General features: G+C 46.2%; 3 protein-coding genes and 2 pseudogenes across 8 annotated transcripts; 4 read left to right on the top strand and 1 right to left on the bottom strand.

Annotated features, from left to right (window-relative positions):
• Window positions 1-28,970: 28,970 nt before the first annotated feature.
• On the top strand, window positions 28,971-30,343 carry LOC136477886 (protein RGF1 INDUCIBLE TRANSCRIPTION FACTOR 1-like). Its single transcript, XM_066476144.1, has 4 exons — window positions 28,971-29,241; window positions 29,394-29,465; window positions 29,564-29,704; window positions 29,820-30,343. Exons 1-4 carry the CDS (start codon window positions 29,050-29,052, stop codon window positions 30,015-30,017), a joined length of 603 nt encoding a protein of 200 aa, XP_066332241.1. The 5' UTR covers window positions 28,971-29,049; the 3' UTR covers window positions 30,018-30,343.
• A 178-nt stretch (window positions 30,344-30,521) lies between these two features.
• Window positions 30,522-46,581, top strand: LOC136477885 (protein INAPERTURATE POLLEN 1 homolog). 6 transcript variants are annotated; one of them, XR_010764131.1, is made up of 3 exons: window positions 30,522-32,132; window positions 45,969-46,040; window positions 46,185-46,581. XR_010764131.1 is itself a non-coding variant. In XM_066476143.1 (2 exons), the coding sequence occupies exon 1, from the start codon at window positions 31,429-31,431 to the stop codon at window positions 32,110-32,112; it is 684 nt and encodes a 227-aa protein (XP_066332240.1). In that variant the 5' UTR covers window positions 30,522-31,428; the 3' UTR covers window positions 32,113-32,132; window positions 32,882-33,384. The 6 variants fall into 6 exon arrangements, 2 of the variants coding, with proteins under 2 accessions (XP_066332240.1, XP_066332239.1); XR_010764130.1 differs by having other exon boundaries at window positions 45,969-46,091; XR_010764133.1 differs by lacking the exons at window positions 45,969-46,040; window positions 46,185-46,581 and adding an exon at window positions 32,877-33,387 and having other exon boundaries at window positions 30,522-32,720.
• On the bottom strand, window positions 33,709-35,859 carry LOC136474518 (uncharacterized; annotated as a pseudogene).
• Window positions 46,582-48,884: 2,303 nt separating the features above from the next.
• Window positions 48,885-53,688, top strand: LOC136477887 (probable trehalose-phosphate phosphatase 1; annotated as a pseudogene).
• Window positions 53,689-54,525: 837 nt separating this feature from the next.
• On the top strand, window positions 54,526-63,952 carry LOC136477884 (peroxisome biogenesis protein 19-1-like). Its single transcript, XM_066476140.1, has 4 exons — window positions 54,526-54,879; window positions 54,970-55,246; window positions 59,062-59,378; window positions 63,740-63,952. The coding sequence occupies exons 1-4, from the start codon at window positions 54,743-54,745 to the stop codon at window positions 63,783-63,785; spliced, it is 777 nt and encodes a 258-aa protein (XP_066332237.1). The 5' UTR covers window positions 54,526-54,742; the 3' UTR covers window positions 63,786-63,952.
• Window positions 63,953-71,327: the final 7,375 nt, after the last annotated feature.

The raw sequence follows: 71,327 nt of genomic DNA, 5'->3' as shown, positions 1-71,327 counted from the left end.
CCAAATTGAGCCAACCAGCTCTGATACCAATTGAAGGGACCATGACACCAAGAGGGGGGGGTGAATTAGGCAACTTAAAAATTCTAACTCTAAACTATGGCCTCTTTTTCTAACCCTAGCAAAACCTATGCAATAGATAAACTATCTAGATGTGCAACTATGGTTTTGCTAGTGTGTTGCTATCTCTACCGCAAACGTAGTAAAGTAATCAATGTAAATGTGGAAGCTAAAGAGCAAGGTAGAGATATGCAAACTCCCATCGACGACTCCGGTATTTTTACCGAGGTATCGAGAAGCGCGCAAGCTTCCCCCTAGTCTTTGTTGGAGCCCCTCGCAAGGAATCCCTTGCAAGGGCCAAGCTCCCAGTCGGGTAACTCCGTGGATAGCTTCGGGCCTTCCCCACGCGCAAGTGGGTCTCCGACGTGCCTTCCGGCAAGCCTCTCCCGGATGCTCCCCGCCGTCTTCACTATCAAGCTTCTGGTAGAAACACCGCGGGCCTTGTTCCCTCCGGTACACGGTGGCGGCCACACCACAAACACGGTTGGTGTGATCTCGCAAGACTTCAAGCCCCTCCGATGTACAACAATGGTGCTCGCAAGCACCGAGTGGTAAGAGGTATGCAAAGCTTACTAAACACTAGGCCTAAACCTAGAGCAAGCGCATGAGCGGTGGTCTAATCAACCTAAGCACTTCGCAAAGCACCTACGCGCTGGGGTGCTGAGCATGCGTGAAAGTGGGCCACGCCGCTCGCTCACGGGCCGCATGAGGAGGAATTCGGTTTTCATTTTCCAGCGAATTATTAAAGATTTATTCAATTTAGTTTGAACTTTGAAAAATGATAGTAAATATTGTAGGTATCCAAAAACGGTGAAACAAAATTTGTTAGGTTCACAAAAATGATATCTATCTGTTTACAGTTAGCTGTGATCATGGTAGGTTCATAAATTCAATTTAGAAAGCTTAGTATTATTTAGCCTAATATTTGTAGGAATTTTTGTGGCAAATTGATGATAGCTTTAGTCATGAAAATTTTACAGTAGGTTCATTAGATTATTATGTACTCACTGTAATTGTTGTAGCCCTAGAGTAGGTTGATAAATACAGTAGCTAGTAACCCTTGTTTTATCATATATAGAGTAAATCGGTATTAAGAGTAAGAATACCTTTAGTTGCTAAGATAATATATGTCATGCTTCATACTTGTTAGTGGTAATAGTAGGTAACTTAGCACCTTAGTCGGTAGGACTAGCTTAGTAACTTGATAGATGTATTTTATTTTAAAAACTGCTATTGCCATATTACTAAGTGTTGCGTCATCATTTCATGCATGTAGATCACGAGTTGGTAGAGTTTGTGCCCATGGATGAACAGGATTATGAGGAGGTCATTGAGGAGTACGAGGAGGAGATCCTCATGTAGGAGGGAGCCCCAGAGCCTTTTGGTGCTGACTTTGTTGACCTACCGCCTGCCCAAGGAAACCCCCGGTGCATAACCGATATTTTATGATCACTGAATATATATATGATGTGCATTTATGTTACAGGCATTTTATGGAAACTACATGCATAAATATATCTACCTATAAGTCCTACTAGTACATGTCGAGTAGCAGCTATGCTTAGGATTTCGGTAGCGTGAGTAACCTACCGTTACTCATAAATAGGTGATAATTATGATCACTCATGATAAAATAATGGAAAGGAAAATGGTGATCGGGTAGGGATATGGTTTGGGTACTAGTGGGTGTAAGAGGTTGTGTCCTACGGCCAACAGGGCATAGCTTGGTTACACTTTTTCCCTATCTATGTCAGTTAAGGACCGGAAGTTGCAATGAACGCTAGGCAAGTCAAAGATCTATTATCCCGAGCACATACTTGGGTATGGGCGTAGGGAAGACTTGTTGCTCTCTTGTTGTGGGTTCCGGCTCTTTTCGGACCGACTGATTGGAGGCAGGGATAGTGGAGGTCCTTGCACCGCACTAAGTCCAGGACTTAGAAATGGGGGCTTGGAGTCCAAGTTTGGACAGGGACCTGAACCCCTTGATAGGAGGGTGATGGGTTGGTCCTGCTAGTGCCTGGGGTACTGAAGGGACCATGATGCCTAAGAGGAGGGTGAATTAGGCAACTTAAAAATTCTAACTCTAAACTATGGCCTCTTTTTCTAATCCTAGCAAAACCTATGCAATAGATAAACTATCTAGATGTGCAACTATGGTTTTGCTAGTGTGTTGCTATCTCTACCGTAAACGTAGCAAAAGTAATCAATGTAAATGCAGAAGCTAAAGAGCAAGGTAGAGATATGCAAACTCCCATCGACGACTCCGGCATTTTTACCGAGGTATCGAGAAACGCACAAGCTTCCCCTAGTCCTCGTTGGAGCCCCTCGCAAGGAATCCCTCGCAAAGGGCCAAGCTCCTTGTCGGGTAACTCTATGGATAGCCTCAGGCCTTCCCCATGCGCAAGTGGGTCTCCAACATGCCTTTCGGCAAGCCTCTCCCGGATGCTCCCCGCCGTCTTCACTATCAAGCTTTCGGCCGAAACGCCGCAGGCCTTGTTACCTCCGGTACACGGTGGCGGCCATACCACAAACATAGTTGGTGTGATCTCGCAAGACTTGAAGCCCCTCCGATATACAACAATGGTGCTCGCAAGCACCGAGTGGTAAGAGGTATGCAAACCTCACTAAACACTAGGCCTAAACCTAGAGCAAGCGCATGAGCGGTGGTCTAATCAACCTAAGCACTTTGCAAAGCACCTACGCTAATCACCTAATGAATCACTAAGCTCTATGCAAGTGGAGATCACTAAAATGGTGTATCAACACCCTTGGTATGTTTCCTCAGCTCCACACTTACCAAATGGCTGGTTGGGGGGTCTATTTATAAGCCCCACTGAGAAAGTAGCCATTGGGGTCGAACTCCCGCAATTCTGCTACTGACCGGATGCTGAATCGTCCTGACCGGACGCATCCGATTGTCCCGACCGTTGAGCCAGCAATGTGCTGATCGGACGCTGGCCAGCGTCCGGTCGCCTACCACCGGACACGTCCGGTCATAGATTTGCCGCTCTGGAACCTTACTGTACTTGATCGGACGCTGTTGTCCTGCGTTCAGTCAGTTGCTGCCAGCGTCTAGTCTAGCGTCCGGTCACCTATCTGCCGAGCCACTTGCCCAGCGTCCGGTCGTAGTGTCCGGTCGCTTGTCCAGCGTCCGGTCCAGCATCCGGTCACCACAGTGAGCTCATTTCTCCGTGATCTTGCATACAGCTTGGTTCCAATCTTCATGCTTGGACTTTGCTTGATCTCTTGGGTCTTCTCTTGTACTCCTAAGGACTTGCTTGAGGTGTTGATCATCGGATCATCACATCACCTTTGTCCAAGTTACGTCTTGCACCCTATTGAACTACAAAACAAACACTTGCAAATTCATTAGTCCAATTTAGTTGTGTTAGTCATCAAACACCAAAATCCAAAGTAAATGGGCCAAGGGTCCATTTTTCTTACAGGTACAAGCAGGGCATGTGTTTTTAGGGTACCCAGCTGGGGACATTGATTCGTGAATCGCCGCCATGTCGATACGACTTGTCTTAACTCTAGCATAGTAAGAACTGAAAGATGGAAGGTGATGAAATGGAACTGATTGCTCAACTCTTGCTTGAATGTAGAACAGGTGCTTACATAGAATGGCTATATAATAAATTAATATGGCTATTAATAATAACATCAATACGGACTCACTATTAGTATTGCTTTCTATAAAAAGGAAACCAGCAAACCATAAAAGCTTTGCATATCCTTTGGAATCAGGAAGCTATTCCCACTAGTCGGATAAGTATTGCGAGTACATTGTGTACTCAGGATTTATTTACCCCTATTGCATGTAATGCTTGAGAAGTACCATTGTGTGAAGGATTCTTCTGGTGGGCACAGACGGATCTTTGTTCCTTATCGCTAGATGTTTATTTTTATTCCGACGTTTAATATTCCTCACTCTGACTTTAGAAATGTAATAATGTACTTTTTACGCACTCTGGATGTATGAAATGGATTAATTATTGTAACTCGTTCTCATTATTGGATCCTTAGGAAAAAATGTGGATCTTTTGGGTTATCCCTTGGGGTGTGCCCGACGGATACCGTCCGCTGTAGCTTGGTTTCAGGGCACTTAGTGTCTGGTGGAAGATGAGTGCCTCCATAAGTGTGTTATTTCAGGCGGTTCTACCATAGAGAGCCATTAGATTCATCAAATATCATGTCTAACCAAATCTCAACTTTTCTGAAGGTTTTGTTGAAGACACGGTAGGCATGCTCATTTGATCCATAACCAAGAAGAACACCTTCATCAACTTTAGGTGCAAACTTAGAGGTTATGGGTTTCTTGTTAAGTATGAAACACTTGCACCCAAACACTCTAAAGTAAGACACCTTAGGCTTGTTATCGGTTAGAAGCTCATATGAAGTTTTCTTCAACTTCTTGTGTTGGTAGATGCGGTTGATGGCATGGCAAGCGGTGTTGACGGCCTCGCACCAAAAGATGTCCGGCATCTTTTACTCATCTAGTATTGTCCTTGCCATGTCAATGAGTGTACAATTCTTTCTCTCTACTACACCATTTTATTGAGGGGTGTATGGAGTTGAAAACTCATGCTTGATGCCCTCTTCATCAAGAAATTCCTCAACTAGAGTATTCTTGAATTCGGTTCCATTGTCGCTTCTCACTTTCTTGATGGGAAGACTAAACTCCTTTTGAGCTCTTCTAACAAATATATTCACCTTCTCTTGAACTTGGCACTTGTCATACAACAAAAAAACCCAAGTGAAATGGGAATAGTCATCAACAATAGCAAGGCCATATTTATTACCCCCGATACTTAGGTAGGGGATTGGTCCAAAGAGATCCATATGTATTAGCTCCAATGGTTGCTTCATGGTCATGATGCTCTTTAGTGGGTGAGGTACGCCAACTTGCTTTCCGACTTGACAAGCACTACAAATCCTATCTTTCTCAAAGTGAACATTTGTTAGTCCAAGGATGTGTTCATCTTTTAGAAGTTTGGCCAAGTTCCTCATCCCAACATGAGCTAGTCGGTGATGCCAAAGCCAACCCATGCTAGATTTTGCCACTAAACAAGTCTCAAGCTTAGCTTTACTTTTGTTGAAATCAACTAAGTAAAGCTTGTTCTTTAATGGACTCATAAAGACAATAGAGGAATCCTCCCTTTTAAAGATTTCCACACCCTTATCCGTAAAGAGACAATTGTAGCCCATCTCACACAATTGAGAAACGGACAACAAGTTATAACTTAATGAATCAACATGTAATACATTTGTAATTGAATGCTCAACGGTTATAGTAACTTTACTGAGACCAATCACATCCACCTTTGAATTATCTCCAAAGACAATATTTTTATTTGAGTGTGTCATCGGGGAATATAATGAGAACATACTCCTTTCTCTGGTCATGTGATTTGTACATCCGCTATCAAGCACCTAACTTGATCCACTGGAGGAGTATGCCTACAAAACAAGTGTAGTTGCTAGATTTAGGTCCCCAATTTGACTTGGGGCCTTGCATGTTAGTCTTAAGAAACTTAGGAACCTAAATAGAAGTATTTCTATATATGTTGGTTTCCTTTCTAACATATTGGGTAACCACTTTTCCACTGCTATTGCTCTTCAAAACAAAGCATGATGTCAAGCTTTGTCAAGGTGCATAGATCTTTGGTTGATAAGCATACTTGTTCTTGTTGCCCCACATTGATTCCTTAGGCTTCTGGATAACCTATTTCTGCTGGAACACCTTCTTCTTGGGCTTAGTTCGATCAGGAACAGAATTAGTAGCCTTTCCATTTTTGCGAGGCACGTCACTGCCGCTCAGGGACACTGCACTACCATGGTCTGTGCAAGCTGATCTATACCAATTTTGTCCTTCCTCTCAAACTGCACACACTCATAGCCATTCACTATCCTTCTTCCATTTGTCTTGGCTCCTTTTGTGTGTCCAAGTCCATGCTTGATTGAGGGATGCCTTTCTTGCTTGAATTGTGACCCTTTTGATTCACCATTTTTCTTGTCATTAGATTGGGTCTCACCCATCCACCTTTTTCCAATGATTTTATTGAGCCTAGCAATCTTCTTTCTCATAGCCTCCATGTTTCCAAGCTTAGTAGAATAGGCATTCAAATCAAGATTAAAATATTTTCCACAACCTTGACTAGTGGAGGGAGTAGAGGTTTCCTTTGTCTTAGGGAGATGTGAGTTGCTATCCCAAAGAATGCCATATTTCATCTCAAGTTCTTTGTGCTTTTCATCTAAGTCACAATACTTTTTCTTGAGAGCTTTATTTGCTTTCTTTGTAATAGCATTGTCCTCTTTCTCTCTGGCCAAAGCCTTGCACAAGGATTCAACCTCGCTTCTCTCTAATGTAAGAGCTTCTTTGCTAGCAATGTAGAGATCCTCTTATTAGATAAGAGTCTCTTCTCTAGATTCTAGCTCGGCTTGGACACTCTAAATCCTTCATTAGCTTAGTGATGAATAATTTGGTCTTTCCATCTAAATTTTTAGTTATCATGTTTATTTCTTCATCACTAGATTCATCATCACTAGAGCTATCACTAATATCACTACTAGAGATATCACTAGGAGGTAGAGGAGATTTGGCCTTTGATTTAGATTTTACCATCTCACGCTTTGCCATGAGACAAATATGAGGGGAGTAGTAGTTATCGTCGGATATGTTGTTGAAGAGCCTTGGTGTAGGAGATGACTTATGAATAGCAATGGTTGTAACCTTCTCATCCTCCTCACTTGTGCTCTCTCTAGTTGAGTCCCATTCATGTCCAATATGAGCCTCTCCCATATACTTTTTGCTCTTTCTACGGTCGGCCTTCTCCTCTTTCTTGTCCTTCTTGTATTTGTTGTCCATGATCTCATATGGACACTTGGCAATAAAGTGATAGGTGCTACCATAATTGTAGCATGTCCTCTTTTTCTTTATTGGAAAGTTTCTCTTCACTACCATATAGCCTTGCTTCTTTAGCCCCTTGTGAAACCTCTTCATAAAGAGAGCAACATCATCAACCTTCTTATATTGATCATCATCATTTTCACTTTCACTTGAAGATGATATGGTTTCTTCTCTTTCTTGGACTTACTTGATTGCTTTGGGCTTACTAATTAAAGCTTGCTTGTTGATCTTGGACTTGCTTGTAGAGTCTTGCTTACTTGATTTGTTGGTCTTGAGAGCTACATCCTTGATCTTGATGCCTTCTAGCTTTGATTGCAATTCACCAAGTTTCTTCCTCTCATTTGCTTCTTCTCTTTGCATGTCAAAGGTCAAGATCCTCCCAAGTACATTATTTGGTGTGAAGTACTCAAACTTCTTCTTGTCTCTAATTAGAGTCACTATGGTCTCATTTCTAGGTGAATAAGCCTCCAACATAATCTTGACAACTTTATGATCATCTATCTCATCACAACCATAGACTCTAATCTTGTCCACCATTGTCATCAACCTATCAAACATCTCTTGTGGCCCTTCTCCATCCAAGATTACAAACCGGTTGAGCTTTGACATCAACAAATCAATTCTTATCTTTCTCACTTTGTCAACCCCTTCATGTGCTAGGTGCAAAGTGTCCCATATTTGCTTGGCAATATCAACCCCAATCACTTTATTGTACTCATCACCATCCAAAGCACTAAGCAACATACTTGTGGCTTGGCCATTGAGGTGAATGATTCTCATCTTTTCTAGTGTTGAGTTCTTGGGATCAACCGATGGCTCAAACCCATTGCAAACAATCTCCCAAATGCCAGGGTGAAGACCTATAATATAGGCTCTCATCAAGTGCTTCCACCTGGCAAAGTTAGTCCTATTAAAATGGGTAGCTTGCCCATGGGCATATTGATGAAAGACCTCCGATCATGGTTAGTCATAAGTATAGAATAGTAATTAAAGGATATGGCGACATATTTGTTGTTGTTGGCTTTGCCCTTTCCTCTCTTCTCCTTCTTGTCCCCCTTCGACACTTGGTAGGACTCATCATCATCTCCATCTTTGGAACTACTTCATATGTCACTTGATGATGCATTTGCTGCCTTCTCTTTTTCTTCCTTCTTCTTCCTAACTTCTCTCCTTCTTCTTCTTGCTTCTCTTAGGAGTTTTCTTTCTTCTTTTCTTCTTGTCTTCTAACCGCTCCTCCTCCTTCTTCCTCTCTCTTGCTTCTCTTTTGAGCTTTCTTGCCTCCTTCCTTCTTCTTCTTCTCACATTATCATTGAGAGCTCTTTCGGCATCGGTAGCCTCAAGATGTGGTAGCGTGGTGTTGCCTGCTCTTGATGCGCTCAACTCGCTGCTGTCGGTGTCGACATCCACCGGCTTCACACCACTAGTACCTTCTCCGGGCTCCATACCTCACGCGATGAAGTGCACACGAGGTAACTTGCTCTGATACCACTTATAGGATCTCTGGTTAGCCTAGAGAGGGGGGGGGTTAATAGGCCTGTTAAAACAAACACTCAAACTTTCATCAAATTCAACCTGCGGCACTGCCGCTTTGACCTCGCGGCACTACCGGACAGCGGCACTGTCAGGCTAGAACAGCGACACTACCGCACCTGCAGACAACTTTGAGTCACAGTTCAAAATTAGTAAATATAAACTTGAATCGGAGAAATTTCTTAGCTTTCTACAGGTATGAGATTCACAGATCGAGAGCTAGAAGTGGTAGGAACACAACACACAAGTAGATCGACTACAAACCTTAGAAATCACCTCAATAACAATATGAAATGCAAATGATGTAAATCAAGCACAAGATGACACGATGATTTAACCCATGGTTCAGCTCGTCATCAAGGCTTGCCTACGTCCACGTTGTTGAGGTTAGCCACTAAGGCCTAGGGCTTTGCAACCCTTCCTCATTCTCAAGTCAAGAGACTCAACTCTTGAGATGAGGGATGAGTTTACTAGCTTTAAGAGGTGGTTACAAACCTCCCGGGGCTGCCACATAAGTTGACAAGCTTCACGGGCAACGCTCTAGCCGGCTAGGAGCAAAACTCTAAGAGTAATAAACACAACCGCCGACCAAAACGTAAACCAAGTGCTCTTTTGAGTTGGGGAATAAAATAATCTGCTCTCTAATTTAGTTTGTGACCTTTTTCTCTCAAGGATTGATGGGGAAATCAAGGGATAATGCTTGGGAGCTTAAGGTCACCAATGGAGAAGAGAGAGAAGGGCACTCTTCTGTTCTTGGATGAGCTGAATGAGTGGGAGAGAGAAGAGAGACGTTTGGGAGGAAGGGGAAAGGTATAAGTATCCCCAGCACTGCGGTAGTGCCTCTCTCCAGGTGCGGCACTGCCGCACCAGACAAGACAACAAGGGTAAGAGTGAAGTGTTAGCTGTCTCGGCTGAGTAACTGAGGATATATGTGTAAGATTGAGCACTTTGTAGCACGTGTTAGCTTAAGTATTGTATCCCTCTTTATAGTACGGTTTTTTCTTATACTCAAATTCAAAATATAAAAGAATTTAAACCTCCTTTGAGTTTGAAGCCATCAACATTTATAATCGGGAGCTCCTTCGTTTTGTGTAACATCCTCGAATATAGATTCCCTGCTTGTCATCTTGATAAATCTCATTAGTTCTCTAATTGCATGGTCATTATCACCAAAACTCACAATTAGAGCTTGATTGCACTTTCAGATGTACTCCCTCCGTCCCAAAAAAGAGTGATGTTTTTTTACTTTCAGACATCGTGTTTGACCATTCGTCTTATTCAAAAAATTTATGTAAATTATAAAATAAATAAATTATTATTAAAGTATCTCTAATGATAAAATAAGTCATAACAAAATAGATGATATTTATATAAAAAAATTGAATAAGACATATGGGTCAAATAAGATGTCTAAAGCTAGAAAAACAACGTTCTTCTTAGGACGGAGGGAGCACGTATTCCTCTGACGAGACATGACCGGACACCGGAGCAGGCCTGACGGCCTGAGTACGGAACAGCAATATACAGTATCCGTAGAACATACGTGTGGTTAGAAGTAAAGCTAGATGAGTTTGCGTTTGTGTTGTCAAAATGCAGCTAATCAGGAAGTCAGTGTAGATGGGCCTAAAAATGTGACGCCCCGGTGCCATCCCAGGCCCATGAAGCCCAATAAATTAGGCCATACAGAGCCCGATTCCATCTGATGGTTAATCCTGATTCCCTGATTCGTGCATCGTCACAGTATGCATGTGTTCTCAACGGTGTGTGTGACTGAGGCTTGTTTGCAGAGTTAACCATTTCTGTGAAAATGAAGCAGCTAGAGCTCCCATTCATTAACCAGAGATCTAGTAACCGTGGAGCGTCGTACTGTGCTCCCCTCGAGGTTTTGTTAAACAATTTTGCAACCGGATATGGTGCTTTCGTTTATTTCCACATTAGCTTAATTTCTTCATTGGTTTAAAAGTCAATATTTTTCCTTTTTAAAAAAAATAGAACTACACGACAGAATCGAAGTTTGTTGCAAGTCTTCTTACTTCTTTCCCTTTACTCACTCCGTCCTGAAATAAGGTGTATTCTGACATTTGAAATTTGTACTCAAATATAGTATATTCGGAGAATAAAAAGATAATGTTTACTTAAATAAAATACATGATTATTTCGTATAAGGAAAGTAATTCATGTACTTGTCATATTTTGTATAAGAGACTAATAATTCACCCTTTAATCATGCGAAAAAGAGTCAGATTTCATTACATTAGGAAGACAAGTGACGGGTACCTGCGTCTATTGCACTCTCCCTTATTTTGTCTGAAAATGGCCAGAATGCATTGTATTTGAGGACGGAGGGAGTAACGTCTCTTTCTCATTGTGTATTTTATAATAAAACATAGTTTTGAGCATGAAACTTCGCATGCATGTAGAACATGATATTCAACCATAATTGTTCGAAGTTTCAGAATAAAAGGAAGTCTCGATATCTTAGGCATGGGTTTTGACGAGTTTTCACCATAGTTCCCAAGCATCCTAAACCCTAGCCACATCCTCCACGCACAGCCACAGTTTTAGCTATCGTCACCGTATCATCATTGGCCTCAACACTTTGGCCTTTGAGTTTGGGTAAGGAAGCCACAGACACCTCACATGCTCTCTCTCGCTAGCTCCTGCACTAGCTCACTCGTAAACTCGAGCCACCTCTTTGAGCCATGCACTGCTTTTGGCTGTTCCCCGTCGATGACATCTCCCTTGTTGAGTTCGCCAACTCAGAGTGTAATGTACAGATCCAATAGCTATTATTGTAAATGATAATTAAAGTTAATGATACTACTACAGTAAGTTTAACCAAGGCAGGCGTTTTTGATTAACCGAGGCGGGCAACGCAAACGCCTCAGGCAAAAGGTCATGGTCGAGGCGGTTGCTTTGCTCGCCTCGGTTAATAAAAAAATGAAAACCCATGGACAAGCCCGCCGAGCCCATCCATAGGCCCACCGAGCCCATCCACGGGCCATGGCTCTGCTCGCCAGATCTGCACCGTCGCCACGTCTGCTTGCTGGAGGAGGCCACCCGCTCACTGGATCCGACTGCTGCTCGCTGGAGAGCCCACCGAAGCACCCGCCGTAGGGGCCATTGACTAGATCCGCTGCACCGGTGTTGGATCCGCTGCTCCCGAGCTAGATCTGCCCCGCGCCGTCGGAATCTGCTAGGATTCAGCTCGCCACCGCCTGGAGAACCTCGGGCAAGATGGATCTAAAGCTCGGAGATGCACCGCCACCATTGCTCTGGTGGGGGAGGAGTGCTACAGCCGTTATCGGGTGGAGTGGCTCCGATGGGGGAGAAGCGCCACGGCCTAGTCGGGGGAGGAGGGGCGCCACCGCCGCCGCCGTTGCCTGCTCGATGGAGGGGCACTAGGAGTGGGAGAGGAGGGGCGCTGTCGGGAGGAGGAGAGGAGGGGCACTACCAGGAGGGGAAGGGAGGGCACGAGTGAGAGGTGGGGCACCGCTAGAATGGGGAGGGGAAGGGAGGGCGCGGTTGAGAGGAGGGGAAGAGACACTACTACAAATTGACTTTTCACTATCGCCACTTTCACTGCTGAAATGATAGAAGCGACTGTGTGCTACTTCCACCATTGGTTGGACTGATAGGGAGGCCTCGTAAGGAATAAAACCGGCAGTTGAAACCATCAATGCGGCAGTGGTAGTGGGGTTGAATTCCACCGTCATTTGGAACACCGAGCCAACTGAGATACGCATTATGGCTGCCACACCTATACGACCATTTGGTGTACCGGCGGTAAATATTGAATGTGGGTAAACGAGAGTAGGTCCTAATGCCCAACTATGTACCAACACCCCCTGGCCAGCTCTACATATTCTTCAAGCCTACTATCCTCTAAAACCACCGCTCTTCCATGTTCATCCCATTCTTCCGTCAGACTGGAACCATGTCGATGGATAGTTTTGTCAAGTTTCCCAGCTATGACTCATCCTCCGACGAGGATGAGGTCTAGCAGCACTATCGTCTGAGGAGGCATCCAGGGAGTACATGGATCCTGATTTGATTCCTGATAGGAGCTTCGACACCGAGGAGGAGGACAAGGAGGAGGAGGAGGGGACAATGATGATGATGAGCCTAAGGATGATGACATCAATGTATGATGATGGGCCTCCTCCGAAGCGACCAAGGCGACCATCATCCTCACTCTGAGTGGATAATTTTTAGGTGTATTATCTTTGTGGATGAGTACAACCACTCATTGGAAATGTATCTATATATTTTATAAAGTAATAAACACAAGTTCTAGTCCGACCAATGCTTTTTCTTTTGCTATCATCGTTCTTAGTGTTATGTCATGTCGCCGGACCAATGTTTATGGTGGTCTATAAACCGATTTGTTCAAAATGCTTAGCAATAGAGCAAATTGATGATAATTTCGTTACAAATCTATCAACTTAGGCCCTGTTTGGACCCCTCTAGTTTTTGGCAGTTTTTAAGAATCGGGCTTTGTAAACTGGGTGGGATCGAAACAGACTAGTTTTCAAGAATTCGAAACTGGTCCAAACAGGGTCGTAACGGACCAGTGCTTGACGGGTCATGCTGCTCACACTTTCGTACAACCCCTATGCCTAATATAACAACATTTGGTGCGGTGTCCGTTCTTTCCAATGCCGAAAGCCGGCGGTAAAGAGTATTTCCCCATCGGACTGCATATCCAGGTGGTGATAAAGGCTGATTTCCACCGCTGGGTCGATGACGTAGGTTGTCTTACTTAAAGTCGTCCACTACCATAGCCATACCCAAAGCAAATCCCATTGTTCCCCTTTCCTCGACCATTGCTAGTTCCCCAATATCTGTTGAAGGTTGTGCCCGAATAGAAGCTAGCTCATCACGTAACTGATCCAAGGTCCACAAAATTTTCTTGACAGATTCAATTACTTGATTCTTGCTATTGTGCTTATGACTGAGTTATTGATGTTCTTGCTCAACGGCACCCTCCGCATTCATTTTTCTTTGTGCTATAAGATCTGCCTTTGCTGTGCATAGATGGATCATGGATGGATGTATACGAATCATAGTTCAGTTGCATTTGTGCAAGGCCTTGACTCGTTATCAATGTTGTGACTACTTACATGGAGCATAATGTTGAGGCTCTTAGTTTCATAAACTACCCATGCAGGGATTACAAAAATCTTAAGCAGTGGGATAGCATGGAGCTGATTAGGGGTCATCTGCTTCGGAGGGGTTTCATGCCAAACTATATGGTTTGGACAAAACAAAGGGAAGAATGCGATAACCCACCTGACGAACAAGCTTCAGCGGGTATATGGAATCACAACAAGGATACAAATGTAGGCGAAACATGGCACACGAATGAGAATGAGACGGTCCTAGAGACCGTGAATGAAGGTGTCGAAGAAACCGTCGCCGTCCTAGGGAATGAGAGTTTGGCATATAATGAAGTGCGAGATGCTCTAGACTAGATGATTGATGCTAGGAAGCCAGATTTCCTTGATGAAAAAAGCTGAAAGAAGTTGGAGGGGATGAGGAAGCATGCAAAAACTCAATTGTAGAATGGTTCAACTGTGACAAAGTTGGAAGCTAATATTTTGCTTCTAGAGATGAAAGAAAGGAATGGAATGTCGAACACTAGGTTCAACGATGTCTTATCCCTATTGCGGAAGTTTGTTCCAAGCCCGAATGAGCTGCCTCAGAACACGTACAAGACCAAGCAAATGATCTGCCCATTGGGACACGAAGTATAGAAAATACATGCTTGTTCCAATGACTGCATATTGTTTCACAGAGATTACAAAGACTTGGATTCGTGTCCTCGGTGCCATGCCTCATGATACAAAAACTAGCAATGATGCTATGATGCAAGCTGGCCGTGAGAAAATACCGTCCGCGAAGGTGATGTTGTATTTCCCTATAATTCCTCGCTTGAAGCATTTGTTTGCCACAACAAAGACAACGAAACCGATGAGGTGGCATGCGGAAGATCGAGTGAATGATGGAAAGTTGCGGCACCTGGCTGATGGTGCCCAGTGGAGAGCTATTAATCACAGTTATAAGCGGGTGTTTTCTAATGAAATAAGGAACATAAGGTTTGGTTTGAGCATGGATGGGATGAACCCGTTTAACATGGTTAGCAGCAATCATAGCACTTGGCCAGTGACTCTTTGCATATACAACCATCCGCCTTGGCTGTGTATGAAACAAACACACTTTATGATGCCGATACTGATCCAAGGGCCAAGGCAACCTAGAAATGACATCGACGTCTTCCTATAGCCGTTGATGGAGGAGCTACTGCAATTATGGAGGAAAGGTGAGGGAGTGTGGGACGAGTACAAGAAAGAGCACTTCAAATTGAAAGCGCTGTTGTTTGTAACAATCACCGACCTACTCGGCCTTGGTTCATTATCTGGACAAGTGACAAAGGGTTACAAAGGATGCAAGGTTTTCTTGGATTGCACTACCGCTAAATTTGTGAAACATAGCAAGAAGATAGTTTACATGTGTCATCGTAGGTTCCTACCATCTATGCACCCGTACCGCAAGAACAAAAAATCCTTTGATGGGGCAGTAGAAGATCGACAACCGCCTCGGTTCAAAACTAGAAGGCAGATCATCAAAATCATAAACAAATTCAAGGTCATCCTAGGAAAGGGCGTAGGAAGCGTACCTACTCCGATGACATCTCCGTGGAAAAAAATCTGTGTTTTGGAACCTACCTTATTGGAGGACGTTGCATGTTCGACACGCACTTGATGGGATGCACATTACCAAAAATGTCACGGAGAGCTTGCTGGGTACCTTAATGCAATCGAAGGGCAAGTGGAAATATTCACTTCAATGTCGTATGGACTTAGAAGCTATGAGTGTGAGGGTAGAGCTACATCCCTTAACACTACCTGATGGCAAAAAGAAACTACTAGTTGCATCGTGATCGTTACAAACAAAGGAGAAAGAGAGGCTCTTATGGTTCTTCCATGAACTAAAAGTGCCTATAGGATACTCATCAAATATAAGGAGGATGGCGAATGTGAAAGATTTGAAATTCAACATGAGCTACTTGAGGGCCCACGATTGCCATGTTATCATGACGCAACTCCTTCCTATTACAATCAGGGGTGTTTTTCCGGTGAAGGTACGGGAGCCGATCATCAAATTCTACTCATTCTTCAATGCGATCTCACACAAGGTCATAAACCCGATGGAGCTTAAATTGCTACAAGATGATCTGATCCACACATTGACTTGGCTCAAGATGCATTTGCCACCAACATTTTTTGATATGTCCATGCATCTCGTTGTTCACCTTGTTCGCCAGATACAACAGCTAGGCCCCATTTTCTTGCACTAGATGTTTCCTTTTGAGCAGTTGATGAGTGTTCTTATGAAGTATGTTCGAAGCAGATATAGGCCTGAAGGGTGCATGGTAGAAGGATGGTCAACAGAGGAAGCACTAGAGTTCTGCATTCAATATTTGGGTCACACTAGGCTCAGCGTTCCTATGTCATGACATGAGGGAAGGCTACAAGGAAAGAGGATTATCGGGGAGAAGCATGTCTGTGCTTGTGAGTTTAGTGTTCTAATGCAAGCTCATTTCATAGTCCTACAACAAGCACATGTAGTTTCACCCTATGTCAAAAAGCACAAGGAAGAATTAGCTGTAGCTAACATTTCTAGGTCCTAGGCGTGGATCGACAAGCAACATAGAGAAAATTTTCCTGCATGGCTATAACAACATCTGCTAGAGGTTTAGATTCAGTGACCCTGACCTTGATGCATTGGCCATGGGACCGTACGATTCAGTGGTGATGTACCAAGGTTATGACATAAATGCGTACGCATTTTACACTAGAAAACAGACAAAAAGAGTGCGAACCAAAACAACGGTGTCCGGATCGATGCTTGTTATGAACAAAATAAGCAAATGGACACATATTGTGGTATCATAGAAGAAATATGGGTGCTATAGTATGGAAATTAAAGGTCCCACTTTTTCGGTGCAAGTGGGTTAGACCCAGAGCGGTATCCATGAACAAGGATGGTGTTACTACCATTGATCTCAACAGCATGGGTTACAGAGAAGAACCTTTTGTATGGGCAAAAGAAGTAGTCCAAGTATTATATGCACCAGACCTAGAAAAATAATGAGGGAAGACATATCGTTCTTCAAGGTAAACGGAAGATCATTGGTGTCGACAATACAACTGAGGAAGAAGGGAATGTATATCTGGAAATGCCTATAGTGGGAGCAGATGTTGACCTACCTCTATTTGAAGAGCACGTGGAACCTGCATACGTGAGAGTGGATCATGATGAGGCTATAATCGTCGTGCCTTGAAATTATTTGTTGTACCTAAATTTCGTTGTTATTGACATTTTGTACTATGGTTATAACTGCCAACATAACAAATGGTACCATCATACTACGATGATAATACAATTTTCTTCATGTTATGACAACACCAGTGTATGATCCGGTGTTCCTGTACAACTATACCCTGGCTCAAATCTATTTCGTCCATTGTTCCTCGATTCATCTCAGCCATCAGTTTGTACCCAACTGCCCAACCCTAAAAGGATAGTCTACTTACATCTCACCATCCACCGCCAACCTCGAACTCCAAGGGAACAAACCTAATTCTGATCCGACTGACGGCGGACCTGACGTTTCGAGTCCACCGATCTATAATCAGAGTCAGGAACCCCGGGTTCCTAGCTAGGGAAACCCTATATCACGGTAGTTGTTGCCGCATCGGCGCATCGAGTGCTGCTGCCTTACCTCCATGTCACTGTGTGTACATATGCCCCCTTCTGCTGTCCCCTTGACCTCCTGATCAAGGCACATCTATGTGAGGTTGTTGTAGGTAACGTCCGATCCTTGCCCTTGCCCACAACTGTATCTTGAAATAAAAAAGTTTGTAAATTGTGCGCTCCATGTATCTTTAGTACTTTAGGATTATTCATCACTATGGTTAGGGGAGGACCCGCGCATGCATCAGGCAAGGAGAGGGAGTCACGGACATCGTCACCGCGGGCAAAGAAAGTCTATGAGTCCCTTGTATCCATTCAAAAAATATAACCAAGCCCTTGAGAAGGTCAGCAAGGGTTCAATTACAAGGAGGCCTAGGAGCAGTTGACATTGAGAATGGAGGGCATACCACCCACCATCGTAGTTCACGACGCTGTGTCTAAAGTTGCCATGTTCATTCAGCTTCGACAAGGTTGGATGATAGGTGTAACACCCTCGGTGTTACACTGTACAACCGTTTGCTAAAACGCTGCATGAGCATCATATTTGTGTGTAAATGTGTGTAATATAGGTTGTAAAGCAATGTACGTAACTTGAAACGTTCATCGGAAACACGAAATGAATGTTACATTTCATGACGCGTTATATCACTTAGGGTTCTAGACAAATTTTTATTGAACAAAAATGCTATAGAATGCATGTACGAAACTTTAATAAAGTTTGTAGTACAAACTTTGTAGGTGGCGGTGAAATACTTGCAGTCGAGAACGGAATTCTCTAGCTAGCATGGTTGGTAGCTTGGAAATCAAATTTGACGCGAATCCAATCGAGACTTGGTCGAATTTCCTAAGTCGGTAAACGCTTTGACGAAGTTACGTTTGACAATTTTTGTAGGAGATTTGGGTTAAGTAATGGTGTGGTACTAGGGCTTGTTTTAGTAGTTTAACATACCCTCTTGAGTATAGAAAAACTGGTTGGGCATTTGAATCATCGAGTTTGTTTTTTTGGAACGCTACCGTCGGTTTCGACGTTGAGGCGTGGTCACTGTGATCGGCACTCAGTGCTGCCACACCGACCGCCCAACGTGCATGTGCACGCATGCCTACACATGTGCCACCATACTAGCCACTACCACCTGCTGCTGTGCCAAGCACATGCACTCGGGACGCTGGGGCCGGCGGGCCAAACCGCTCTGCTCCGCCGCTACCGTCTGCCTCGCTGGGTCCCCCACATGCGCTCTCCCCACCAATGTCGTGCCCACCTAAGCTGCTTTGCCACAATACTGGCCGGTCCACTGCCATTGTCGCTGGCACGCGCACGTGCCTCTACACCACGTGGTCATCTCACGTGCGCTCACAACACTGCGTCGCATCATCGCTGCCTCTACAGCGTGCGCCTGCTACGCCATCACGTGGCGTGGCCATCGTTGTCTTGCGGGTCAAGGCACTGTGGTCGCACGTTGTGGTGCTGGTCTCGTACGTGCATGTGGAGCCGTCTTCTATCGCTGTCGTCCTCTCCCAATTAGTGATTGTGCCACATCAAGCTCCTATCATGTCGCCTTGAATGGCATCGTGCCAGATGGCCGAGCCGCACCAAGGCAAAACCCACAGAGCCTGGCCCTATCCTCGTAATTACGCGCGTCTAGAGCTTGATTTGGAGTCTAGCGTCGTGCCAAGCTTGCTACTGTTGCGACCGTATGATGTCGGGGCGTCAATTTGAGTTTTCCCCATCGCCGGCCACCATAAGACCGAGCTGAGTCGTCCATCTAATTAGCCTTGCATAGTCCACCTCCTTCTAATTAACTGCACACCCAACTAGCTCTGGTAGTTAGCTCACGTTTGGAGTCGACCCGATGAGCTTTTGTCCTCTAGTGAGGTAATGCGGGGCATTTTCCTCACGACGGCTACCATGACCGTCGAGATGGGTGCTCGGCCATGGCATCGCTCTATGCTCCATTGTTTCAATTGAGCGGTGCTTCTGCATCGTGTTGACTTGGTTGCCTTGCCCATATAGCAGTTTCATCAGCGGAGCAGCAGGTCACCGGGACGCCGTCGCCACGCTTGCCGTGAACCAGAGCAACCCTGTGCTCATGGCCAACCACCCTACCGAGCCTCGTGACTTCATCCAAGCCGTCCTTCACGCATCTGGTGAGGCACCTTCACTCCTAGGGTAGCGGTAGAGGCGTTGGGCTAGGTTAATTCACCGGCGCTGGTGTCACCGCGGCCAAACCCCACCATGGTGCATGGCCACGCCTCTGTGCAGCACCAATCATGGTGTTTATTACCTCTATCGAATGTGCTTGTAATGAGGAGTGTTGTGGTGGTGAGGATTGCTGCCGAGGAGGTCCGTATGCTCATGTCATCTGTTACCTGTTAGCTAAGACTATAGGTTTCCCAGAACATGAGACAGTACTGAGAGAATCAAAGAGTATGTTCCCTGAGTATAAACCTCCTGGTCTGACTGATAGACATAGAGGAGGGCATACTTTGAGGGCACTGTATGACCACATGACACCAGCTGATATAGCCAACAATGAGGAAGCTGACCTAGCTTTGTGAGAGGAAGAGGCACGTTCTGGGCTTTAGGGTTTAGTTGGTGATGCACTACTGGGTAGCGACAGTGATGATGAGGATTATACATTGAGGGATGATACTGCGGGATCTAGTTTCAGGCCACCGACCGCGCCAAACACAGCACATGCACAATTTGAGCTTATGCAATCCCTACAATCAGAACTAATTCATATGAGAAAGTCACATGAAGACAGGTTTGATGTTGTGATGAGGAAATCGTAGAAGCACGATGAGGCGCTGGCTTCATTATTTTTAGGCCAGCAGACATTGCTTGAGCAGATGAGGGAGGACAAAGCGCACGATGACTATTAGTTTGCATACATTTTCAACAAGACTGGTATGCTGCCGCCTGTGCCTATGCCACCTAGTACTTAGCCTTTGTCACATTTTTCTCGTCCTATGCTTTGCGACAATCATTCGCAGAAATCATTAGGTGAGATGTATATAGAAAGGCTGTTGCACCAGGAGACATATGTTGGCAATAAAGAAGTTCAGGAGAATGGCGAAGTAGCACAAACAGAGGGGAGTCTAGTTCCAATGGTGGAGCCCAATACGACTGCTGTCGCGAACAAAGAAGTTGACCCGAATACTGAAGTACCACATACACAAGGGACTCATGCACCAGCGATGAAGCCCAATACGTCTGAAGTTGAGAGCAAACAAGTTCAAGTGAACAGTGAAGTACCACATACAGAGGTGAGTGAAGATCTGGCGATGACGCCCAATACAACTGTTGTTGAACCAAATGGTGAATAGGTGAGTGAAGCTAGCAAGGTCTGCCAGTTTGAAGATTCTAATTTTTCTGATCGGCATTTTGTTTTATTATATTCTCAGTTTTTGTGACGGACTACGTAAATTGTATGTGAGTTTGTTAATTCATTTCTAGTTTTGAGACGTGTTGTTCTGAGATTGTCAGTTGTAGTATAAGTGCTTTGTTTGTAATGAATTTTAATAAGATTTGCATATATTCCTAAACAATATCTGTTATGAATCTAATTAAAGATTTGTCAGCCCTTTGGTATGGTTCGAATGTGCAGACTATTTGTGAACTTTTATTCATATTAGGCCTTGTTCGTTTCGCTGAAATTTGGCTTATGCTGATTTGTTGTAAGAGAAAAATATTGTTCGTTCGCTGAAAAGTACTGTTGAAGTAGTTTGACATGACCCGTCGAAGATTATTTTATTCATATTTATCACTGTTCCATGGATCCAAAGCCCAAGGCTTTCCCCGAGGAGACGTGTGTCCTGGTGCGAGAAGGGGAAAAGCCCCAATCTCAATTCGACCGCATTGCTTCAAGCATTTACTGACCATCATTTCACCTAGTGTTGGGAACTGCCGCTACATGACTCTCACTGAGTAGTCGCATCCCACTCAGTCCTCAGTCAACTCTTCTCATGGACTCCAATGAGCTCACCGACGACAACTTTCAGCATATGGCGGCACTAGAGTACAACTACGGTGATGCCAATGGTAGTAGTGACTATGCGGTGCTGGCACTGTTGGGACCAGAGGCTATCTCTGGCGTTGTGCTAGCCACAGGTATGGATTACAATCAACCCATCAAATTTGTTTTAGGGGCATTATGGATTTGTTGTCCTTCTTGGAGTCATCTTCCGGCCATTGGAGAACACTTACCTCGGTGGAAGGCACTTTGACACCGTCCCTTTTCAAGAATATAGCAATGCGGCAAATGATGAAATGCTAGGGATACAAGGGTGGCCATGGCCTAGGAAGGCACCATCAAGGAGATGTCAACTGCATCGAGGAACGACTGCGCCACCGGTGCATGGGTTTGGGCACCGACCGCGTCGACAGATCCATCGGTACAGCCAACAAACCTATGTCATCGTCTAGCATGGCAACCTGGCCATCCTATTGAGGGAAGGAGTTCTTGGAATCCTCCTGATGCCGGTGAGGTCATCAAATCCTGAAGGCGGTAGAAGAACAGTCAGGCCAAGGGGAACTTAGATGAGCTTATCAGGCGGTACACAGATTTGAAGACTAAGAATCTCAGTGACTACATGAATCGCTCCCTCGTGAACAAAGCACGCGAGGAGTTGGTCCCGATGCTGCAAGAGATGTTCACTGAGTTGTGGGAACCGCTCGAGCACCCAAAGTGGTGGATGGAGGTGGTACCAAGCCGAAGGAAATACTCTTGGACGATGGGTCTTCCTCGTCGCTGTACGTCATGTTGCTAACGGAGTTGGTGGTCGGCCCCAATCTACCAGAGGTTAGGAGGTCGTGGACAATCGACAACCCACGACAAGATGAACTAGTAATGTTCTTGCTGAGGCTACTATCGCAGCTCTCACCCATGTAGTTGTTCCTAGAGGATGTGGTGAAGCTAGAGCTATCCAAGTCCACCGAGAGGTTCGATGTGGTGTGAGAAGCAGAACCAAGATGGGTATGGCTGTGTTCATGGATGTCCATAATACGGCGGCAGCTCCTCGAGCCATTGGTACACATGGTGCCGAAATCCCTCGAGAACCTCTTGACCAAGTCTACTGGTGAAGGCACCTACAAAATTTATGACATGGTAGTTCCATGGAAGAACGCTGCTTGGGATGACGTTTGGAGTGAGTTTGTCCAGCGGGTCATCATGCCGTACGTGACATGCAGACTAAGGGAGGTCCATGAGAAGCTAGTGTCAAGAATGGCACTTGTGGCAGCGCGTCTTGATGGTCTAATGAGATGGGGCACTGAGCTATCGCTAGACACCATAGTTCACCTTCTTTAGGAGTCCTACGCAAACAATTGGCAGGGTGCCCTGTGCAGGTGGCTCTTCTCGGATGACTACGACAACAATATGGTCTTAAGCTATGAGCACACGTTTGGTCCATTGGATTGGTGGAAGGAGTTCATCCACAAGCTCATTGTACCGTACTTGGCATCCCAGTTCCGGAGCATGGTCGTCATCCCGTCATATCTGGAATACGATGTGTTCCATGGGCTAATCACCAGGTGGACGCCTATTTTGTCCTTGTAGTCATTGAACCAGGCCCTGAGTGACTTCATGAAGAATTGTGTTGATGGCTATACCACTGGTTGATGCACGACTAGCCCGACGAAAGAGGAGGCCATCGCCTAGCATAGGGAATGGATGCAGCTCCTGTCACTGAGGACGTGGTTGGCATTCGACACTACTGCCATGAACTCGGTCATCCAAGTGATCCAAGAAACATACCAGTGACCACACTTCAATCAGTCGCTACTAAGTTATGTTGTAAATGTACATGTTAATGTAGGCATTACTGTTGTTTTACTGTGTACGCCGATCTGGACAAATGTGCATCCAACTTAAGCAGCCGCACCTCCTGACTTTGTCTGCCTTAATGATGAGTATGTTTCGATGCATCACTATTTTCTTCTCTCTGTGATACGATGGTTGCATAGTTATCGAACTATGCAGTTAATGCTAGTTTACAATGGCAAACAGTGTCACAAAAGTCAACATGCGAAGAGTGTTGTGGACTACGTGAAAGCTCCAATGGTCATAGGATCCCTTTTCTAGGGTTGGCCCCTGTGTTATCTCCACGTGATCCATTCTTATCCCTTTCCACACTCCGTCCTCCTGTGGTGGCGGCGCCCAGCCAAAACACAGTTTCCCTCCCCTTTCCCTTACCACCGCAAGTAGTCAGTGGTGGCCACTCATAGTTGGAGTGTTGGCATCGCCATCGAGGACCACAAAACAGTTTCATACCTCCATGGCCTACCGCATCTATCACCCATGCAGCCGCAGTAGCGCCGTCGAAATGGATGCAAACACATCATCGACCCACCCTAGCGAGCAAGGTGTACATGCTTCTATATTTCGATTCTATGCTTCTAATTCGATATTTATGAATGCGGATTATTTGAGTTAGAAATGAGATTCAATAGTTTCCAGTCCTTTGTTCTTACTTTGGATTAGGGTTTTTTATTTTGTTTTGTTTTGTTTTGTTTTTTTAGCTATCAAGTGGTTTAGATTAGTTGATAGATTGTTATAGCTTTTTTTTGCTTTAGTCGTTGTCTTTACGATGGATGATTGTTAGATGTGTTTTCTGGTCTCAATTGAAAGCTGGTAACCCCACCTCTGGATCTTAGGCTTCGTTGAGCTTTCAATAAATCCAGGTGAATGCCTTTGATCCAAAATGAACCAAAACAATAGTTTTCTGGGATTCCATTTAGCGCACATTATTAGCCTGCACTGACAATGTACGTCTATGAATTGGTATCTGCAGCACCAATGGTATTGACACGGTACCGAACATCATTACTGCAGGGCTCCAGAGCAGAATCTGCAGATTGAAGTTGAAGGTGGAGACGACGACATTTGCCCAGTTTCACCTTCGACGTATCTAAACCTCAAAGGAAATAGGGAGGATAATTACTCATGACTCATTACATTATTGATATACATAACGGCTACCACCAATAATTGCAACGTTGCGGTCAATGTGTAGGATACTAGCGCACAAGGAACCTATAGCAAACATAGCAGTTCAATACAGGACCAAGCGACATGGCAACAAGCTACGCACTTACTGACTTGTCATCAACCACTTCACTTACATTAGATAACCCAAGGAACCAGACATGGTGATAGCGCCGTACCACAGCACCTAGGGTGCAATTGTGAGAAAACATGTCCCAATCAAATTCAGGTACTGAAAGAAGAGGAAAGGTCAAGAGGATTGGTGTGTTACTAACGAAATCAAGAAGAAATGTTGGGATCAAATGGTGAATTTGTTTGAATTAAACTTTCACCCCACCGATACATAAATTGTTAAGAAACAGGCATTGCACTACATGGGAAAATGGAGGTATTTCAAGTATGAGTTGTACAAAGAACATGTGTTAAAGGGAACGAAGCCAGATTGGCAAAAAGGTGAGCACCCTACTCAACAAGCATATTGGGAAGCTTTTGTCAGTTGGAAGAACTCAAAGGAAGCTCATAAAATTAGCAAAGTAAATACCCTCACTCTCGTAGAAATGATAACCCCCACCGCACCGGCTCTTGGGGGTACACGAAGAAAGTTCCTGGGTGGGAGAAGTTACGAGAGCTATTCCAAAAAGGTGTTACACCGCAGACTAAAGGTTGGGATGCCCGCTCATTGAGGTATCTTCTTGCAAGAAAGATGACCTACAATGATGACGGCTCCCTAAGTTTTCCAAACGATGTAGTCCGGGAACTCGCTGAAAGGATACAAGCACTATAGGCTCAAGTGGCAAATGGTACTTTCTTTCCTGACAGGGAGGATGACGTCCTGAGTCGGGCACTAGGGACAAAAGAGCATCCTGGCCGGGCATGAGGTTAGGACTGGTTCCATGGTAGATTGCCTTCAAAAATGACCAATCCACGTATAGAAGTCGTGGGAGGCATAATGCCAGAAAAATTGTGAATGTGCGTGAAGAATTGTTAGCTATGTTCGAGGCCAAATGGAAAGAAAAGGAGGCGGCATTGACCACCACATACCAGGCTCAAAGAGAAGCAGAACTAGTTTCCTATGGAAACTTTATCTCAGAACGGGTACACAACAGCTGCGGAAGCACACAACTTCCACAAGTAGATGCAGATTCCACCTTCGACGTGGATCATATCAGCGAACCTACATATAGCATGCTCTACATGGAGTCACAAGGATGCAAGGCCCTATTTAGGCACAATGTGGCTACCAGTCCGGTTCATCTAGGGAATATGATAAATGGACGCTGTTGCCTTCAGGCTATGCACCAGTTATCCTAGATACATTGGCCAAAGAAAAGTATGACAAGTTGAGTTGGAAATGACCATGGACAATGATAGGTCAACGCTAGCGGCCAACATGGGGTCCTTGGTGTAGAAGCGTAACATAGTCCTTATTGCCACAATGTAGAATTGCAGTTCTGACGAAGATGTTGAACTTACCAATCTAAGGCCTACACCTGCACTGCCACTAATTTCTAAAACTAGGGAGCGACCCCATAATATTCGGAAGATTAGTGCATCGAACAAGGAAACTACCATATATAGCAATCAAAAGAACTTGCATTGTCCCTCCAAAAAACAACAGAGATGGAGCAAACAGGCACAAAACAAAACCAATCCTAGAAAACAACAGAGATAGAGCAGACAGGCACAAAACAAAACCAGCAGTGGCAGTTTAAGTTAGCTCAATCTCTAGTGCATCTGAATCGGGTCAACCAATTGTCGACAAAAATGCAAGCTCTGAATGAGTGGTACTTAAACCAAAAGGGGTTTCAGATTGGTGCAAGATACCAGGACAAACATTTCTATCATGGAGAGGACGAGGTACTGTGGGTGAAGTTCAAGAAATTGTTTGACTTTTACAATGTTTTCCCCTGGATGTCCAAATCTTGTCCTTGTGGATCATGTATGTGAGCTTTTGCCCCATGTGTGTACATTTAATTAAATCATTGTATCTTTCAAATTTAACTTTTTTATCTGTAGGATGGAGGCAAATATATGCATGGACGAAAATATTGCAATAGGCTTCTTCAACCTGGTGACCTTTAACTCCAGCACAGTGGACTTCACAACGACGACGGAGGCTATGTGCGACTCCATTCTGGCCTAGGATGATAAATCACTAATTCTCTAGCCATACAACGACGGGTAAACGAGTAATTCATTTACGTAATTATGTGTACCAGGTGGGACTCTAATCTGCATCTAATTTTCTTTATTGCAGTGAACATACTTGCCTTGTTGCTATAGACCTGCTCCATTCCAAGCTCTTCGTGTATGATATAAGGAGGGGAATGAAGCATATAAAACCCTTCAAAAAAATGATGAATAAGTACAACTCACATTCCATGCATTTTTCAATGTAGTTTCGTAGATCTCATTATTTATATGTGTAACAATTTTTTTGTTAGTCACAATGATCTTTCTACAGGATGATGACAGGGCTTACAGCAAGTACAAAAAAGAGCCAATTCTATGGTCTTTCCTGGAATGATGGGTTCAGAGTAATGGAGGTCGATACGATCGCAAAGCAACGTCCTAGTGGCAGAGATATTAGTGCGTTCTATGTAATGCATTACATGAGTGGGATCATCAAAGCCACGAAACACAAATAGGTTATTATTATACTAACACACAAATATCTACTGATTAAATTGAACAATGCAATCCATGTTACATTACTACAACGCTGCCTTCTTGTAGTCTGTGCTGCTGTCGGTTACAAAGGGAGCTGACCACTCGAGACATATCGACGCTTCAAGAATGCCTAGCTACTTTTATCCTCGATGAGGCCATACATGGAGACCACAACGGTGTGTTAATTATCATGTATGGTTTTTAATTATCAACAACAGTTTAAATCTTGCATCTCTGTATCCTAGCTACTATTGTCAGTGTATCATCTATTGTCAAAAATACTCTTGTATGTGAACGTATTGTATGGATTTGACAAATATATCTACATGTTGTGTCATGTAGCTATTATGGTCCATCTTAATCAAAAAATATTGTCAATACCGAATACAGTACCAATACCGGATACAATACAAGGAGACTGTGGTAATACCATTCAAACAAACGGGTAATACATCAGAGCAACGATGATGATGTCCTCCATACATGCGGGTCGTGGTACAATGCGACGGAAACAACGACCTGATTACAGACGGATCATAAGCCAACATGACGGTGTGAGTGTACACCCACACAGATTGGTCATGCTCCAATGTGACAGAAACAAGGATCTGATCATGGACGGATCATAAGTTAATACGGCGGTGTTAGTGTATACCCACACAGCCGGTTCGTGCTCTAATGCGACGGAAGTAAGGACCTTATCACGGATGGATCATAAGCCAATACGGCGGTGTGAGTGTACACCGCAGACGATCTCAAATAGCGACGCTGAGGGCTATGACCATGACTGCCGACAGCTTACCGCCGAGGTCGAAATGCGGCTGCGATGGGGTTACGACGTGGCTGTGAAAGGTCTGAGTGTAGTAGTGAGAGAGTGCGGCTGGGGGAGAGAGTGGATTTTGGGTTTCATTTCATTATATAGTGTGACCTGATTTCTAGGCTGAAGCAACGGGCTTCCTGGCGGGCTTGGCCATATTAACTGAGACGGGCCTTATAAGACCTGACTCCATTAATATATTTTATAACCATCACCGTAAATCAATTTTATAAGGCGGTTGACTGTGACCGCCTTTGTTAATGAAAAATGACCACCTCGGTTAATCCCAGGCATTAACCGAGGCGGTTCAAAAATCCGCCCGCCTACGAGCCCATTTGCAAAACGCCTAGGTTAAGTTTTTTTTGTAGTAGTGTGAATAGATAGCCAGTTGCGTCTTGCAATAATTTTCAAGATTTATTGTGTCTTATATGCGACGTGTAATGTGGAGAGACTTGTGTGGAGCATCGAATCCAATCCAATTATAGTAGTAGATCGAGCAAGATATCGTCATCATCCTACCTCCGAGGTGTGGCAAACATATACGATCCTCAAGAGTTGGTAGGATCACAAAGGATCTTGACCCTAGCTAACATTAAATTTTCATCGTATAAAATTGTGTAATATTTATGAAATTATGTTATATCAATCTAATTTGATGTATTTCTGCATGGAATGACATGTCAAGTAACGTAAGTTTGAATACATCTGACTCTTCAAAATGATTTATATGATTAACTAATGTGAAACATTAACGTCAACTGAGTTTGGCATGAATAAGTGGACTCTCAACTTTAGAAATTGATAAATTTATCAAAACCAGGGGCATAAATATTCCACTTTTAGCAGATATTTACTGTTTATATAAAATAATAAAACATATGCATTTTCAAAGTATGATAGAATCGTAATTCTGCAATTCGAGCATGTCAAACATAAGTGTCCTAAGTACTTAGGATCGTGGTAATGTTAAGTTGGACAGGACTACGACAAACAATATAAAAAAGGAAGCCGTATTGTCTAGAAAGGCAAGTTTCGATTTGGAGTAGGGTGTAATTAGTTAATTTGGAAACGGCATAGGCTGATAGGCATATGCCATCTCGGTATTACACCTCGCATGTTGATAATTAGCACCACACAGAATGGTGTGGAACCCCGGGCTTTTCGGTCCGTCTTTGAATTGAAATCATCCGTGCCTATCGTTGCATGCACCCTCTACACGCTCGCTAATCCAACCGAACCTACGAGCAGGCAGCAACCCATCTATTCCCAAGGCCCCCATCAGATCGACCCCAGGAGCCACCTAGCGCGTGTGAGGACGGATGTCGATGCCGGCGGCGGCCATGCGCGGCGCCCCGCAGTGGCTGCGAGGCCTGCTATCGGAGGAGTTCTTCGACGCGTGCGCCGTGCACCCGGGGGAGCGCAAGAACGACAAGAACCACTTCTGTGTCGACTGCGCCGCGGCAATGTGCCGCCATTGCCTCCCTCATGAACACGCACATGGCGTCCTCCAGGTACCACCCGCGCCGCCGCCCGCCGGCACCGTTTCTTTCCGCGCCGCGGTTCAACGATCGGCATGCATGCGGGGTGGCCACCTGCTTCCAACAAACCGATCTCAAACTCTTCTCTTTATTTATTTGACGGCGTGTAATGGAACCCAACCAAGATATGGAAGTACGCGTCCTGCTTTGTCGTGCGCGTCGACGACCTGAGGCTCTTTGATTGCACCGGCATCCAGGTACGCTACCGGTCACCGAGGCGGACACCAACAGTCACTGAGGCGGCTGAGAGGCGCTTCGTTTCCATCCGGGTCTTGATTCGCAGCGTTGCATGCAGTCGCACACGGTGAGCGACCACGAGGTGGTGTTCCTGAATGAGCGCACGGCGAGGAAGCGGTCAGCGAGCGCAGAGAACCCCTGCGCCGCGTGCGCGCGACCACTCCTCTCCGGCCACGACTACTGTTCACTCTTCTGCAAGGTAAAACACATCAGGTCGACAGGATCATAGACCCTTGATCCTGACCAGTGCGTGTACGTGCTGCGCTATCGATCACGTACAAGCACGAGTGATGGGGTCGCACGGATTGGCGCAGGTGAAGCATCTGGGGGAGAGCGAGCACGGGCTAAGGCGCGCACTACACGTGAGCCAGCAGGAGGTGGCTAACACGCCAGAGCCGCAAAGCGGGAAGAGGAGGCCATCGTCGTCGTCAGACGCGGGGCCGAATTGCGGCGGATCGTTCCGGAAGCGAAGCCGAAAACAGCCTGAGCCCTCGCAGGCGCCATTCTTTTGACATCTGGGGCGTTGGGTTGTTGCATGCATGCCCTGCGCATATCCATTTTTTCGGTATCTTTTGGGGTGGTTTACTCGGTTTTGTTCGGCACTGTTCACGCGGCTACGGTTCCACCTATTCTTTGTTCATCTTAGCAAAAGCTTTAGTGCTTAGGCAGGAGCTATGTCAAACAGGTTCTAAATTGTTATGAAGACAACAATTAGTTACTTTTTCGGGCTCAAGCAGTACATGTAAAACCAGTACCAGTAGCTGGCTCAATTATTGATTCATTACCATATTTGATTATATTAAATCTAAATTGTTGGGAGGAAACATGTAAATTCAGAATGGTTAAGCACTGCTCCCTCCATCCTGTAATATAATATATATTCTATAGATTTTAGGATAGATTAAGACATAACACAAAAGACACATGCGCCCTCACTTAGTCATGAAGATAGTAAATTAGATTGCATTGATAGCTCAGGGTTCACCTTATGGCCCCGTTCGGCTCGCTGAATCTTGGCTGAAACTGGCTGAAAAACACTGTTCTTGCTGAATTGTTGTGAGAGGAAAACACTGTTTCGGCTGAAAAAATAAGCCGAATATGGGATAAGCCGAACGGGGTCTATAAAAGAATATCCAAACATTTTTCTTAGATAAGTCATACGATTAAAATTCCTAAAATCTAGTCCAATGTTGGAAAAAAAACATTGCCATAGGTGGGCGGTCTATATCATGTTAAATCTCTCACCCAATCAGTAGTTTCGTAGTTTGAGAGCTTGGATGAGGATAACAAGGTAGTTTATGGTCCACCACTATAATTTATTAATCCATTCCAAATTATAAGACGTTTCGAATTTTCTAGATCTATTGTTTTTACTATATATCTAGACATAAGTGTATATCTAAATACATAGCAACATCTATATATCTAGAAATACCAAAACATCTTATAATTTGAAATAGAAGGAGTACTCTAGAATAAACCCTAGCAATCTAATTACCTCATAAACACAGCGCACTGTCATATGTGGTCGTGAAACTAACGAGGCACAGTTTTCTACCTTGTCACCTGGATGTCTAGGGGAAGTGCCAAGTAAGGTTTTCTGTTTTCACCACACTCTGTTTTTTTTTTTTTTTGAATTTTTCACCTCACTCTGTTTGGCAGAAGAAACAGGGGGACACCATTGTGTGGAGCAAACTGAAAAGTTCCGATTGTGAACAGTACGACGAGAAAGACACACACGAGGCCCAAAAAGTTGGACCGGGCCAAGAATTCCTTGCACCAGTTAGATGGCTCTCAGTCTCAGCCCACCGCTGTCTCCCATCCTTCCCTCCAACTCCACAGAACCAACACCGACTTCCAAGCGGCGAACCAACCGCCGACACCAATCACCGCCGCCGCGGCCTCCCCGCCGCAACCGCAGGCATGCCGCGGGCCCCGCCGCCGGGCCGCGGGAGTCCGGGCGCCAGGCGGCCGATCCGGGATTTCTTCGCCGCCTGGCTCGCCACCCTCCGCTCCCCGCTCCTCCCGCTGCTCCGCCGCGCGCTCTCCTCCTCCTCCTCGTCCGGCTCCTGGGACGACCCGCTCTCCTCCGTCGCCGCGGCCGTCGAGGCTCACTTCCAGGCGCACTGGTCCGCGCTCGACGCCGCCGCACGCCAGGACCCGGCGCGGGTCATCGCCGCGGGGGACTGGCGGTCCCCGCTCGAGCTCCCCTTCCTGTGGCTCGGCGACGTCCACCCCTCCCTCCTTACCTCGCTCCTCCGCACGCTCTCGCCCTCGCCGCGACTCCTCGCCGCCGTCGACCGCGTCGACCGCCGGATCCGCGCCGCCGTCCCTGCCGTCTCCGACCGGCTCCGCCGGGCCCAGGAAGCCTTCGTGGCCGCCGAGGCCACCGGCGCAACCGACGTGGAGGCGTTCTTGGAGGAGCTCAAGGGCGTTGCACTCGAGGCCAACCGGCTCCGTCGGGGCGTACTCTCGGACCTCGTCGCCGCCGCCGGGGGTTATCAGGCGGCGCTGTACCTCGAGGCGCTCTCGCGCTTCGTGTTGTCCATGCACGACCCCGAGGTGCTCCGCCGCTTCGACCAGTGCCGCGCCTCGCCTGGTAGCTAGTCACCCTTCTTGTTCCCAAGGTTCGTGGCGTTTCTTTTTTTGTTGCTTCACTTAATCACTTCTTTCGGATGTGCGAAATTCTGGTTTCTGTATTTTGGGGATAGCAGGTCCATGTATATATTTCAAGAAAATGCCGCACAAAAATACTGTGCAATGGTTGTTATGTGTATAGCTTAGTGACAGTTTGTGTACAACCTTATTCTGCAAATAGTTTGCTGAAATCATCGATGAACTCAATGAGGGAATGGTACCTAGGCCCGTTGAATTGTGACAAAAATGCTGCTTATGTCACCACTGTTCAATGCCTATTTGGATAGGCTTTAGCATTCAATTGTCTGCAAATTTGAGATAATTTAATATCTTGAGCACTTGAGCATCTTATTTGAATATCTGTGTATGTTGCAGACAACACATGTAGGGTGTTTAGTTTGAGGGATCACCTCATCTAGAATGGAAATATGGAATAGTCCATCATGGGGTCATCCCATGAATTTTAATGGGATGAAACCATTCCTCATTATTAAGCTAACCATGAAACTTTGTGAGGGAAACATGGTGATGGCTCAACTGATTTCATTCCAAAATCAGACAAAAATGTCAGTGCGAAGGTGCACCTCATTCCTCAAACCAAACACCCAGTTAAAGTTTGCTCACGTGAATATTTGTTGTGTGACATTTAAAATTGACTTATGCAGGTATTGAGTGACGTACACAGCACTTGTTTCGTTGTGGAAGTTTTGCCTGATTGTGTTTTCCTTCTTTAGGACAGCTGCTCATCATTGTATTGGAGATAATTGCCTGGATTGCAGTATGACCTTACAAGTAGTATCTTTTATGTCTGAAACTGAGATCTAATTTGCACTGGTTGCTTCTAGTGCCAATTCCTATGCAAAGTTCAGCTAGGCGCTAGGCGGAATCTAGGCGCTGACCCATTGCCTAGCGCCTAGTCGGGAGTACTCGGTCCTAGGCGCTTTCCTAGGCGTTTTGGCAATATAGCCATAAATTATATATATATATATTATGTATATAACTATATATATGTATATAACTACTATATATGACTATATGAGTCACAGTAAGTAGAAAAAGAGGGCCAGTAGACATATCTGATTCCTAGCTGGCTTACTCTTGCTTTCTTGCATGTTCCTAGCTCCTGCAACACATTTTGATAGCTAGTAGTTAGTAAATTAGTCAATAGACAGCTAGCTGGTCATAAAAAAAAATAGAAAACACTAAGTTGTGACTTATCTGGATGATTTCAGCAGCCTCCCATCCATGAGCACACCATATCAACAACTGGTAATTACAATACAAGTGGATAGGACAGTAATACAAGTGCACAACACAATTTATAAATAAAGGACAGCATAGTTCTTAAGGCGTAAAGGCGAGGCATGACCATGTGCCACCGCCCAGACGCCTAGGCGCCCGCCTTAGACGCCTAGGCGAGCATTTTGCAAGGCGCTTGGGGGTCGCCTGGACGCCTAGGCGACGCCTAGGCGACGCCTAGGCGACGCCTTAAGAACTATGAAGGACAGCACAAGCACATAGTTCTTAGTTCAGGTCTCACAAATCACAAAAGAAGACACACAGACACAAAGTGACACAGCTGCAGTTCATAAGACCAGGGCATCACAAAATGCTTCACTACTAGATGGAGATGGTCCAGATCATATTTCTTCTTCACTGTAGTTCACATCCTCATCGTCATACTCTTCTTCTTCAGACTCAAATTCTTCTCCTTCATAGAGCTCCCTCACTCTTGCACTTCTACGCAGCTCAAGCTGTTCATCTGCTCCCACTGCCTCTCCAATGACAGACCAAGGTATCCCGGTACCTTCCATCTCATCTTCCTCCCCATCTCTAAAGTCAGCTAATGCACAATCATCTCCACCCTCTTGGAGAAAACCTTGAGCTTCAGTTGTATCACTAGACAAGAGAACATCAGTGATTTTATTTGATTTGATCTTTTCTCTCTTACTAAGCAGCTTGGAGTTGAATTGGATATACACCAGCTTGTTGAGGCGGGTTGTAGTAAGCCTATTCCTCTTCTTAGTGTGTATCTACAATTTAAAAAGAGCATTCTTAGTTCTACAATTTAATTGTAATGCTGCTGAAACTGAAATGTTCATAATAGATAGGTACTAACCCCTTCAAACCCACTTCAATTTCTTTCACAACCAGAAGAGCTTGATGTCAAAGATAGGATCCTTGTAGCCATCTTCTGTAAAGCTGGTGTTTCATATCCATACAATCTCCACCATGATGCTGAAATAAAAAAAAACACCTCTATTAGTTTAGAAAACAGCAAACAACAAACAGCCATGAGCCATGCAAGCTTATAGGAAGTACCTCTACCTGGGTTGTAATCAAAGTTTTCAAAATTCTTAGCAAGCTTCTTGCTAAAGGGTCCTTCTCTATTCTGAAACTTCTTTAGTTCAATGTTGGCAGCCTGATGCTGCATGTCCTCATCATGATAATAAAATTTCTCAACACAAGCTATAAACCCTTCTGATATTTTGGGCTGATCAAAGATTGATGAGTCACTATAGCTATAGTGAGGATTCAGCAAATAGGCTGTCAAATGCAATGGCCTCTTTGCTCCCATGTTGTTAGAGGCATTGTCAGTCACTACTTGCACCACATTGTCTGGACCAATCTCTTCAATTGCTTTGTCCACAAGATCAAAGATGACCTCACTGGTATGTGAGACATGTGACATCTCCTTAGAGCTGATGAAGGAGGTTCCATCAGCACAATTGGTGCACAGATTCATTATGCTTCTCCTCTTCTTATCTGACCAAGCATCAGTCATAATAGAAGATCCATTTTTCATCTTCTCGGCTTCACGCTCCTGCAGCAAACTCTTGGTTCTTTCATATCCTTCTTCCAGCAACTTCCCTCGCAGTGCATCCTGAGTTGGAGGTACAAGTCCTGGACCAAACTGTCCAATTGCTTCGCACATTTGCTTGAACTCATCATTATCACATGCATTGAAAGCAATTCCTGCCAACACAACATTGAAAGAAGCATAATTAGTGTTCAGTACAGGAAAACAACATCTAATGAACTTTGAAATGTAAAAACAGCATAGTATACTAGCAATTTACCATGTGTATAGGCCCATCTTGCAATGTACTTATGCACCTCATTGGTTCTTTCTTTCCAAAGTTCCTTGTTCAGCTGTTGTTGCTTCAAAGAATCAGACTTGGTAGCTTTAGGATCAATAGCACGTGTCCATTTGTCAATGGGTCCTAATTTGTGGGGCTCTGAACTTCCAACACATGTGACTTCATCTGAATCTGTTCGAACCCTAGATACATGAACTTCCTCTCTAATTTCTAGCTCACGAACAGTCTTCTCCTCCCTCTTCCTTTTTGCATCAGCTAGTGCCTTCTTGCACTTCTCTTTAGCCTCCATAGCCTGTGGTGTTCTTGCTGTGCATTTCTTCACATTCTTTCCTTCATGAGCCAAATGCTCCTTCAACCTATGAATCCCTCCTCTCATCTCCTTGTCACAGAGCTTGCACTTCACCTTGTCCTTGTTGCTAGCATCAACAAGAACACCATATTCCCATCCAACATCATTTGAGTTCCTTTTCAGGAGATTAGTTGCCTCAGTGCCTGTTGCATCTGGTGCAGAAACACCTTGTTCTGTCGACATCCTACATTCAAATTCAAGAGTTCAGTCATACTTGTTATAAGTAACAAATTCAAGAGTTCAGTCATACTTCTCAGAATCCAACTTTATTTTTATGGCAGCATCATGAAGGTGAAGATTGCTGACAGAAATGGAACAGGGGAGATGAGCAGGGGAGGAGCTGCCGGCATGGGAGGGGAGAGGAGCATGGGAGGGAAGGGAGCTCACCTTGGGGACTTGGGGTGGCCGGCGGGGAGGGGTTCCAGTCGAGGACGAGCAGGACGGCGGCGGCGAGTAGACGACGAGCAGGACCGGCGGCGCGCGAGTCGGGGACGAGCTTGGACGAGCAGGGGAGGAGCAGAGGAGGAGCAGAGGAGGAGCAGGACCGGCGGGGAGGAGGTCGTCCGGCGGGATGGACCTCGCCCGGCGGGAGGAGCAGGACCGGCGGGGAGCAGGGGAGGAGCAGAGGAGGAGCGAATGGCGCCGCGTGTTAGTCGCTGAATTCTCACTCTTAGTAGTAGGAGAATTCTTACTCTCATCGAGAGAGGATGACACTAGGAGTTGGGGCAATTTTCTTGTCTATTTCTCACACAAGCTTACACAAATGCCATACCAACCTGAGGGGTTGGGGTTACATATTTATAGGCTGCGAGCCAGCCAAGCATATGTCAAGATGCTAGTCTAAGATGCTAATATGCTGTTCTAGCTAAGATGTTGTCCTCTAGTCTAAGATGCTGTCCTCTAAGATGCTGTCCTCTAGTCTAAGATGCTGTCCTAAAAACAGAAAAACAGCCACAAGGACCATGTGAGCAACAACAGCCCTACAAAGACCAGCCACACATGACTTATCCATCATTCTCCCCCTAAGTCTTGTGCGTCGTCTTGTGGGAGAGTTGAACCATCCCGGTCCTGGAGCAGAGCTCAAGGAACTTGATCCTCCCAAGGGGCTTGGTGAGCAGGTCCGCAAGCTGGTCCTTGGTGTTGATGTAGTTCGCCTTGATGCTCCCTTCCTCCAAACAGCCTCGGATGAAGTGGTACCTCACCCGGATGTGCTTGCTGCGTTCGTGGAACATGGGGTTCTTTGCCAGGGCCAGAGCGGACTTGCTGTCCACCCTGAGCTCCACCGCTCTAGTGTCTCTGCCGAGGAGATCACCAAGCAGTCGAGCGAGCTAGAGCGCCTGAGTCGAAGCGGTGGAGGCCGCTATGTACTCGGCCTCGCAGCTGGACAGGGCCACCACCTGCTGCTTGACTGACTGCCAGCTAACGAGGCACTTGCCGAGGAAGAAGAGGATCCCGCTCGTGCTCTTGCTGGTGTCGATGTCGCCGGCGTGGTCGCTGTCGCTGTACCCGACGAAGTGTGCCGCCCCAGGACACCTCGGGTAGTAGAGGCCGTGGTCGAGAGTCCCCGCAACGTAGCGGATGATCCTCTTCACAGCCTGCTGGTGTTCCATCGTCGGTCGCTGCATGAACCGACTAACGTAGCCGACGGAGAATGCCAAGTCCGGCCGTGTGTGGGCGAGGTAGTGAAGGCTCCCCACAAGGCGCCGGTACTGTGTAGCGTCCACCTCCTCCGTCGTGCTGTCGCGGCTCAGCTTCAGCCTCTCCTCCATCGGAGTGAGAGCTGGGTTGCAGTCGGTGAGCCCAGCTAGCTCAACGACGCGCTTGGCGTAGGCGGTCTGTCGAAGCGTGATCCCGGAGTCATCCTGGTGCACCTCGATTCCCAGGTAGAAGGAGAGAGGCCCCAGGTCACTCATCTGGAAGGTGGCCTTCATCTCTTCCTTGAATGCCGCCACCTCCGCATCCTTGGTGCCGGTGATCACCAAGTCGTCGACGTAGACACCCACCAGCAGGGCATTTCCTCCATTGCCCCGTCGGTAGATGGCCGCCTCGTGCGGGCTTTGCTCGAAGCCCATCCCCTTTAGCGTGGAATCCAACTTGGCATTCCACGCCCTCGGTGCCTGCCGCAAGCCATAGAGGGCCTTGCACAGGCGGAGCACCTTGCCCTCCTTGCCGGGGATCGCAAATCCCGGCGGCTGGTGCACGTAGACCTCCTCCTTCAAGTCGCCGTTAAGGAACGCCGACTTGACGTCCATGTGGTGAACACGCCAGCCCTCCTGGGCAGCTAGCGCAAGGAGGAGTCGCACGGACTCCATCCGTGCCACGGGAGCAAAAGCGTCGTCGAAGTCGACCCCCTCCTGCTGCACGAAACCTCGTGCCACCAAGCGAGCCTTGTGCTTGACGATGGCGCCGGCTTCATCCCTCTTCAACTTGTACACCCACTTAAGGGTGATCGCGCGGTGACCACGAGGAAGGTCAGCAAGCTCCCAGGTGCGGTTCTTCTCAACCGCATCCATCTCCAACTGCATCGCGGCGCGCCATGCCGCGTGTCTCTCGGCCTCTGCAAACGACCGAGGCTCGCCGTCGTCACACGCAAGGTGCAACTGCGCCTCCAGGTCGTGAGGCACCGGTCCCGGCACCGGCTGGTCGCCGAGAAGGTTCTCCACCGTACGGTACCGCAACGGCTCACCGTCGTGGTACGCGTCGACGCGCTCCTCGTCGTGAGAGAGCGGAGTAGCGAGCTCAACCGGGCCGTGCTCGACACGAGCTGGTGGTGGAGTAGACGTGCCCGGAGTGGTGCCTGTCGGTGCTGGAGTGCGTGGCGTTGCCGGCTGTGGTGGAGCCGGCGAAGAGCTCATCACAGCTGAGGTCCTGGCTGGAGAGCGTGGTGCTGTCGGAGTAGCAGGTGCCGGGGTCGGTGGAGGCTCGGAGACTGGGGTAGACGCGCTCGCCGAAGAACTGCCTACTCCCCCAGCTCCCTCGAGGTGGACGTACTCGATAGTGAAGTCGTCGTACGTCGGAGCCGAGCCGTCGTCCACTGCCTTGTCCCACGCCCATCCTCGCCCTTCGTCGAACACAACGTCGTGCGCCGTGCGCACACGCTGTGTCTTCGGGTCGAGGATGCGGTAGGCCTTCGAGCCCTCCGCGTAGCCGATGAACACTCCCGGAGTGCTCCTGTCGTCGAGCTTGCTGATGTGGCCAAGCTCCTTGGCGAATGCGAGGCAGCCGAAGACCCGCAAGTGGGAGACCGCCGGCTTGCGCCCATGCCAAGCCTCGTACGGCGTCTTGCCGTCGAGCGCCTTGGTAGGCGAGCGGTTGAGGATGTAGACGGCCGTCACCACCGCCTCTCCCCAGAAGATAGCCGGCATCCCCCTCTGCTTGAGGAGGGCCCGAGCCATCCCCACAACCGTCTGGTTGCGCCGCTCGACGACGCCGTTCTGCTGCGGGCTGTACGGCGCGGAGTAGTGGCGCTGAATGCCCTCGTCAGCGCAGTACGACGCGAATTCAGCCGCCGTGAATTCGCCGCCGTTGTCGGTGTGCAGCACGCGCAGCTTGCGGCCGCACTCCGCCTCCGCAGCAGCCTGCGCGCGCCTGATGGCGTCCGCAGCCTCTCTCTTGCTGCCGAGGACCATCACCCACATGTAGCGGGAGAGGTCGTCGACGAGCAGCAGGAAGTAGCGTCGTCCTCCCGGTGTGGCCGGTGTCACCGGGCCACACAAGTCCCCGTGCACAAGCTCGAGCCTCTCCTTGGCTCGAAAGCTCGCCCGCTGGGGAAAGGGGAGTCGCCTCTGCTTCGTCAACACGCAGACGTTGCAGAGCTGCTCCACATGGTCGAGGCACGGCAGGCCTCGCACCATCTCCGTGGCACTGAGCCGCTTCAGGGCCTCAAAGTGAAGGTGCCCGAAACGCTCGTGCCACTGCCACGCCTCGTCGTCCCGACGAGCAGCGAGACAGAGGGGTTGTGCCACCTGCACGTTAAGAACGTAGAGTCGATTTGCGCTTCTGGATACCTTGGCAAGAAGGCGACGACGACGATCCCAAATCCTCATGACTCCGTCCTCAACCACCACGCGCGAACCGTTCTCATCCAGCTGTCCCAAGCTGATGATGGAGTTCCTCAATGCGGGGATGTAGTAGACTCTGGTGAGCAGCCTATGCTCACCAGACACGGTGGTGAAGATGACGGAGCCGACGCCCTTGATCTCCACGCCGGAGGCATCCCCAAACTTGACAGAGCCTCGAACGCTAGAGTCAAGCTCGGTGAAGAACTCCCGTCGACCGGTCATGTGATGGGTGGCGCCGGTGTCGAGGCACCACCCGTCAGTCTTGTCGTTGCCGGAGCTGTCGCCGAGGAGGGCGTGTGCTTTTGGCTCGTCGAGGTGGAGGAGAGCCGCTGCGGTCGGTGCCGCTGGAGGTAGCTCGATGCTGGCATGTGCCATGAACAGAGCCGGCTCCTCCTCCTCCACCTGTGCGACGTGGGCCTGGCCGCGTCGTGGCTGTCGACAGTCCTTGGCCCAATGGCCAAGCTGGCCGCAGTTGCGGCAGGTGTCGTCTCGTGCCGGCTTGTGCCTGCCGGCGGCGCCGCCCTGGGCGCCTCCGCGGGCATCACCCTCGGCACGTCCTCGCGCCCCGGCCTGGGCGTCTCTGCGCGCCTTGCGCGGCTTGCCACGCTTGCGGCCGCCTGTCGCGGAAGAAGGCTCCCCCTTCCTCCGGTCACCCTGGCTGGCAAGCCACTGCTCCCGAGTGAGAAGGAGCTTCCCGCCAGTGGTGATGGGCCCCGAGAGGGACTGTGGCTCATCACTGTCGACGACCTTGAGGCGACCTATCTCCTCCTCGATCGACATCGTGGAGAGATCCAGCAGCGACTCGATCGAGCGAGCCATCTGCTTGTACTTCTCGGGGACGCAGCGGAAGAGCTTTTCGACAGCTCTCTCCTCGCCGTAGGTGTCGTCGCCGAACTGCACCATCTTCTGCAACAGAGTGTTGAGACGGAGAGCAAAGTCATCAACGTCCTCACCTGGCTTGAAGGCCAGGTTCTCCCACTCCTTGCGAAGTGCCTGCAGCGTGGACTTGCGGGCGCGGTCGCTGCCGATGCGTGCCGCAGCGATGGCATCCCAAGCCTCCTTGGCAGTCCGCTTGCTGGTAAGCGAGAACTGCATCTCGGGCGGGACTGCAGCGATGAGAGCATCCAGCGCCCGTCGATCTAGGTCGTAGTCGACGTCGCCGTACCGGACTGCCTCCCACATGTGCCGCACCTGGAGCTTTACCCTCATCACCGCAGCCCACTCGACGTAGTTGGTCTTGGTGAGGGTGGGCCACCCACCGCCGGGACCGACGTCCCTGACAACAGCCTGGTGCCCGTGGTAACCACGGTACCGATCCCGGGAGAGAGAGCCACGCTGCCTGTGAAGGCCGCGCTCTCCATCGACCCGTCCACCACCGTTACCGTGCGCGCCTCCTCCAGGAGCGCCGCCGCCGTGCGCGCCTCCTCCAGGAGCGCCACCGGCGCATCCGCGCCTGTCTGGGCTGCCGCCACGCTCGTGGACGTGCGCGGCTGCCCACTGCGCCGCCCGCGCTCGCGCTGCCTCCCTCTCTAGCAGCTCGAGGTCCGCGTCGGCGGTGTCGTCAGCGGAAATGGAGCTGCCGATGCTGCCGCGCAGAGCCTCGACCTCCGCCGCACGCGCTGCATTCGCCGCCGCCGCTGCTTCCGCCTCCGCTCTGGCTGCTACTAGCTCCGCCGCTGCCAGCCTCGACGCCCTTGCCGCCGCCGCAGCGGTCTCTGCCGCCGCTCGCTCGCGTTCCTCTGCCGCGGCAAGTTCGGCCTCCTGCCGACGCCGCGTGCTCGAGGCGACCGAGCGCTGAGACTGCCCTGCGGACATGACGCGCTACCGGGGGGCTGCTGCGTGGGAAGAGGGCTGCTTCAGACGAGCTGGGAGAGGAGTGAACAGGAGTGGCCGGAGGAGCTGCTGCTGCCGACAGCTGGGGCTGTTGTGGGGCTGGGAGAGAAGATGAGCAAGAGATGCTCAGGCTACAGGATAATACGGCTCTGATACCACTTGTTAGTCGCTGAATTCTCACTCTTAGTAGTAGGAGAATTCTTACTCTCATCGAGAGAGGATGACACTAGGAGTTGGGGTAATTTTCTTGTCTATTTCTCACACAAGCTCACACAAATGCCATACCAACCTGAGGGGTTGGGGTTACATATTTATAGGCTGCTAGCCAGCCAAGCATATGCCAAGATGCTAGTCTAAGATGCTAATATGCTGTCCTAGCTAAGATGCTGTCCTCTAGTCTAAGATGCTGTCCTCTAGTCTAAGATGCTGTCCTAAAAACAGAAAAACAGCCACAAGGACCATGTGAGCAACAACAGCCCTACAAAGACCAGCCACACATGACTTATCCATCACCGCGCTCCATTAGCCTCCCGCGCCTGGGTCTCGTGGCCGCGCGGGAATTCCTCCCGCGCTCCGATTTGGCGCCAAATCGGAGCCGCCCTCGAGCTCGCGCGCCTACGCGCCGCGTCCGCGCCCGCCTAGCGCGCCTACGCGCCGCCTCCGCGCCGCCTAGCACCGCCTAGCGCCGCGACGCGCGACTAAGCCCCTAGTCGCGGCGACGGGCTTCGCCCAGCGACTAGGCGCGCGTAGTCGCCGAGTAATCGCCGCCTAGCCGAACTTTGTTCCTATGCCAGTCCTTTGTAAGTCAGTTTTAATTGCCTCTTATGCACTTTTATCTGATCTGGAGTACATTACAGTTAAAAGTAATTTGGAAATACTTGCTGCCTGCTAGATGAATATGATGGCAACTCACCATATCTTAGACAAATGGGTCTCAAGCGTAATACCTACATATAAGTCATATGCCACCAGATAATTTCACCACAAATGGTAAAGAAAACGACAGCAGTGCTTCAATGTTGTCGGAGTTATTAGGTATTGTTGTTTAAGTGCCTCTTTGTCCAGATCCATCAATTTGCCTCCAAACACATACGACTTGTTTGATACATTGTTTCAATGCTCTAGCATGGTACTAGTATTCTCGAACAAGTATTTATGCCTCTGGTATCAGAGGCCTTAAGTGAGGTTCAACACATACGACTTGTTTGGTACATTCTTTCAATGCTCTAGCATGGTACTAGTATTCTGGAACAAGTATTTATGCCTCTGGTAGCAGAGGCCTTAAGTGAGGTTCCTAATATTTGCTTCCTACTGTTAATACATCAATTGAAAGTATGGCCAGCTATGAAATTATCATCACTGGCAGTTTAGCTGGTTACAACCAGCACTTGGTTAAGCTATTAGTAAGGAGTAACTATTACTCCTATGGTTCTACTCAAGTCCTAGTTTCGTAATCAAGCATATAATTCTGTAGTATCACTTACTAAATTGTGGGTACAAAAAATATATTCTCAGAATCATCAACTTTACTAGGAATTGTGCCATTATCCGCTGAGCTGCACATGGTGGGTCCTACTTCATTAGCACACTATTGCGGGCGCCCTCGAGCACATGGTTGTAACAAATCTCAAACATAACATAGATCATTACATCTGATCTAGGCATTACATGTAACACTTCCAATGGATCATGAAGACACGGATTCTGATAAACCACATGGATAGAATAGATCTGTGCCCAGATCTATCCTTCAGAGGATCCTTAGTGGAACTTGCCCGTGCATACACAAATTAATCTTGAGAAAATTATCCAAAGTTAAGTAGGACAACCTACCACCACCTCTACAATCTTTTGAAGGGCAGACCCAGTGCCAGAGGCTCCCACATGAGTGGGGTCTGGGGAAGGGATAAACCGAGACAAGCCTTACCCCCGCAAAATCTGCGGAGAGGCTCTACAATCTTTTGAAGCAGCAAAGATATTTGCATGCTGTTTTTCATTGATAATGCACAAGGCTTTTGGTACTATAAGCCCAACACTCACACGTCTCCCTTCTAGGGAAAACACTTGTATGTTTACGTAATGATCAAATGTATTTTGTCAATTTCACTTCCCTGGGGGTGCTTGTTTTCAAGTGCTTGGTAGGGACTTCTGCTAGTTACAATCTGGTATGTAGAGCTTTAAGAAAACTAGTGCTTTGACTTAAACTGAGCACTATTTCAAGGTAAAACGTTTATATCACCAGCTAAAATACCACAAAGAACAACATTACTGATTCATGTGCCGTGCTCATGTAGTGTATTATTCTGCTGAGAAAGGTATTGACTATAGAACACATCACAAAAAATATTATTACTGTACCCGTCACTTCAAAGAGGAGCACAGCAAAGTTTACGACCATGAAATGTCTGACCTGACACAACATTTGGTAAACCTTAAATAAAAAACTCGATCATGGGAGAATACATCCTGTCTTATGAGAGGGAAATATCGAACTATTTAGGGAGGTACAAACATGACCTGATGACACCTCTGAACCCATTAGGTTCCATCCTGGGCGAGGGCCTGAACTACCAAGCGAGTTATTGTTCCGTTCTCTCTTTTTTTTTTTTTGGTAAGCCTAACTTATGTGTGGGATGAATTCTTCCACAGACAATTACCTTGTCTGGGAAAGTTGTCTCTAGAATCAACTACCATTTCTGATTCTATATATATTTTAATATTGGCTTGTTCAGATCTGGATCAAGTGCAAGCCATATATACGTGCTTGAACATGATTGTAGGATCAACAAATAGTAGTATGTTTCAAGATGTAATAATATATACTTGTAGTATTCTTGGGTGCACACTTAAGATGCAATAATATATAGATTCTTCAATGCTTCCTTGGCAACAGTTCTACTTTACTTCTCCTTTTGACCTTCCTTTGTATAATTGTATTCTTGCTGCTGGACTACATTTATCTGTGTTAGCCTGAAGAACTATTTATCAAGAGCTGGACCAGTTGTAGCATGTAGAATTTGGTTAAAAAAGATAAGTCAGCACAAAATTCTATGCTTTATGTGGTCCAAAGTAGCAAGGATTCATAGTAGTGCAAATAATATGTATACTGGATACTGGTGGTCCAATGTAAGTTCAACCTGTGATCTAGAGTCTTATACTAAGTAAATAATGAAGTCTGTGTTGGTTAGCATCAGGAACTTGTCATGGTCATAAAGAACAGTATCTTTACAGTTCTTCCATGTGACGTGAACAGCGCACTGCTGTGTTAGGTGGTGGTCTCCTAAAGTGCACCCAAAGGTCCCGATATTCACATAGTAGATCCATTGGTAGAATGGCCCTACTTTGGAATAAAGCCCTCTGGGGTTCATGTAGTTTCCAGTCTGGCAGTTGAACATACAGGTGATTATAAGTTTACAGCTGATCTCGCTGAAGTAGTGTTCATGAGTTTGTGTTGTTTCCCTCTGGTTTGAGCTTTAAGGTCTGAAATTGGTTCTCTTGCTTGGTTCACACAAATGTATACGACACTTGTTGATGTTCTTTTAAGTTGTTGGTAATCAAGTGGCGGTTCATTTCTCTCACACCTGTTTCTTGAATCTACATTTTTTCGTTTTAAGCTATGAAAATTAAATACTGTAAACACTCTAACTGGTCGCGGTTTGCATTTTATTCTTTATTTAGATGCAAAGTGTCCAACTGTTCATGGTGTCTTCACATGTTTACATTTGTGTATCTTTTCATGAACCATTCACCAAGGATGCCATGTTTTAACACCATGTTAAAGCTCGTAGGATCTTATAAAATCTTTGTATTAATATAAGCACATCAGAAGGGAATATCCCTCATATGCACATTTAGGTGTCAGAGCAAAGGAGGGATGACCTGCACATTGAGTTCTTTTCTGATCTGCCAAGTTGCATTTGCACCAATTTGTTGTACAGCCTAGCCTTGACTTTCAGTTGCAGTCATGAGCCTTCCCTAGTAAGTCCCGCACCCATATAGTGCAAGCTGTTGCTTCTTGTCGTGTGGGTTTGTTTGCAACGTGACAAGAGGAAACGCCTGAACCCTGCATCGCATTCGTCTTTTTTATTACAGGACATGTGGGGTTTGTAATCATGATAAGGTAAACTAAGACGATATTGCCAAAGAATCTTTGCAAGTTTCACTTGTTTAGTCATCTATGCTCCATACTCATCCGAACTACCACAGAACAAACAGATGTTCAAATGTAGTAATATTTCCTGGCCAATAATATTCTTGTTAAACATACTCACAACATTGTTCTTACAAGTTCTGGATGGACATATTACTACAACACTTCATGTTCTGCTCCAATTGGTGCCTGATATTGTCGTTGGTCGTTAGATTCATCTATGCTGCTAGTAACTGAAGAATCAGTACATCTGGAATGCTGCGTGAAGGATTTCAGAGTCTACTATTGACTACTTACTACGCACTGACTGCTTGTGCCTGTTGATCATGCAGGCATCTTTCTTTGGGAAGCACGAGATGGGCTAGCAAGTGCTGAGGCAGTGAGAACCAAGCCAAGACGATTGGGTGCATATAATATTGTTTGATACTCTTCTTCCAGTTATTAGATACAATTGGGTACATATACAATGGCTGCCAATTGTTCACAATATGCAAGTTTTCATAACCGATGCTCACCAGAGCTCATGTTCTTCGCTTCTGTCTTGGCAGTGGCCAGTTTGGCGTTAGCTGGTGGTGAGCGACTCGAAAACGTTAGCGGCAGCATCCTGTGGGCAGCTGCGCCCTCGTGCATCCGACTCGGACTCCAATTCCCCACAAGGAACCAACCATGTCGCCAGCAGTCAGCAGAACCATGTCGCCAGCAGTGACGCTTCAGTGTTAACCCCTCCGCGAATTGACGTGATACCAAAAATCTTTTAGTTGGGCAAGGCAATGAATAACGAAAGGTGATGCATGAAAGACTGAAAGATGTCGCACGTTCGTTTATAATGACTTGGGTTAGCGTCTGGCCGTCTGCATGAAATTGGCTAGCCACCGACCAGTTAAGATTCCAGCACTCTGTTGTATTTTGTGCGTACTTTTTATGGAGCACAGAAGTTTCGTGACACAGATATGCTATCGAATCTCTTGCATGGTCCCGGCTGCGGCGAGACATATCAGTGACTCCTAATTGGGCGTTGGAGAATTTGAAGTACACTTGAGCTCCTAAGCTTATAGTTTCGGTTTGCCTGTATATAAAATAACAGCATCAGCATGGTTATCGAGTCCCTATAGATGCATATTAGCATTATGGTGACAAAGGGAACATCATGCCATGGTCTATGCTGTTCAATGCCTTGTTTATCGGCACAAGACTGACATCAACATTTGTTTATATCATCTTCTTCGTCGGGTTTCATGCACGAACAAGCTGCTGTGGTGTCCCTGAGGCGCATTTGGCATCTCCTCTCTTCCAGTTTCCGAAATAAAATTTATCGGCGTGGCCTTCTCGCCGCCGAAGAGCCAGACTGGCGTTGCCCTGACGCTCACAAGTTACAAGGAGGATACGCCGCTCCTTTGCCATCGACCTCGCCGGCGCAGCGCTTGCTCGACTTGACAGTGGCATCGCCGCAATATCAACCGCCGAAAGTTGCAAGCCCCCCTTCTGTGGAAGACTGACTGAAAAGACAGGCTACTGCAAGTTGCCGTCGTGCTCGAGACGACCACGTGCTGCGGACAGCCACGGCGGGCGGGCGAGACCCTTTCATGTGTATTTTTATGAGGGCCGATGTGCCGCATTTCGCGGCGGTCGCGTCGGCGACGGCGACGCCGCACTCGGTCTCCACCTTTCAGCGGAACCGTCGCGGTACAGGCAGTAAAGCGCTACAGCGAACGCGCCCGCGCTGCGCCCCGTGAGCGTGAGCGTGACCGGCCCGACTCGACGCGCGCCAGCCAGCGCCGCGGATGCCGCCCGCCCTAAACGTTCTTGCGAACGGCGCGGGCGCGGGGGCGACCAGCCGACCACGATCCCTAGCACTAGCAGTAGCACTTTGTAGGTCAGTAACCGTGGACGCGGCCGGACCGCGACTCCGCGAGGTGGTTGTCGCCCGCGGCGAGGGTGGGCGGGCCACGCCATGCCGAGGTGGCCGCGGATGGTGTGCTGACTGGTGAGGCCGGCTTCCCTCCACCGCGGCGGGCCCGGCGCGTCGACGCTGATGCGACGCCAGCTCCGTGCTGAGAAGGACGCGGCTACGGTTGAGGGTGACGTGGGTTGCGTGGTCCTATTGTCAGTGGTGGGCGACACCCGGGGCGCTTTTGCAGTGGACCCCGACTGGAGACGGGCTACGCTACGCGTCAGCCCGGTGGGTGGTGGTGTGCGGTTGCTGGCAACTAGTTCCCACGAAAAAAATGCTGGGCGCACACCAACTGTCTTCCCCAGTTCCCTGCCTCTATGGGTGGTAGACTGGTAGTACAGCACAGCAGCGCTAGTGCCGTCGAGTCTTGTGTTGGAGCAATAATATTGCCTGACCTCTCTTTGTTCTCTCAATGGCTCGACACATGAGTTTCAAGTACTCATTGTACTGTCATTTTTCATATTACTATATCTACAAAAGTCCAGTATGTACTTTCATGTTAGATATGACTAAAGGTTGAAAATAGATATGAATGTTTAATTTCCCATTTTATACTAGTTTTCTATAAACATACGAGTTAGGAAGAGTATAATATACTCCGTCTATTCCAAATTATAAGTTGTTTTGACTTTTTTTGCATATCAAATTTGCTATGTATCTAGACATAGAAAATTCGATGTCTCAAAAAAAGTCAAAGCAAATTTTAATTTGGAACAGATGGAGTAGATCTCAAAAAATAGCTTGAGCGCTCAGCTACACACAAAAAGCATGACACGTAGTTTGTCACTTATGCAGATTCACACTTGACATAAACAAATGTGTGACGTTTTCAAGTTACAAAAATGGGTGGTCTATAGTTTAGTGATATCATTGCAATAACTATAAAAGGACACAATTGTATTTGAAAAACGCAGATCATTTTTTCGGTGTAACTCAACACATTCAAACAATACATGCATATTCATTCAAAAAAAATTCGTACATATTTACTAATGATGTCTTTCTCTGATATTTTTTCTTAGAAAATTCATATAAAAAATATAATATTAACATGATTGCACGACCATAATTATGCGGGTGCATATAGTCAATATGCCTATGCTTATAAGAGTTAACATTAGATAATTGAGTGAGTTCAAAAAAGAACATTAGATAATTGAGATAGTAAACTGTCAAAATTTAGGATCATTTAACACAAAACATTTTAGTTTATAATATAAAAACCATCTAAGTAGACTCCTGTGGACTCCAAGCGGAGGGTTCCTAACAATTACCCCGTAACAAAACAAGCAGAGGCGTCATTGAATTCTTCAAAGATTTCTTCTCCTCCTCCCTTACCCTCTTCTATATATAGCCCCTTGCATCGACGCCATTCTCCTGTCCTCCGTTCTCCTCTTCCTCTCTGTGTGGGTTGCCTCACACACATCTGGTGTGCAATTCAAGCCCTTCACTAAGGTATGCATCTCCTTCTTCTAGGATTCTTTAATTTCGGCCGTCTTGATTATTTCCTTTTGGTATGCAATATTTGTCCCATGTTCTTGGGATTTCGTTCATGTTTTTCTTCTGCAAAATTTGGGCACAAAAAGTGTACAGACTACAGTGCCCCCCTTCCTGCAAAACAAGAGATGCATTATTTCTGTTTGTGGGGAGAATTTGGCTCAATTATTTGATGGTTCTCAGTAGGTCCGTAGATAATATGTGAAATGCCACAAGCCTACAAAAATGTGTCAAATCTGATAATTGCGTTAAAATATCTCATGGCCAGAACTTGTTAATTAGAGGGGGGGGGGGGGGGGGGGGGGGGGCGGGATGGGATCGATTTACTTGTGTCTTTGTCACCTACAGGTGGACCTGATGCTCATCAGACCCACCTCTAGAGACAAATGCAACGTATGATTCCCTTTGAGGACTCAAGCCACCCCCAACAGTTCTTGGAACAACTTACCATCTGTGGATCTACAGCTACCCTAGTGGGAGAGATGCTGTTGTTTTGCTTCTGCGTGACTGCATTCAAAGGCACGCACCGGGTCATTCCTTCTCTTTTCATTTCGTTGAAAAGAAGGGGTCATTCACTCATTCTCTTTTCTTGACCTGTTCCTGCCTCTCCCCAGAGTCTAGTACTAGTATTCTTCTTGACCTCTTGACGATAAAATTCATTCTGCACATGCCGCACGGATGCATGCAATCTGTCTTTTTCAGCTTGTGTTTTTAGCCGAAATAGTGTTTTTCTCTCACAACAAATCAGTCGGAACAGTTTTTTTTTCAGCGAAGCGAACGGGGCATTATGATTTGTCACCACGCGTATACAACGACTTGTGCCCATTTAACGAATAACGAGTGGTTGTTTTCATTCTTCTCTGCGTGTCTGTTCTCTCAAAAAAGTCAATGTCAACGTTCTCACCTAATATTTTGCAAGTAATTCATAAAATATTTTCTTTATCTAAAAGTTTCCATGACAATTTTTCTCAAATAATAAAGATCTGCAGCATGACGTTCCTGTATTGTTCATCTAAATCGTTGTTTAGTCCGTTTACACACCGTTTAACCTGAATGAAGGCTAAATGGCAAATGACCAACTGTGTTACGGTTTACTGTTTCGAATTACACTGCGTCCTTGTGCTTACATCACATTTTTGCTATAACATAGTACAGCTGACGTTCTCATATATTCTTAACTATAGCAAATACAATTGCTTTTGCATGGTTGGTCGCACCTAGTTAAATTGCATTCTGAACATAGTGTTAGGTTTACCTACCATAACTCTAGGTCAGAACACTCATCAAGACATTAAGCTAGCTATGGGCCCAAGCACACATGGCCTTAGTGATTAGGCGAACATGTAATTATGCTACCTCCTTTCTTTATTGATTGTAAAATGTATGTATAGTCAACCTTTTAAAACTTCAACAAATGAATCTAACTTGTGAAATAAAACATTTTTCAATAGATTTTCCATCAACAGCACGTTTTCTATGACATCACGCTTTTAATGTTATATTTTCCAGAATATATGCCCCCCCCTAAAACTGTGTCAAAAGTGTGTATTACACGCACGCTTCAGTCGTTTCATTTTTCGGTTTGGGGTGGTTTACGGTTTCCTTTCTTGTTTGGCAACATATCAGGTGCAAACCAACTAACTTGTCTAAACTTGGAAACTACCAATCATGACCACTAGATGCTGATCCAATGGATGGGGTGAGAGGTGAGATTTTTTTGCGCTTAAGCCCCCCACCCAAAAAAATCTCACCTCTCACACCATCCATTGGATCATCATATAGTGGTTCTGATTGTTAGTTTCCAAGTTTGCATATGTTGATTGGTTTGCACCTGATACGTTGCTTTCTTATTTTGGGGTTTCTTTTGACCCTGGCTGAAGTGCCCTTGGGTTGAGTCTGTTAATCCTCTTTTTTTTTTCTCTTTCTTCATCTAATAAAAATCGCGACAAATCTCTTGCCGTCCTTTTAAAAAAACAAGTACCATGTTAAACTGTTAACGTCCAAAATAAAGAATAAAATAGGAGAGAGTGCATGTTACTAACTTACGCTAAGTAGCTAACTGCGCTGATGATAACAGGTTTTAATTTTGCAAGTGTTTTGCTCAGTTTCTCCTTAACTATGTGCAGTGAAACTTTCTGAATATCAAAGTGCCATAGAGCTGGACTTTTATGTCCATCCCTATGAAGCACTCCGGATTCCTGATATAGATGTTTCCTTGTTCTGAACATGAGAAGGTTCAGAACATATGCTAAGCCACCTAAACTACTTTCTCATAGAGTTGATGCACTTTCTCTGACATTATCTTTTTCTTCTCTGATCATCAGTTCTCAGGTATTTTGCTGTTGATGAACTGCCTCCACACCTGCAACGACAAGAAAACGCTGAAGAAGTGGTTGTTCATCGACAAGACAGTAGGCTAAATTCAGTTCAGGGAACAAAAGAACACTCTACCCCACAGCTCTTCTCTTCATTGATCCCAATGGATATGAGCAGCAGCTCACCTGTTATCACCGATCCGATATCGATAAGCCCACCGCTGTTGGGAGGCTTGACATCAAACCTGATGCCGTTTTCAGTCATGTCTGGAGGTTGCTCCAGTCCTAGTATGAGCGCCAGTAGGCGTAAAATCGAGGAGGTCCTTGTTAATGGCCTGCTAGATGCAATGAAATCCTCGTCGCCTCGCAGGAAGCACAATATCGCCTTTGGACAAGATAATTCTCTCGACGAAGATCCTGCTTACAATGCATGGCTGGTAAGTTGCATTATGCACTTCACGGCGACGTACTTTCTCTGAACATGAATGTATGGTTTACTCATGGGGTCTGATGTTGCAGTCAAAATGCCCTTCTGCGTTGACCTCCTTCAAGCAGATAGTAGCCAATACACAAGGCAGGAGGATTGCTGTGTTCTTGGATTACGACGGTACCCTGTCGCCAATCGTTGACGATCCCGACAAAGCATTCATGTCCCCTGTGGTAAATCAGAACAGCCTGTTCCAAGTACTTAGCATTACTTGATTAATGAACAACTGCTTATACTTTGTTTGAAAACCTTCTTAGATGAGAGCTACTGTCAGAAATGTTGCAAAGTACTTCCCTACTGCAATTGTCAGTGGAAGGTCCCGTAAGAAGGTACTAATGATATCTTTCGCATGTTCTTTTTGAGCAATTATAGGTTTGCATGTATTACTGTATGAACCTGAAGACACTAGTCATATGCAAGTTGTCTGATCTGACATCTATTATGTAACTTTCTCATTTTCGTGTAGGTGTTTGAATTTGTAAAACTGAAGGAACTATACTACGCTGGGAGTCATGGGATGGACATAGTAACATCTGTAGCAGCACATGCTACTGAAAAGGTGAGGCCTTCTTGCTCATAGCACTGAATTCAACATTTTCCTTATTCACTGGCATACAGTTATGTGCACAATACTTACAGTCCCTTGAATTCCACTTGCAGTGCAAACAAGCCAATCTCTTCCAACCTGCTTGTGAATTTCTTCCTATGATTGATGAGGTGTGTTTATTTTATAACTACCGCACCAATAAACTGCATTCCTCAGTCCAGATGTCGCAGTATCTCTACTTGATCTATCTGGAATTCTCTTATTGTTCTTGATGGGTAATCTATCAAATCTTCGTACTAATGCTGAGCCACACTTCTTCAATAGGTTTCCAAGTCCCTCTTGGAGGTCACGAGTGGAATTGAAGGCTGCAAGGGTTGAGAACAACAAGTTCTGTGTATCTGTACATTACCGCAACGTAGCAGAGAAGGTAAAATTGTGTGCCAGCTAACTTTCATCTTTCAGGGCTCCTGCCTCTTACCTTTTTTTAGAGAAATGGATGATGGTTTCAGACGTCCTCTTACTAGGATGCATCAGACCACACCTATTACAGGGAAGTAGTAGCAAATTTATCTGAGAGTTTTATGCTACTGTTTTTCAGGACTGGAAAGTGGTTGCAGGACTGGTAAAACAAGTCTTGGAGGCCTTTCCTCGTCTCAAAGTAACCAACTGGGCGAATGGTAGGAGCCTAGACCGTTCTCCTACGACTGTCATAAATCTTTGATAATTGCTCCAAGATTTAACGAAAAATCTTTTGCAATGCTGCAGGTTTTAGACGTTCGTCCAGTGATCGACTGGGACAAGGGAAAGGCTGTCGAGTTTCTGCTTCAATCACTCGGCTTAAACGACTCTGAAGATGTGATTCCTATCTACATCGGAGATGATCGAACGGACGAAGACGCCTTCAAGGTTGCTACATCTTCTTAGGGAACTTGTGCGGTTGTGCTTGTGCATCTCACTCGCATGTTTGAGGCGTTCTAAAACGACTCTCTGTTGCCTATGTCCAGGTACTTCGAGAGCGAAAATGTGGATACGGAATCCTAGTTTCGCAGGTGCCCAAGGACACTGAAGCCTTCTACTCGCTGAGAGACCCATCTGAAGTAAATCTCTCGTGATCTTTCTTAGCACTTCTTTCTACCCTGTCGGTTTCGTTCGATGTAGCCTTTGTGACTCTAATCTGCGTTTGCTTGTCACACAGGTGATGGGGTTCCTCAATTCCTTGGTGAGATGGAAGAAGCACTCACTGTGACGAAACTGAAAACACGATGATTGGATCCAGAAGGCGTAAAGTAACTGTAGCTCGTGCGGCGGCAATTTTGTTGAGTTGGACGCACCGGGTGGCTCATTCTTTCATGTGTTTTTTCATTTTTTTATTGTACGTGTTCTTCGCCACGGAGAAATGATCACTGTGGTTGTCTCATCCTCTTGCAACCGTAATTTGTAAGCAAGACAAGAGGCCCCTCTTCCTGTTCAGTCTGTTGAATAAAACTGGGACGATTTTCGTTTCCTGTTTGTTTCGCTGAAATTTGGCTTATGCTTATGCTGATTTATTGTGAGAGGAAAACACTGTTCGTTCGCTGAAAAGTACCGCTAAAGTAGTTCAAGCGCGTGTCAAAACTTAGAAGTAATGCATTTGACCGTGGGATTCTGTCATTCTGATGCTTGCTTGCTGCTAGCCTACTAAATGCTTCTGTGCCAACTGCCAAGTTAAACTGAAACGACCTCGTTTCGCTTGAAATTTGGCTAATGCTATTGCTTATGCTGATTTATTGTGAGAGAAAATACGGTTTTTTCACTTAAAAGTACTGCTGAAGTGTAGTGCTTAAAAACAAGGCGAAGGGTTCCATGGCAAGGAACACAGGGACAGGGGTCTTGCGATGAATGGTGAAAGCCAACAGCAATTGAAGTGGTTTTGCACTGCTACGAGTAAGAAGATTCAGAGTTCAGACGCGCTCGGAAGTCAGAACATTTGTTTCCCGAATTTGATCCAGGCGTACCCAGCCGCCGTTGGATCGGTCGCTATGTGCTGCAAGGATCACGATCCGACGGCTGCGGCCTGCGAGCGGTCTCATCCTTTGCTTGCCGACCAGAAAAATGAATCCGGCTGGCCGCCCGTCGGGCCGTGTGCTCTCTCGACTCTCTGCTCCTCCTCTTTCTCCCCCGCGTGTTTATTCACGCCCAAACCCCAAATCGCACGCGTCATCCCAATCCCAAACGAATTACGACACGCCTGGCCAGCCGCCGCCGCCGCGCCGCCCGAAATCCGGAGGGGAAGCTCCTCGACGCCGTCGCGGCCAGCGGCAGCTCGAACGATGGCCTCCTCCAACTCCAACTCCAACTCCGCCGCCCCGGCTGCCGCCGACGGGGGCGACGACCTCGACCAGCTCCTCGACAGCGCGCTCGACGACTTCACCAGCCTCGATCTCTCCGCCTCCGCCGCCCCCAAAAGGTACTGCCTCTGTCCTATCGTCGCCGGAGCCAGAAGCTGCTCCCGCTAGGACTTTGAGCGAATCACTGGCTCTCGTGTCTCGCTCTACAGCGCCGGAGAGGCGTCGGGGTCAGGATCGGGAGGCAAGGGGACGGTGAAGGGGCTGGGGCTGGGGCTTCCGGACCCCAAGGCGCCGAAGCGCCGCGCGGGGAAGCAGCCGCCGCCGCCGAGGGGAGCGTGCGCGAAAGAGGCGCTCGAGGAGCTGACGCGCGAGACGCGGGAGGCTGTTCGCGGGCTCGAGACGGCCACTGGGGGTGTCCCGTCACTGGACGATGACGCCATGATGGAGGAGTTCGTCAAGCAGTTCGAGGAGTTCGCAGGGGCACAGGTACCGTTTCTCTTGCCTGTCTGTTTAAAGAAAATTACTGGCAGGAGTATCCTATTGCTTCTGTTCACTATAGTATCTACAGTTTTTCTTTTTCTTCGAAACAGTACTTATAGTTTATTACTTGAAGCTTGTGGGTACTCCCTCCTGCCCCAAATTATATGTCAGACTTATCCTAATTTTAACTGAGTTTTTAGAAAGATACACCAACATTTACAAATTACAACATCAAATTAGTTTCATTAAATTTCCCATGAAATCTGTCTTGATAGTGCATTTATTTGAACTGTAGATGTTATGTTTCTTTCTCAAAACGTGGTCAAAGTTTGACTTAGGGAAAATGTAAACTGAACTATAATTTGCAATTGGGAGTATGACTGAACCATTGGATATTTCATGTTTTGTGTTGAAAGGTTTTGTCATACTGCTTTTGATGTCTGCGCGGTGGGGTTGGGCGGTGGGGGTTAGTACTGGTGTGCATTGATGTATTAAGGTTTCTTTTAAGACTCTTTACTTGAGAAATGAAAATGAAGCTACCTGCGGAAGGAAAGAGGTCAGCTTGTGAGCAGCTGCAGTAGTGATCTAACTAATTTACTATTTATAAATTGGATGTGTTAGAGCGTCTCTTGGAGTTCAGTATAGTTTACTTATACTAAACGTTAACAGAAGAAATAGGAACCTTAAATTTTGTCCTTCTCCAACATTCTTCTATAATAGCTTCCTAAACGACTTTGCATTGCGAACCCCGAACTGTTTCTAACCAACTAAAACTTTTTTAATAGTTTCTTTGTCGCTTACTGCTTTCTCATCTGGAACCCTTTTATTTTCTTAATTTACTCATGCATCCTAATTTACTCCGATCTACTGAGAAAAATGCTGGACGGGGAGCGAATACAGAGTTCCTCTTGACTGCAGAAACTTATGAGTTGGAGAGGATGACAAATTTTTATTTTTAAGGAGCTCTTTTACCAAACTGTTGGACGACACTTTTTTCCCTTTTTGCTAAAAAAATCAAAATAGGGAGTTGTTTTACAAAACTCCTGGAGATGCTCTTACAATCACTCAAACAGCCATTTGATAAATTGATAAGTCCAATGGGAAAAAGAATCTGTAGCTGTACATTGGCAATTTGGTCTTGGATAATTATATTGATGTATAAGCATGCTACAGTTTACCCTGACCCTGTATTCAAACATGCAATGAAATTGTTACAATTATCATTCATGAATGTCAATACATGTAAGACAGCACAAATAAGATTATGTGGCTTCCTATATGCAATAGGGTTTCTGCTTATATTGTGCTCCAGTTATGGGATATAAGCTATGCAGCACGGATACGGATACGCGGATACAAGCAATTTCTCAGAAAACATGATACGCGGATACGTTTTACTATTTATTAAAAAATAAATAATAATGCAAATTAAAATTCTGAAAGTCTTAACTTGAGTAATCACTTATCATTAGTTCAGTACTCTACATGCAATCATACATGTACTCATGGGATGTCACCAGGAGCTTGCTTTGTTGTTGAATCGTCCTCTCCTCTGCATCTCTCCCCTGCATCACGGGAGCTGGCTGCGGCCATGGCGGACTGGTGGGTGCTCCCTGGTGCGGCAGTTTGGAGGAGGGGAGAAGTCGAATGATGGCACGGAGGGGGCGGAGCCTCGTCGCCAGTGGCCGGCGAGCAGTGGCGCATGCCCTGCGTAGGCCGCAGCGATGCGGCCATGGCTATGGCGGACTGGCGGGTGCTTACCGGCGCGGCAGTTTGGAGGAGGAGGAGGAGAAGTTGATTGATGGCACGGAAGGGGTGGAGGCTCATCGCCGGCGGCCGGCTAGCGGGGCGCAACCCCTGCACAGGCGGCGGCGCGAGCTGCGACAGTGCGAGGCGTCGGGATGGGGAGATAAGGAGCGCTTGTTGGGTGGGCCGTATCCCACAGGTGGATACGTATCAGGTCACGGACTCAATATTCCAAAAATTAAATAAAATCGGATACTTGGAGGATACGTGTCGGAGCCGTATCAGTGGCGTATCCGTATCGGATACGTATCCGATACGCGATACAACCCTTCATTGACGTATCCGTGCTACAGAGGATATAAGAAAGCCTTTGTGGTACAAAAAGTTCCTATCTTATTATGAAATTAGCATAAGAGCATCTCCAGGAGACACTCTAAATTTCACCCTCCATATCTCCATCTGGCTATCCATTTCAAAAGATTCCTCTCCATATTATTCCTTACTCCTGCAGACTGCTCCAAATCTTACTCCGCATATCCTATTATCCTACACTTAAATGATACTCCCTCCGTCCAAAATTATAAGTTGTTCCAACTTTCTTGGAGAGTCAACGCATCTCAAGTTTGATCAAAATTATAGAGAAAATAACAAAGATTTATGATGCCAAACTAAGTATACTATGAAAATATAATTAATGAAAAATCTGATGATACTTATTTGGTATCGTAAATGTTATTATTTTATTATATAAATTTGGTCAAGTTAAGATACTTTGACTCTCCAAGAAAGTCGGAATGACTTATAATTTGGAAAAGAGGGAGTATTCAAATTAGTTGTAACCGCTAGATTGTACGGGTATAATTTATAACATATATTAATTTTCGCAACGGCTCAAACTTCCATTATTTAAATTGCATTGGAATTAACACATTGAACAACATATATATTTGAAATCTTGCACTTGAATTAAACAATATCCTTGACACACAAGTATCGTGATTGCATCACTTAGCCACTGACAAGACCCAAAGCTGCAGGTTCCATCGTCAGTGCGAATAACTAGAAGCACAACTGTTGACTCATTCTTATCCTCTCTGTGTCATCCCCTTCTCGTCTTTTAGGTCTGTTCCTTGTTCTCAGCTACTTCTCTTCCCTCTCTCTCTCTCGGCACGCCATGGTTTTGATCTGGTGAAGGGAAGAAAGAAAATAGTTTGGCATCAATGGAGTATGAACAACCAATGGACAACCGTGTGCCCCATGGCTGAGTTGTGCCAGAGCCAGGGGCTGAGCGGCGCAATGGAATGTGGGGATAGAGGCTCAGCAACGCTAGGCAAACAGCAGCGCGTGAACGGGGAGGGTGTGGGATGTTGGGACAGTGAGGTGCTACTGGCCAGCCAAATATGCCATGGCAAGCTCACTGAATGGCGTGTGAACAGCGAGGACAAGTTGCATGTCATGAGCCGTGACTGCTGGAGCATCATTTTTTTTTTGGGTTTGGGGCCAAAAATAGCAATGGCCAGTCTTTGGCATAGCTGATGGAGATGCTCTAAGTGAATCAGAAGTAACTCCAAGGCTGCTACTTATTGTACTATGGGAAGTGCATTCAATGTGACTGAACATTAGATATTTCTCACTTCCTTTTATATCTCATCTGAAGGAGTTATCATACTACTGTTTGATGTTAGAGCATAGTTAATTTACAAAGTAAATTTCACAACATATATTTTATGGTCATGGATTCTGAAAACTACATGCTCTTGATTAGTTGGCAATTGCAACTGATGATAGATTCTAAGGACATAATATATCATTAACCATCACCCCGATTTAATTGCAGTTCAATAGTCCATTAGCCCTTTGATTGGTCCACACTGTTTACCAGGATGCAATTTTGTGCCACTAGCAACTTCTTGGTTTTGGTGAAACCTTATCATCATTGAACCTGGGATAATTACACTAGCTAAAACTAAAAGGCTGAGGTTTTCTTCAATGATTGATGTGGAACGTGTGATCCACTCCCCACTTTTCACTTTGGACCTGTATATTTATGAGCTATTTTCTTTTGTCATCCACAGGATATGGACTCTATTGTTGAAACAATGATGCAGCAACTTTTGTCCAAGGAGATTCTTCATGAGCCCATGAAGGACATTGTGGAAAAATATCCAAAATGGCTGGAGGATAATAAAGATAAGATAAGCAAAGAAGAATATGGGCGTTATAATAATCAGCTTGAACTCATGGTGAATCTTATTAAGGTCTATGAAAATGATCCTGACAACATGACTAAGATTTTTGACATCATGCAAAACATGCAAGACTGTGGTCAGCCCCCCAGTGATCTTGTCCAAGATATTGTACCTGATCTGGATCTAAGCAAGTTGGGACAACTGTGAGTTTTTCATGTCTTTCCTGTAAACCATTCTGCCATTAATTTTATATGCATGTCCATGTCAAAAGAAGTCTAATCAATAGGCTTGTTGGGTTATTATATTCTCTCTGTTTCAGACAGCCTAGGATGCGTTTTCTTGATAAATCTTGGTTTTTTTTGGTCCAACAATGTTCTAAATACATAGTGGCTTGGTCCTACTAGAATATTATTCCTAGACTTTTCTCTAGAGTATGGATATGCCTCTAAGGAATAAGGATTATGGTTTTGTTATTATTTGAATAAGTAGAGATTGTAAAAAAAATCAGATAGTTTGAAATATCAGGACGGCATGTGGTTAAAAAAATTCTTATGAAATGTTTCACATCACTCAGATCATCGATGGTGATATAGTTTGAATGCATTTTTAACTTTTAGTCACCATGCTTTCAAATGTGAATTATCTTTTTGCTAGTGAATTTTTAGTTGTACAACTATTGGCACTGCCCTGTAGTGACAATAATTGGATCACAGCCTCACAGGAGCAACCCTATAGCACTTACAAAGATGGGTTATGCAAAGAAAATGGCATGTACATCATGTTCTTGCATTTGAACATTGATTTCGCTTTAACGTACAACAACAACAACAACAAAGCCTTTAAGTCCCAAACAAGTTGGGGTAGGCTAGAGTTGAAACCCAGCAGAAGCAATCAAGGTTCAAGCACGTGAATAGCTGTTTTCCAAGCACTCCTATCTAAGGCTAAGTCTTTGGGTATATTCCTATCCTTTCAAGTCTCCTTTTATTGCCTCTACCCAAGTCAACTTCGGTCTTTCTCTGCCTCTCTTCACGTTACTATCTTGGCTTAGGATTCCACTACGCACCGGTGCCTCTAGAGGTCTCCGTTGGACATGTCCAAATCATCTCAACATGTGTTGGACAAGCTTTTCCTCAATTGGTGCTACCCCTAATCTATTACGTATATCATCGTTCCGAACTCGATCCCTTCTTGTATGACCGCAAATCCAACGCAACATACATATTTCCTGCGACACTTATCTGTTGAACATGTCGTCTTTTCGTAGGCCAACATTCTGCATCATACAACATAGCAGGTCTAATCGTCGTCCTATAAAACTTGCCTTTTAGCTTCTGTGGTACCCTTTTGTCATATAGGACACCAGATGTTTGGCGCCACTTCATCCACCCTTGCTTTGATTCTATGGCTAACATCTTCATCAATATCTCCGTTTCTCTGTAGCATTGATCCTAAATATCGAAAGGTATCCTTCCTATGCACTACTTGACCTTCCAAACTAATATCTTTCTCCTCCCAAGTATTAGTGCCGAAGTCACATCTCATATACTTCAGTTTTAGTTCTACTGAGTCTAAAACCTTTGGACTCTAAAGTCTCCCGCCATAACTCCAGTTTCTGATTCATTCCTGTCCGGCTTTCATTCAACTAGCACTACATCGTCCGTGAAAAGCATACACCAAGTGTTCCCTTGTATGTCCCTTGTGACCTCATCCATCACTAAGGCAAACAGATAAGAGCTCAAAGCTGACCCTTGATATAGTCCTATTCTAATCGGGAAGTCATCCGTGTCTCCATCACTTGTTCGAACACTAGTCACAACATTGTTGTACATGTCCTTAATGAGTCCGACGTACTTCGTTGGGACTTTATATTTGTTCAAAGCCCACTACATAATATTTCTTGGTATTTTATCATAAGCCTTCTCCAAGTCAATAAAAAACATGTGTAGGTCATTCTTCTTCTCCCTATACCGCTCCATAACTTGTCTTATTAAGAAAATAGCTTCCATGGTTGACCTTCCGGGCATGAAACCAAATTGGTTCATAGAGACCTGTGTTATTGCTCTCAAGCGATGCTCGATAACTCTCTCCCATAGCTTCATAGTATTGCTTATCAACTTAATTCTCCGGTAATTAGTACAACTTTGAATATCCCCTTTATTTTTATAGATCGGTACCAATATACTTCTTCACTCGTCAGACATCTTGTTCGATCGAAAAATATGGTTGAACAACTTGGTTAGCCATACTATAGCTGTCCTCGAGGCATTTTCACACCTCGATTGGGATATCATCCGGTCCCATCGTCTTATCTCATTTCATCCTTTTCAATGCCTCTCTGACCTCAGATTCTTGGATTCTCCACACAAAGGGTCTATTAGTGTCATCAAAAGAGTCATACAACTGAAAGGTTGTGTCCGTATTCTCATCATTGAACAATTTGTCAAAATACTCTTGCTATTGTTCCCTTTCATCCTTAATGCATTTAACTTGGTTGAAGTCCCTTTTCTTTCTCTCATGAACCATAGCCATCCTATAAATGTTATTCTCTCCTTTCTTCGTACTCAAATGTTGGTAAAGATCCTCGTACGCTTTACCCTTTGTCACACTTATAGCTTGCTTTGCAATCTTCTTTGCCACCTTATACTTCTCTATGTTGTCCACACTCCTGTCATGATACAAATGTCTATAGCATTCTTTCTTCTCCTTAATAGCCCTTTGGACTATCTCGTTCTACCACCAAGTATCTTTAGCCTCGCCTCCACTTCCTTTGGTTACTCCACACACCTCTGAGGTCATCTTTCGAATGTTGGTTGCCATCATCTCCCACGTGTTGTTTATGTCCTCTTCTTCCTTCCAAGAGCCCTCTTTGATAACCCTTTCCCTGAATACCTCTGATGTCTTCCCTTTTAATTTTCACCACTTTGTTCTTTCAATCTTAGCTTGTTTATCTCTACAGGCACGTACCTGAAAACGAAAGTCTGCCACCAAAAGCTTATGTTGAGAAACAACACACTCCCCTGGTATCACCTTGCAACCCAAGCATGCTCGTTTGCCTTTTCTTCTTGCGAGGACAAAGTCAATCTGGCTAGAGTATTGTCCTGTTACTGAAGGTCACTAGATGAGATTCTCTCTTTCTAAAAAAGTGTTGGCTATCATCAGGTCAAAAGCTACCGTAAAGTCTAGAACTTCCTCCCCCTCCTGATTCCTACTACCATATCCCAAAACATTCATGAACTGCCTCGAAACCTGCGCTTGTAGTACCTACATACCTATTAAAATCTCCTATAAAAAGCTTCTCACTACTAGGTACAGCTCTAATCAGGCCATCTAAGTCTTCCTAGAATTGTCTCTTAGCACTCTCGTCGAGGCCTGCTTGGAGGGCATACACACTAATTACGTTCAAGACCATATCACCAACGACAAGCTTACTAAGATAATTCCTATCTCCTTGCCTTCTCACTCCCACCACACCATTCTTGAGGCTCTTATCAATTAAAACTCCTACTCCATTTCTATTCGCGACTGTCCCTGTGTACCAAAGCTTAAAACCTGTATTGTCCACCTCCTTCGCCTTCTGACTCTTCCATTTAGTCTCTTGAACGCATAATATATTTACACGCCTCCTAGTCGCTGGTATCAACTAATTTCTCTTAACTTGTAAGCGACTCTACTATTCCAACTACCTAAACGGATCCTTGTTGATTCGACTAGCTTTCTTATTCTTCGCACCCGTCGACTCAGACGTGAAGATCCCTTACTCATTTTTCACTACACCCGGACGCCGATGTAGCGCTCCACTAAGGAAGCGACGACCCGATCATTGCTCACTTGACACCATGCCCAGATCGCGACACGACGCGTCACCAAGGGGGTGTCGACCCGGCCCTTACCCATTTAACACCGTACCCGGAGTTCCGATATGGCGCGTCGCTAAGAGGGTTACGCCCCAACGGTTTTCTTTCGGGTTTCATCTCCTATTAGAATTGCTAGATTTAACGTTGGCTTCGCCATGCTTATCACAACCCTTCCTCCTTTATCAAGGTTTGGGACCTGCTATGTTGAGACAACATAGGCGGAAGTTAACGTGTTTGAAAGAAAAATAAACGTCTTCTCCACTTTCCTGTTTGACAATGAAAGTAGCTGTCCTGTAGATCAAAGTTTTCACTTTTCCATCAGTAGGTGGGATGGTTTTTTTTTTTTTGTCCAAATTCTTTTAAAAAATATGAACTGCCATTTTTTTGCTATTCGGTGATTGTACTTATGGCAAATTAGTCAGTCATTGATGTTGACTAGCAATATGAACAGTTATGTAGCACATGGCAAGCTGAATATTGGTGGTTCGGATGGTTATAGACGTAGTTGAGTATCAATTTTAGCTTAGCTCGAATTCCATCTGTGGCAATGTATTATTATAATATAACTAGAGTTCACGCCGTTGCACTATATTCACAAAGTAGATGTTTTGCCTTATGTCATCTTAATATCTTCATCACAGCATATGATATATGGTACGCATCGGAATGACATCCCATGTCTAACTATTTATGGTTCCGTTATATTACAGGTCTCCTGAGATGCTTGAATCAGCACCAAATTGTTGCGTAATGTGAAGAACAAAAGAATTTCATTTGGGATTCAAATTCCATGAAGTTTTCTTTACCTGTACGAAACCCCCCTTCTGGCTTTAGTAGATTCAAGATAATTTCCATCTGGATAATCTGTAAAGCCTTGCAAATATATAATGAGTTCAATGTTCTTTCTGGTTCTGGAAGCTATATTCTTTAATGTACTACTGGCTGAATTGTTATGAGAGAAAAATACTATTCCGGTTAAAAAAAGAAGCCAAACAAGCCGAATATAGGGTAAGCCGGGCGGGGCGTTAACACTCCCGTCGCTCCTATACAATGAGTGCATACCTTACCTTTCAAAGCCCCTCCGTTTTTTTGACTCATTTCTGGACTATCATTTGCTAACACTCGATTGTTCGGGAAAAAATTGCTACCACTCCGGGGTGTGCATGGATCGTAACTCGTAAGCATCATTAGCGATTGGTCGACGACGACGGATGGGATGGGCGACTCGCGAAGTACGCGTGGTGGCGACCGATGGGTTGCCAGAGACAGCGGTAAGCTGCGAGGCTCTTAGGCTACTCTCACTGGGGTTTCGTGAAGTTTTATGCGCATTAAAATCGCTGATACGACACTATATCGATGAAAAGAGAAATGATGAAAGTTTCATGAGAATAGAGAGCTTCATGGGAATGAAACTTGAAATTATCTAGGGCTCTAGTGGGTTTCGGTGATTAATGATGACATAAGATTATTATGACTAATGTGTTTTATAAAGACAATTAAAGTTAGATCATAATAATGACGATTGTTTGGGCAATCAATGATTTTCACGCTCCTATCGATGGAAATCGCTTTCGTTTTCGAAGGATGGACGACAAGGTTAAGGACGGACTAGTTCTAAGTGTCGTTTGGTGTTGGAGTAACACTTAGAGTAGTTTAGTACTTTATTTTTCCTATGGCTGTACTATTAAGGGGGTATGAATTAGTAGCTTGACCTAAGTGAGTCTAATGGTTTAGATATGGTGCACACTTGTCAAACTTAGTACTAGGTAGCTCAGGGACAGTCCAAAGATCGATTGGAGACTAACTCATTCACAAAGGGTTTTGTTTTGGAAGTGAATGGAGTGCTGATCAGCTGACCAGACGCTGGTTTGGTTATGACCGGATGCAGTGGTGCAGTCCGGTCAGTTCATTTGATCGGCAGAGAGGCCCGACCGGACGCTGGCGCTGGGCCAGGACCAGACGCGAGGCTTTAACAGTGCCAGCGCGGCTTCGGTGTTGAAGGAGATCGGACACAGGGTTAGCCGAGGATCGAACGCGTCGCTGACCGAGTCTGATCATCAACAGAAAGGCACCAGAGAGCATTTTTATTGACCGAACACGTCTGGTCATATAGGACCGGACTCCACACTGGGTCCGATCACAGTAACGGTCTTCTCTAATAGGCTTATGCACTGTAGCCATCGGCAGTCTGACAGGCGCTTTCGGTCACCCTGAAATATGTTGAGTTGGATCCTAACGGGTATGTTTTGAAGTGGGGAGTATAAATACTTCTTCTACTCATCCAACTTAGCTCTCTTTCCCATTTGTTCAGCTGAGGAAACACTTTGGAGTGCAAGGGAGAGCAAGCGCCTACTAGGATGATTGAGATTTGATAATCCAAGATTAAGGATCTCATTAGTGCATAGAGAGTAACAAGTGTGCATCCACATTTCTCAGTTTGGCTTATCTTGGTCAAGTGAGAGTTTGTGCTTGTTACTCTTGGTGATCAGCCATCACCTAGACTGGCTCAGTGGTGATTGAAAGCTTGGTGATCATCCGACGGAGCTTGTGGATGACCCAAGTCATGGTGTGAGTGGTTGTGGGCGATTCACCACGATGGAGTGTCAAAGTAATCAGCCCATAGAGAGCACTTGATCCTTGCGCGGATCAAGGGGGAGCTACACCCTTGCGTGGGTGCTCCAATGAGGACTAAGTGGGAGTGGCGACTCTCTGATACCTTAGAAAAACATCACCGTGTTCCTCTCCCTCTCTTTACTTTGAGCATTTATATTTGAGCAATTCAATTCATGTCTTTACATTCTTAGAATTGCCATGCTAGAGTAGGATTGGAACCTAGGGTGCAAAAATTTTATGCCGTAGTGAAAGCTCTAGTTTGATTTTGGTGAATTGATGAAACCCTAAGTGCTAACCTAGTTTATCAAGTGATCATAAGATAGGTAGCACATTCTAAGTGGTAAAACAAATGAAGATCATGACATGATGATGGTGATGCCATGGTGATGATCAAGTGCTTGGACTTGAAAAGAAGAAAAGAGAAAAACTAAAGGCTCAAGGCTAAGGTATAAGTGGTAGGAGCCAATTTGTTTTTGGTGATCGAGACACTTAGTGAGTGTGATCACATTTAGGATCGATAGCCGTACTATTAAGAGGGGTGAAACTCGTATCGAAATGCTGGTTATCAAAGTGCCACTAGATGCTCTAACTCATTGCATATGTATTTAGGATTATTGGAGTGCTAACACCCTTGAAAATGTTTGTGAAATATGCTAACACACATGTGCACAAGGTGATACACTTGGTGGTTGACATATTTGAGCAAGGGTAAGAAGCTTCACCGGTAGAGTGTTCGCCCGTAGAGTACGGATAGTCCGACGGTGCCACCGGCGCACTGTACAGAAAAGACAAGGTTTCACAGAGCGTAACGAACGTATCCGGAGGCTAAACCTAGGTGAACGGAGGTCACTGTAAGTGACCGAACGCTGGTCTCGGTAGGACCGGCATGTCCGATCAGTGGCAGCAGTGAGCATGCGGTTTCGGTCTCATGACCGGACGCTGGCGCAAGAAATGACCAGACGCTCAGGGCCTGAGTCCGGTCAGTATGACGTATGATGACATATGCAGCACACAGGAGAGACGTTGAGTGACCGGACACTGGGTGAGTCCGGTCGGGCATGACCGGACGCGTTCGGTCGTGATTTTTCACGAATGGAACCTTACTGGAAATGACCGGACGCTAGGGGTCCTGCGTCCGATCACTTTGAGCAGCACAGTCCTGATCACTACTTAAATGTACTGATGACCGTTGAGATTGGGCGATCAGCGTTTGAAGTCGATGACACGTGGCAAGCATCGGGCGACCGGACGCTAGGGTCCTATGTTTGGTCAATATGACCGGAGCGTCCGGTCACCCCGAGCAATGCCCAGTGAAGGGGTACAATGGCTCTATTTCATAGGGGCTTCTATTTAAGCCACATGGCCTAGCTCAAGCTCACTCTCTTGGCCATTTGCATTGACATAGCAACCTTGTGAGCTTAGCCAAAGCCCTCCCACTCATCTCCATCATTGATTCAACATCTTTAGTGAGATTGGGAGTGAATCTAAGTGCATTGCTTGAGTGTTTGCATCTAGAGGCACTTGGTGTTCGTGTTTCGCTGCGGGATTCGCTTGTTACTCTTGGTGGTTGCCGCCACCTAGACGACTTGGAGCAGCTAGGATCGTCGAGCGAAGGATTGGTGATTGTCTCCAGGCTCCTGATTGTGGTGATTGTGAGGGGTTCTTGACCTTTCTCCGGTGGAGAGCCAAAAGGTACTCTGTAAATTACTCGTGGCTTGTGTGATCCTCATCTTGTATATGATATGCACGATTACTTATAATCTTTATGATCGTTAGTTCATGGAGCCTATGTATTTAAAGAAACTACCTTTGTTACTACCTGTGAGGCTCCTTGGGTACCAAGCGGGGCACCACCTAGCTGAGACTATGCCGATCTCAGTCCTGCTGCCAAGGGTCCCACTGGTGGTGCTGTATGCGAAAACCCTGGGGTCATCGTCGTCATCGTCGTCCTCATTTGTAGGGTCTTTCCCAGCGCTATAATGTAGTGTTGTACGCACAGCGGAAGCGGCACCTGTCACCGGCTGAGAAAAGCCAGCTAGTGTCCTCAAAGAGCCAAAAGACATGTGGTACCCTGACCGCGCCGAGTAATCGGGTTCCACCCAAGGAGTGTCCATGCAGCTCAACTTCTGAGCTAGCTTCCTGCAGCTCCGCTTCACCTTCTGTATGAATAGACGTTAAAGTTAGTGCATTTTCCAAACTGCATATACACTAAAGAAACATTTTCAAAACAGATAAGTTTATGTTTACCTCCACAAAAGCCTCTAAGAACGCCTGGCCCCTGTCCTCTAGACTCGTGAAGCCGAAACGCTATTGGGAGTGAATCCAAGTGCATTGCTTGAGTGTTTGCATCTAGAGGCACTTGGTGTTCGTGTTTCGCTGCGGGATTCGCTTGTTACTCTTGGTGGTTGCCGCCACCTAGACGACTTGGAGCAGCTAGGATCGTCGAGCGGAGGTTGGTGATTGTCTCCTGGCTTCGATCGTGGTGATTGTGAGGGGTTCTTGACCTTTCCTCGGTGGAGAGCAAAAGGTACTCTAGTGGAATTGCTCGTGGCTTGTGTGATCCTCATCTTGTGTTGGTTGTGCAGGCACCCTATTGAGAGTTTGGCGTGTGATGCCAATTAGCGCGTGAACCTCCAAGTGAGTGAATCGCCACAACAAGGACTAGCTTGCCGGCAAGCAAGTGAACCTCAGTAAAAAATCATTATGTCATCATTTGATTCCTAGGTGATTGGTCTTTATTGTTATTCATTCGTATGATTGATTGGCTCCTTCCTCGACACGGTGGTATAACCTTCTTACTCACTCTCTTTACATTACCGCAAACTAGTTGTCAAGCTCTTTAGTGTAGCTAGTTGTGAGAGCTTGTTAGTTTGGTTAGTGTGGCTCTTTAGTTAGCTTCTGAGAGCACACTAACTTAGTGTAGTGTCATTGCTATTGTGTGGATAGAAACTATATAAACTAAATTGTGGTAGGTGGCTTGCTATTTTAGTAGGCTAGCGCAACACTTGCTTCGCCTCATAATTGTCTAACCGGTTTTGTTAAGTGTTGTTGTAGAAATTTTTAATAGGCTATTCACCCCTCCTCTAACCATTATGACCTTTCACGTAGAACAATGGAGAACACTTTTAGGCACAAGTGGTGAAACAGGCTAAGCGTAGGGCTTAATTATTGCAAGAAATTTTAGATTAGCCCAATTTACCCCCCCTCTTGAGCATCTTAATCCTTTCAAAACTCTTCTACTCTGTTTCCAAATATGAGTGTGTTGTAAACTAGGACATAAAATCCCCACTAAGACTGCCCTTAGCGCGAGTGTGCTCAAATAGGTACGAGCACACGGTTTACTGTTCTTCTGCTCTAGTCTTCTTCCTTGTGGAGCCGTACTCCCCTGCTTCTCCTCTAATCTTCTTCCTTGTGGACCTGTACTCCCCTACCGTCGCCTGCCTCTGCTACCGCCCTGGCCAGTGGTGTCCTCACCGCTAGCCGCGTCGCCCACCATCCACCAATCACCCTATCGCTTCTACCCTGCCCTTCCTAACTCCGTCCCTCGCCTCTATCACCGATCCCGCCCACCGGATGTCCTTCGCCACCTTGCCTCTTGCCGCCGCCCATGAACTGCCTCCGCTGCCCTGGCCATCCTTCTAGGCTCGAAGGACATTGGAGAGCCCCAAAGCTCAAACCCTAGCCCTATCCACCTCCATCCCGCCATCCTGAGGCCTCGACTGCCGCCCGTGGCTAGCAGGCAAGGAGGACGTCGCGCCGCTCCGCCCGCCTCCCACCTGTCCCATAGGCTCGCCGCCCTCCACTAACCAAAAGTCTTCACAAGGAAGACATCGTGCGTCATTAATGTATGACACACGCATGTCAAATAAGAATTTAGAGTAACATGCACTCTCCAACCCGCACCTGTCTTCTTCTGCCTAGATTGAGACTACAAGATGAATGGTATCAAGCTGCACTGCTGCAGTGCAGTTGGCGTGGTAATTGGCAACCAAGGCACACCCTCGCTTCCGCCCTTCAGAATGGGCCGTGTCTCATGCCACGTGTGAAGCTTTGTAGGATCGGAAGCCTTTGAAGACTGAATTTCGATTATGGGCTGAAGTTTTTAAGAACCGAAGAAGGTTTGTTTAGCCTTTTCTAATCAGGCCTTACTAGCGCCCGGACGTCCGGACGGTGGACATCCGCGTCCGTACGCATGTGCCTGCTGCTCCATTCACGCGTGTCCGCACGCACGTAGGAGCCCGCGCCCCCTCCGTGCCTCCCCCTCTGGACACCCAAGCTCCATCCCGCTTCTCGCCCGCGCCCCCTTCGCTTTCGGCACATGCATGCCGCAGTGGGTCCGCCTGCGCCCTCCCCATCCGCTTCTGGCATAAGTTTTCCACACTGCCCCGAACGACACCAGCATCAGGAAGAGGAGTAGGGGCATGGAGGATGCCCAGCCAGCGCCCAAAGGAGGAGAAGACACCGAGGCAAGGCAGCAGAAAAGCGACGAGGGAGATGCAACACCCGATTTACTTTTGAAACATCGAGATGCAACACTTGCAACATATGTGTGAACCGTATGCAATATCTAGATAAAAACACACTTGCAACATGCATCCGAAAACATAAATGAAACAATGGAAACAGACCTTTGCAACATACGTGTACAACCATTGCAACATATGCAACATCTCGATCTAGCTTTGCAACATCCGCAAGAAACAATTGCAACATACGTATGAAACACCTGAAACCTGAAACACAAAAACATATGCTTGCAACATGCGTTTTCAGCATATCGCAATATCTCCTTACTGCTTGGGAGAATGGAGGTTCGTCGCCGTGTGGAGTTCGCTGGAGGCAGCGGCCCTATGGCGCTTGCAGGTGGTGGGCCGGTGGTAGCAGCTGCGTGAGGCGGCAAGGAGGCATCAGCCACGCGACGTGGCAGGGAGGCAAAAGGCAGTCGTGGCTCAGTGATGGCCGCGCGCCGTGCTTGGCAGGCAGGGCCGATAGTCCAGTGGCCGAGCACCGTGCCTGACGGGCAGGGCGGCAGCCGAGCGCCACGGCGCGGAGGCGACCGCGCATCGCACCTGGTAGGTAGGACCGACAGTCAGGTGGCCGAGCGATGCTTCTCGGAGGCGACAGGTGAGCGGATAGGAGCGGCGAGCGAATAGGAGCAACGAGCGGATAAGAGCGGCGAGCGTTTTTTTATTAGAAACAGACGAGAGAATTTGAGGGGGGTCATCGGGCTGGTCCACTACGCATCTGGGGGCGCGTCCGGACGGGCGGGGATCGACGGACGTCCTAGTTCCAGCATTATCGTTTCTAATCTCAGTATGCTCATTACAATAGGAATAAGTATGCTCATTACAATAGGAATAAAAAGAAATGAAGGATCAAAAGTTGTATTATGCAAAGCTACTACTACTATCTGATCTTAATTTCAAAGTTAAAAAACTGACTTACGACAAATCTAAATGTATATTTATGATCTATTGAAGCTGTTGGCTTGGCGTGGGATGCATTACTCCTTTGTAAATTATAATCCATTTGAGCTCAAACTTCTCCAACTTTAACCGAAATTATTGAAATATTTATCAATATCTACAATATCAAATCAGTTTCATAAAATTCTCTTTGAAATATATATGACATCACGTTTATTGAACTTGTAGATGCTATATTTTTCTAAGAACTTGGTCAAAA

The sequence above is a fragment of the Miscanthus floridulus genome, chromosome 8 (assembly GCF_019320115.1).
Source record: "Miscanthus floridulus cultivar M001 chromosome 8, ASM1932011v1, whole genome shotgun sequence".
Lineage (NCBI taxonomy): Eukaryota > Viridiplantae > Streptophyta > Magnoliopsida > Poales > Poaceae > Miscanthus > Miscanthus floridulus.
The sequence above is the reverse complement of the archived record's forward strand: the minus strand, read 5'-3'. Positions and strand labels throughout refer to the sequence as shown.

What these genes read in the sequence shown, in the direction of transcription:
- LOC136477886 (XM_066476144.1), top strand. Translation starts at nt 29,050, where the DNA reads ATGTCGATGCCGGCGGCGGCCATGCGCGGCGCCCCGCAGTGGCTGCGA. An exon ending in ACGCACATGGCGTCCTCCAG is followed by an intron (nt 29,242 to 29,393) that starts GTACCACCCGCG and finishes AACCCAACCAAG; the next exon opens with ATATGGAAGTACGCGTCCTG. An exon ending in TTGATTGCACCGGCATCCAG is followed by an intron (nt 29,466 to 29,563) that starts GTACGCTACCGG and finishes CGTTGCATGCAG; the next exon opens with TCGCACACGGTGAGCGACCA.
- LOC136477885 (XM_066476143.1), top strand. Translation starts at nt 31,429, where the DNA reads ATGCCGCGGGCCCCGCCGCCGGGCCGCGGGAGTCCGGGCGCCAGGCGG.
- LOC136477884 (XM_066476140.1), top strand. Translation starts at nt 54,743, where the DNA reads ATGGCCTCCTCCAACTCCAACTCCAACTCCGCCGCCCCGGCTGCCGCC. An exon ending in GCCTCCGCCGCCCCCAAAAG is followed by an intron (nt 54,880 to 54,969) that starts GTACTGCCTCTG and finishes CTCGCTCTACAG; the next exon opens with CGCCGGAGAGGCGTCGGGGT. An exon ending in CTAAGCAAGTTGGGACAACT is followed by an intron (nt 59,379 to 63,739) that starts GTGAGTTTTTCA and finishes GTTATATTACAG; the next exon opens with GTCTCCTGAGATGCTTGAAT.